The sequence below is a fragment of the Bufo bufo genome, chromosome 6 (assembly GCF_905171765.1).
Source record: "Bufo bufo chromosome 6, aBufBuf1.1, whole genome shotgun sequence".
NCBI classification, from domain to species: Eukaryota; Metazoa; Chordata; class Amphibia; order Anura; family Bufonidae; genus Bufo; species Bufo bufo.
Genome location: NC_053394.1, coordinates 230,832,658 through 230,904,746, shown reverse-complemented (window position 1 = coordinate 230,904,746; position 72,089 = coordinate 230,832,658). Strand labels below are relative to the sequence as shown.

At 43.1% G+C, this 72,089-nt stretch overlaps 1 long non-coding RNA gene across 1 annotated transcript; it reads right to left on the bottom strand.

Moving 5' to 3' along the window:
* Window positions 1-14,851: 14,851 nt before the first annotated feature.
* Window positions 14,852-33,790, bottom strand: LOC121004353. Its single transcript, XR_005779696.1, has 3 exons — window positions 33,780-33,790; window positions 16,004-16,008; window positions 14,852-14,982 (listed from the first exon to the last, which is right to left on the bottom strand). It is a non-coding gene; the product is annotated as an uncharacterized LOC121004353 (long non-coding RNA).
* Window positions 33,791-72,089: the final 38,299 nt, after the last annotated feature.

The window sequence follows — 72,089 nt, the reverse complement described above, 5'->3', positions numbered from 1 at the left end:
TTAAATAAAGAAAGGACTGTGTAACTCCGGTGACCTGGACATTGCCATACGAAAAGGATTTGTTATACCCATCAACTACGATATCAGTGACGCCAAGAGCACGTGGAACAAACAAACCCAATTGGCGCCATAATTCAAATACAAAGCAGCAGCCCTTGAGACCGGGATCTTACAAGTCAAGTGAGCCGAGTCGAGGGCTTATTGTCCAGCCAAAAGACCGCCGGGTAAGATTACACTGATTCCATAGCGATCGCTTCTCTATCAAACACAGCGGGACGCCGCTGTATGCACTAGTAGCTATCTCAATATTTACCGTAACTATTGAAAGCTACATTGCTTTGAACTTTGGACACTATACGCACATGTGTTGATACTATGTTGCAGACGTACTGAATTGCAGCTTGTCACTATTCTTAACAGGAGAACTTTCTGCTCATTCATAGATTGAAGCTTATAAGAGACTGGTTATACTAAGGAATCACCTTTTACCTGTTTATAGGCTTATAAACAAACCAATAATACCAATGAAAGCATTTCTATGAATATTTATTCGAATAATCACCTGGAGATTGGAAAAACAATGGAATAATTTTATATAATTTTATATTTATTTGGGATCCATATCTATGTTGATTACTATTTAATATAAATTTTAAACATTATTGTAGGATTGCCACTTTGTTTCTATCTGCTGCTGTATTAAATTTCATTGTATTTTATATCTATATTATTGTGCAATAAAGATCCCTTTACTTAAGAGAGTGCCCCACTTCCACTTTTATAATTATCCTACCTTTTCAAATTGGGTGTTGTCTGTCAGTGGGAGCACCTCTGTTGGATCCCCACCTCATTCTAGTGCGACATTATCTTACATTTATAGACATATTAGGTATCGCTGCATCCGTAAGAATCTGCTCTATTAAAATACCCCCTAACCCCTCAGATGAACATGGTAAAAAATAAAAAATAAAAACTGTGCCAAAAAAGCAATTTTTGGGCAAATTTTCAATTTGAATCCGTTTTTTTCCAATAACAAAGTAAGGGTTAACAGCCAAACAAAACTTAATATTTATTACCCTCATACCGCAGTTTACAGAAACACCCCATATGTGGTCGTAATCTGCTGCATGACCAAACGGCAGGGCGCAGAAGGAAAAGAACGCCGTATGGTTTCTGGAAGGCAGATTTTGATGTCCTTTTTTTTGGCACCAAGTCCTATTTGAAGCCCCCCTAATGTACCCCTAGAGTAAAAACTCCATAAAAGCGACCCCCATCTAAGAAACTACACCCCTCAAGGTATCCAAAACTGATTTTATAAATTTTGTTAACCCTTTAGGTGTTCCACAAGAGTTATTGGCAAATGGAGATGAAATTTCAGAATTTCTATTTCTGGTAACCTTGCCTCACAAAAATGTGATATAGATAAACCAAAAATCATATGTACCCTAAAAATAGTCCCAAAAAAACTGCCACCTTATACCGTAGTTTCCAAAATGGGGTCACTTTTATGGAGTTTCTACTCTAGGGGTGCATCAGGGGGTCTTCAAATGGGACATGGTGTAAATAAACCAGTCCAGCAAAATCTGCCTTCCAAAAAGCATACGGCGCACCTTTCCCTCTATGCCCTACTGTGTGCCCGTACAGTAGTTTATGGCCACATATGGGGTGTTTCTGCAAACTACAGAATCGGGGCAATAAATATAGCATTTTGTTTGGCTGTTACTCCTTGCTTTGTTACTGGAAAAAATGGATTCAAATGGAAAATTTGCCAAATAATTGAAATTCTAAAATTTCATTCCTATTTGCCAATAACTCTTGTGCAACACCTAAAGGGTTAACGACATTTGTAAAATCAGTTTAGAATACCTTGAGGGGTGCAGTTTCTAGAATGGGGTCATTTTTGGGTGGTTTTGTATTATGTAAGCCTCAGAAAGTGACTTCAGACCTGAACTGGTCCCTAAAAATTGGATTTTTGAAAATTTCTGAAAAATTTCAAGATTTGCTTCTAAACTTCTAAGCATTGTAACATCCCCAAAAAATAAAATATCATTCTCAAAATGATCCAAACATGAAGTAGACATATGGAGAATGTAAAGTAATAACTATTTTTGGAGATATTACTATGTATTATAGAAGTAGAGAAATTGAAACTTGGAAATTTGCAATTTTTAAAAAAAATTGGGTAAATTTGGTATTTTTTTTATAACTAAAAATGTTTTTTTTCTACTTAATTTTACCAGTGTCATGAAGTACAATATGTGACGAAAAAAGAATCTCAGAATGGCCTGGATAAGTCAAAATGTTTTAAAGTTATCATCACCACTTAAAGTGACACTGGTCAGATTTGCAAAAAATGGCCTGGTCCTTAAAGGGAACCTGCCACCTGGATTTGGGGGATAGAGCTGAGGACATAGGTTGCTAGATAGCCGCTAGCACATCCGCAACACCCAGTCCCTATAGCTCTCTGCGCTTTTAGTTTGAAAAAAAACTATTTGATTCATATGCAAATTAACCTGAGATGAGTCCTGTCACTGACTCATCTCACGTACAGGACACATCTCAGGTTAATTTACATATGTATCAAATTGTTTTTTTTTCACAATAAAAGCACACAGAGCTATGGGGCCTGGGTATTGCGGATGTGCTAGCGGCCATCTAGCAACCCGTGTCCTCAGCTCTATACACAAAATCACAGGTGACAGGTTACCTTTAACCCCTTAAGGACTCAGCCCTATTTCACCTTAAGGACTGTGGCGAAAGCCACTTCGCCACGGTGTTTTGGAGGGGGCTGTTTGCCAGCCTCCTGCCCCTGGATTACGGCCCTTTAAGATACTTTTACTAACTTTTAAACCCCTGAACCTATTCAAGTGAATTTTGGATAGGTTTGTCCCCAAGTTATACTGGTTAAATTGATATAAGTTATATGTATGTACAATGTAAACTCACAAAGTTGTAACAATTTATAAGAAATGTAACTTTTCAGCTTAGGAGATAGTTGAGTAGATACAGAAATTGACTCAATTATCTCCTAGACAGAGGGGAGGAATATGCGGGGTGTGTTTCTATTGTCCCATTGTGCCATTGTCCCATTGTGTCCGATTGGCTGCTGTACTTAAATTGTATGTGTTGTAATATATTGATTGGGTGTATTTCAAAACCCTGTGGGCAGTACTATGTTTGTGGATTGTGAATAAAAGAGGCTGTACGTGCCAGTACAGTCAGTTCTGCTTGACCTCAAAACGAAGTGTCGTCTCGTTATTGGGGGAATTGGATTGTATGCTGATTGCCAGGAGTGTAAGCTGATTGTTCTGAACGGTCCGTTACAAGGACCAGGCCATTTTTTGCAAATCTGACCAGTGTCACTTTAAGTGCTGATAACTTTAAAACGCTTTTATTTACCCAGGCCGTTCTGAGATTGTTTTTTCGTCACATATTGTACTGCTGACACTGCTAAAATTGGGTCAAAAAAGTAAATTCTTTTGCATAAAAAAATACCAAATTTACCAAAGATTTAGAAAAATTTGCAAATTTCAAGGTTTCAGTTTCTCTACTTCTGTAATACATAGTAATACTTCCAAAAATTGTGATGACTTTACATTCCCCATATGTCTACTTCATGTTTGTATCATTTTTGGGAATGATATTTTATTTTTTGGGGATTTTACATAGCTTAGAGGTTTAGAAGCATATTTTGAAATTTTTCAGAAATTTTCCAAATCCCACTTTTTATGGACCAGTTCAGGTCTGAAGTCACTTTGTGAGGCTTACGTAATAGAAACCATTCAAAAATGACCCCATTTTAGAAACTACACCCCGCAAGGTATTCAAAACTGATTTTACAAACTTTGTTAACCCTTTAGGTCTTCCACAAGACTTCATGGCAAATGGACATAAAATTTAAGAATTTCTTTTTTTTTTTTAATTTTATAATATAATCCATTTTTTCCAGTAACAAAGCAAGGGTTAACTGCCAAACAAAACTCAATATGGGTTGCCCTGATTCTGTAGTTTGCAGAAACACCCCATATGTAGTCGTAAACTACTGTTTGGCCAAACGGGAGGACATAGAAGGAGGGGAACGCCATATGGTTTTTGCAAGGCAGATTTTGCAGGACTGGTTTTGTTTATACCATGTCCCATTTCAAGCCCCCCGTTGCACCCCTAGAATAGAAATTCCAAAAAAGTGACTCCATCTAAGAAAGTACACCCCTCAAGGTATTCAAAACTGGGTTTACAAACTTTGTTAACCCTTTAGGTGTTCCACAAGAGTTAATGGCAGATGGAGAAACAATTTTGGAATTTTAATTTCTTGGAAAATTTTCCATTTTAACCCTTGCTTTATTACTGGAAAAAATGGGTTAACAGCCAAACAAAACTCAATATGGGTTGCCCTGATTCTGTAGTTTGCAGAAACACCCCATATGTGGTCGTAAACTACTGTTTGGCTAAACGGCAGCACATAGAAGAAGGGGAACGCCATATGGTTTTTGGAAGGCAGATTTGGCTGGACTGGATTATTTACACCATGTACCCTTTCAAGTTCCCTGATGCACCCCTAGAGTAGAAACTCCATAAAACTACGGGATAAGGTGGTTGTTGTTTTGGGACTATTTTAGGGTAAATATGATTTTTGATTGCTCTATATTACAATTTTTTGAGGCAAGGTAACAAAAAATTTAAATTCTAAAATTGTTTCTACATTCGCTATTTAGTTTTGTGGAAAACCTAAAGGGTTAACAAAGTTTGTAAAGTAACTTTTGAATACCTTGAGGGGTGTAGTTTCTTAAATGGGGTCACTTTTTTGGAGTTTCTAGTCTAGGCTACAACAGGGGGGGGCTTCTAATGGGACATGGTGTAAATAAACCAGTCCATCAAAATCTGCCTTCCAGAAACCATATGGCGTTCCCTTCGTTCTATGCCCTGCCGTGTGGCAATATAGCCATTTACGACCACATATGGGGTGTTTCTGAAAACTACAGAATCAGGGCAATAAATATTTAGTTTTGTTTGGCTGTTAACCCTTGCTTTATTACCGGAAAAAAAGGATTCAAATGGAAATTTCGCCCAAAAATGAGTGTTTTGGCACCATTTTTATTTTATCTTTTTAACGCTGTTCATCCGAGGGGTTTGGTCAAATGTTATTTTTATAGGGCAGATTCTTACAGACGCGGTGATACCTAATATGTCTACATTTTAAAATTTATTTAGATTTTACACTATATTATCATTTTAGGAACCAAAAAAAAATATTTTTGTATCTCCATAGCCTGGGAGCTACAGTTTTTTTTTTTTTGTTGGGTGAATATCTAATGTAGGGATGAGATGGCGGTTTTATTGGCACTAATTGGGGGTGCATATGACATTTTGATCGCTCGCTATTACACTTTTTGTGATGTTAGGTGACAAAAAATAGCTTTTTTAGACGTTTTTTTTTTTAAACGCTGTTCATACTCTCTGAAGCAATCGATAATGCAGAGGCCCGTATGATTGGGGCAAGTGTCACATTGAGTGGTGGTGTCCTTCCCTATCCCCCTCTTGTGACACACTCTGCATCTTTTTTGGGTTTGTCCCTTCTTTCCAGTATGGGGGACCACACCTAGAAAATGTTGGCCAGGGACGATCTGGGCGCCTCCAGTTCCCGAGGTACTCCGGCCTGCTCTTTCCCGGTCTGAAAAAATCAGGTCCTTGAGGACTGCCTCATAGAATTGGAGGAATGTCCCTGTGCTGCCAGCGCTTCGGAATAGTACAAAAGAGTTGTACATGGCAACCTGTACCAAGTAGACCGCAACTTTTTTGTACCATGCCTGGGTTTTGCGCATGGCATTATATGGCTTGAGGACTTGATCAGAGAGATCAAATCCTCCCATATACCGATTGTAGTCGACGATACAATCGGGCTTGAGGACCGTTGCCGCGGTACCTCGCAAAGGGACAGAGGTGATGCCATTACCGTGGATTGTGGACAGTTCAAGGACATCCCTCTTGTCCTTATACCTGACCAGCAACAGGTTTCCACTGGTAAGGGCACGGATCTCACCCCTGGGAATAGGTACCTGAAGGGGGTGGGCAGGGAGGCCGCACTGATTTTTCCGCATGGTCCCACAAGCGGACGTGGATCTGGCGGCAAGGGACCTGAACAAGGGAATGCTAGTATAAAAGTTATCCACGTACAAGTGGTAACCCTTATCTAGCAGTGGGTACATAAGGTCCCACACAAGTTTCCCGCTAACACCCAGAGTGGGGGGACAGGTGGTGGTGGGGGGGCTGGTGGTGGGGGGACAGGTGGTGGTGGGGGGGCTGGTGGTGGGGGGGCAAGTGGCAGGGGGGTCTAGGGTCTCAAAGCTAAAAATCAATAAATTTATATATATTTGTTTTTTGTTTTTTTTCCTAACTAACTTTTCCCTTCTATCCCTGCCTAATGGTGCCTCTCCCTCACTGACCCTAACCTACCTGGAGGGTGATGGGTGCAGGAGGGTGATGGGTGCCGACGGGGGGGATCGCAGGAGCCTGGTGAGGACGGTGCTGGACGGTGCAAGTGCTGAAACAGGAAGAGGAGGGGAGAGGGGAGAGAGGAGCGCCGGGAGTTTGAATCTCCCGCCTCTCTCCAGCACAAATCAGCACCCTGGACAGCGGCCATCAGCACCACGGCCAGCCCCGCCTCTCCCAAATGCTCGGACTGTGATTGGTGGTGTGTAATCACACCACCGATCACAGTCCTTTTCCGGTTCATCGGGTCACCGGAGACCCGAATGGACCGGAAACGCAGCAAACCGCAGGTCTGAATTGACCTGCGGTTTGCTGCGATCGCCGAAACGGGGGGGTCACATGACCCCCCCGGCGTTGTGACAGGATGCCCGTTGAATGATTTCAGCGGGCATCCTGTTCCGATTAACCCCCGCCGCAATCGCGTTTTAAACCCATGACGTACCGGTACGTCATGTGTACTTAAGGACTCGGGAAACATGCCGTACCGGTACGTCATGTGTCCGTTAGGGGTTAAGGTGAAATAAGGCTGTGTCCTTAAGGAGTTAAGGACTGGTATAGGTGTACTATTGTTTGGTGTGCAGTATATAGGGGTGTAATATACTTATAATATACTTTCTAATAGAAAGCATATTATAGTGGGATTGTATAGTGCAGCATTGTGACTGGTGATCGGTTCTGCAGTGATACTACAACTACAAAGAGTGACAAACGCAATTAGAAAAAAGTATTATAACTGGTGTGATAGACCAGTGGCCCCCCCAAAACCACATATTGAAGCGGGGTGTTATCTAAGAATATACTTTTTAAATAGTGTATTTGGGTACTGCAGAAATTTAGCCGCTTTCACTGCGTTACCTCTGCTACACACAGTGAGAAAATTTTAAGGATTTTTTTTTTATAACTGGTGTGATAGACCAGTGGCCCCCCAAAACGACATATTGAAGTGGGGTGTTATCTAAGAATATACTTTTCAAATAATGTATTTGGGTACTGCAGAAATTTAGCCGCTTTTACTGCGTTACCTCTGCTACACAGTAAGAAAATTTACAGGATTTTTTTTTATAACTGGTGTGATAGACCAGTGGCCCCCAAAACGACATATTGAAGCGGGGTGTTATATACCTTCTTCCATATACACTGCGCTTCTCTAGAGACTTTTGTCACAGGCTCATTAAAAAAATTATAGGCAGAGGAAGAGGCAGGCCCTTCCACAGGGGTGGTAGGGGTAGGGCAGGAGCCCATATCTAAGAATATTCTTTTTAAATAGTGTATTTGGGTACTGCAGAAATTTAGCCGGTTTCACTGCATTACCTCTGCTACACACAGTGAGAAGATTTAGGGGTAGGGCAGGAGCACCAGGCAAGAGCCAAAGTGGGAAGTTGCAGAAGGTGCGTTCGATTACGTCAAAAGATGCACCAGACTTGGTTGAGTGGCTCACTCAGCCTTCCGCTTCTGCACCCTCCTCATCCTCTCTATCTGCATTCTCTTCACTCTCTGCTGTGTGCACTCCCAAAGACACCACCACCAACACCACCACCACCATATACCCTCCGCTTGAGTCACAGGAATTATTTTCCGATCCATCACAAGACATTTCCGATGCACAGCCATTCTTGGCATCGGATCAGGTAGAGGAGGTAGCAACAGCCGCAACTCAGCAGTCTGACGACAGTACCCAGATCAGCCCAAGGAGGTTGGTCCCCGCTGTTGCTGCCTACTCCGAGATCTCTAATGTTAGTGGAGGGGAAGGTGACGTCGATGATGACGTTTCTTTGGACGTAACGTGAGTGCCCACAAGAGAGAAAGAGGAGGGGAGTTCAGAGGGAGAGATGGACCAGCAGATAGGGAGGAGAAGCAGGCCGAACTTACATTGCACAGGAGGGACAAACCAGACTGCTAATGTATCAGGAGCGAGCCATCAACCATGTACGGTCACATCTGGCGCTCCCAGGACGCCGGCACATGGCTCCACAGTGTTGGCTTTTTTTAATGTATCAGCTGCTGACAATAGTGTTGCCATCTGCAGCCTTTGCAGTCAACGCATAAGTCGCGGTAAGCCCAACACTCATCCAAGGACGACCGCCTTAAGAAAGCACCTGGCCTCCCATCACCGAGCCCAGAAGGAGCAACGCCGTCAGAAACCACAAAGCCACACTCCAGGCTCTCACCATCCAGCCTCTTCTCCTTCTCCTCTCTCCTCACAATAGTCCTCCACTCCACCTTCCATCATGCCGTCCTCACGTTTGTCTGGAAAAAGGCAGGCTTCCGTGGCCCAAATGTTCGAGCATAAAAAAATGATGACGCCGGATAACCCTCTTGCCCAAGATAGCCCGTCCACTACTGCCATATAAACTTGTGGACTCGGAGGCCTTTCGAAAATTTGTGGACATTGAAACACCACAATGGAAGGTCCAAGGAAGGAAATATTTCTCGCAGAAGGGCATCCCAGAGCTATACGGCCACGTTCAGTGGCAAGTGAATGTATCTCTGGCACACAATGTTGGTGCCAAGATACATCTGACCACAAACACGTGGTCTAGCAAACACGGGCAGGGAAGATATATAACTTTTACTGCCCACTGGGTGAAAGATCTGACGGCCTTCAAGCATGTAACCCGTGGCACCCGTTTAGATTTGGTTTTACCGCCACGGATTGCATGCAGGCCTGCCTCTTCTTCTCCTCCTCCTACTCTATCCTCCCTCTCCTCCTCGGCTGACTCCTCCTTTTCCGCTGCTACCGTCTCTTCCACTGCGCCGCCCAAGATCCCCAGAACCTATTTGACATGCCCGGTGAGACGTTGCCATGCTGTGCTGCGTCTGTTGTGCCTGGAAGCCAAGAGCCACACTGGTCCTGCACTCCTTTCAGTTTTGCGTTCACAGGCAGATCAGTGACTAACACCACTAACTTTGACAGTTGGTAAAGTGGTGTGCAAAAACGGTGCCAATCTGCTGAGGGCGCTGAAACAGGGCAAAATTACACACGTGTCGCGCATGGCACACTTCCTGAACTTGGTCATGCAGCGATTCGTTGTCAAATACCCTGGGGTCCAGGACGTCTTGCGGCAGGCCAGGAAAATCTCGTGCCATTTCAGAAGATCTTACACGGCCATGGCTCGCCTTACTGACATTCAGCGGCGACACAACCTGCCCGTCAGACGTCTTATTTGTGACTGCCCGACTCATACTCAACCTTGCATATGCTCGATAGGTTGCTCCAGCAGAAACGTGCAGTTAACGACTGCAGCAGGACAGGTTCTAGGTGCTTGGTTTTTTTTCACCGCGCCAGTAACTGCTCATGCGCGAAGCATGCAGACTTCTGTGGCCAGTTGATGAGATCACCAAACTGGTCAGTCGCAGCCAGGGCGCCATCAGTGACATTGTACCTTTTGCCTTCTTTCTGGAGCGTGCATTGCGTCGTGTCATTGATCAAGCCGTCGCGGAGCAGGAGCTGGAAGATTTGGAAGTCACAATGCTGGATGAATTCCCAGGGGGCGCTACTCCATCTGAGACAAGTCAACAACAGGAGTCTGAAGAGGAGTCAGAGGAGGATGGTGCTGGGGCGGATGAGGAGGAGCAAGAAGAGCATGCTTTTAACCAGACCTGGGCAAACTACGGCCCGCGGGCCGTATACGGCCCGGCGGACCTTTTAATCCGGCCCCCGGGCGGAGCCAGAGGCGTGCCAAGCAACGATACCCCTCCTCCGCGAATGAAGAGGACTTCCGACTCGGCGTGCTGCGTGTGGCATGGCGCGGTGGCAGGGAGGCAGCGTCAGCGGCAGTACTGTCTAGGTAAGACACAGCAGGGGGGGGGGTGCCTCGTGCGAGCCGTACCTGGGACCCGGCCGGCCGCAATTATTCCCTTCTCTGTAACAGCGCAGCGCCCGCGGCTCTCATAGTATCGGCTGTGACTGTCTGACACTGACAGTCACAGAGCCGACAAGCATGAAGCTGCGGCCGCCTCCCCCTGTGCTGTGTGTAGTCAGTGTGACTAACACATGGCTGATCATCTCTGAGCATTACGTTTCTAAAGGCAAGGGGGGGGGGGAGGGGTGTGTACTATTGTAAGGGGGGGGGGGTGTTCTGTATATGATGGGGGGGCCGGGGGGGGTGTTCTGTACACAAGCGGACAATGGCTGGATTCACAGGGGACAATGGCTGGATTCACAGGGGACAATGGCTGGATTCACATTGGACAATGGCTGGATTCACAGGGGGACAATGGCTGGATTCACAGGGGACAATGGCTGGATTCACATGGGGACAATGGCTGGATTCACAGTGGGACAATTGCTGGATTCACAGGGGGACAATGGCTGGATTCACAGGGGGACAATGGCTGGATTCACAGGGGGACAATGGCTGGATTCACAGGGGGACAATGGCTGGATTCACAGGGGGACAATGGCTGGATTCACAGGGGGACAATGGCTGGATTCACAGGGGGACAATGGCTGGATTCACAGGGGGACAATGGCTGGATTCACAGGGGGACAATGGCTGGATTCACAGGGGGACAATGGCTGGATTCACAGGGGGACAATGGCTGGATTCACAGGGGGACAATGGCTGGATTCACAGGGGGACAATGGCTGGATTCACAGGGGGACAATGGCTGGATTCACAGGGGGACAATGGCTGGATTCACAGGGGACAATGGCTGGATTCACATGGGGACAATGGCTGGATTCACAGTGGGACAATTGCTGGATTCACAGGGGGACAATGGCTGGATTCACAGGGGGACAATGGCTGGATTCACAGGGGGACAATGGCTGGATTCACAGGGGGACAATGGCTGGATTCACAGGGGGACAATGGCTGGATTCACAGGGGGACAATGGCTGGATTCACAGGGGGACAATGGCTGGATTCACAGGGGGACAATGGCTGGATTCACAGGGGACAATGGCTGGATTCACAGGGGGACAATGGCTTTCACTAATATGAGTCACAAATAGTGAAAAATGTTCATTGTTTTGGGAAATTTTGTTTAATAAATTTAAATTTTTTTCTTGTAAGGCAACCTCACTTTTTCATTGTTTAACTATAACAAGTACTCGTACCAGTTGTCCAACAATGATATTTACTGCTTTTTATAAAGAAATACAATTGATTTTATGCAGTATTGAGTTTAGCCTTTTGGCCCGGCCCTCCAAAATATTTTCAGTTTCTCATGTGGCCCCATCGAAAAAATAATTGCCCACCCCTGCTTTAAACCTTTATGGGATCCCTGGTGTTGTCCGTGGATGGAGGGAGGAGAACGAGGACTACATTATCCTGGATGATGAGCAGGAGCCAGGCCACTACACCGCTTCCAGTTTAGTGCAAATGGGGGCCTTCATGCTCCAGTGTTTTAAGAGGGACCCCTGTATAAAAAGCATAAAGGGCAAGGACCAGTACTGAGTGGCAACGTACTTATACCCCCGGTACAAACAAAAAATGGCGGAAATGTTACCACCATCACAGAGGGCTGTCAGAATGCAGCACTTCTAGGCCTTGCTTCGAGAAATGCTTCATTCTGCTTTTGTGGGCGCTGGCAGAGGAATTTCCACTCACAGAGAAACAGTTGCGGGTACCAATCCAACAGCGTCTGCAAGAAGAGGGCGGTTTGAAGATGTGTTGTCACTTCTGATATGAGATCATTCTTTCAGCCGACCCATTGACAGCTGTCCTCCGGATCCAGCCTCAGGGAATGCCTAGACCAACAAGTGTCCGACTACATCGGGTTAACGGCCGATGTGGACGCTTTGAGAAGTGATAAACCCCTGGACTATTGAGTGGGCAGGCTTTATTTCTGTTCAGAGCTTGCACAATTTGCAATGGAACTGTTGGCTTGCCCCTCATCAAGTGTCCTGTCCGAAAGGACGTTCAGCGCAGCAGGGGGAATCGTGACCGATAAGCGCACTCGCCTAGCTCACGACAGTGTTGACTACCACACATTCTAAAAATGAATGAGGCATGGATCTCAGAGGAATTCAACACATTTGACCAGTAGACCATGTTTGATTCAAATTCCTCATGACAGCCCACAAATATCCGCCACCACCCATAACAATTTATGGTCCCTGTCTTCGGTAAATACAGCGGCATAAAAGGCCTTTTATGTCCGTTGAATGCCTAATTTTTGGGGCCTGAAATGGCTGACACTTATTTATCCTGTGAATGCCTAATGTACCACCAGCCACAGAATAAAAAATGCTTTGCTGTCAGGTGAATGCCTGTTGGCAAATTTTTGGGGCCTGTAATGGCCGACACTTACTTCTGTATCCGGTGAATGCCTAATGTACCTCCAGCCACAGAATACAAAGTTCTTTGCTGTGAGGTGAAGGCCTGTTGTCAAATTTTTGGGGCCTGTACTGGCCAACACTTACTTCTTTATCCTGTGAATGCCTCATTTTTTAGACTGGAATTGAAAATCAATCAGTCTGCAAACGTTCCGCTAAATTGTGGAACAGATGTGGACCCATTTTACAGACGTGTGAATGGACCCTATATGTATTTGACATGTATTTACCGACTGCTGTCAGTTCTGGCTGATTTAGGCCAAGCTATTTCACTAAAACAGAGCAATATTACAAAAAACTAAATACACGTTATAACTGTATAAACGATTTATATAACTTATTAGAAAAAAAAAAAAAAAAATGTTATGGCAACTTTTCCAATAGCAGGATCATCTCCTGCACCCACTTCATGGCCTTGCATTGCCTCTCCTCCATGGCCTTCATGCGCTCCTGAAAGGCCCGCATATCGTTGCGCTGCTCCTTGTGCATTTTGGCCAATTTGGCCTTTAATGTCTTCAGTACTGTTTTTAAAAAAAATGAACATAATTGCAATTCTTATTAAACCTTTATTTTGTGGTGCATCTGACTTTTTAATCGCTTGCTATTACACCTTTTTGTGATAAAAGTTGTCCAAAAAATGCCTTTTTTGAGAGTTTTAAATTTTTGTTTCGAAAGGTGTCTACCTGAGGGGTTAGTTGGTATGATATTTTTATACAGCTGGTTGTTACAGATGCGGCAAGACCAAATATTTTTCCTTATTTTTTAGTTATTTCTATTTTACACAATAAAATGTTTTACTGTCTCCATATTTTGAGAGCCATATTATTGTTTTTATTCAGCGATTGTCAAATGGTAGGGTCTAATTTTTGGCAGAATGAAATGACCGATTGTTATTATTTGGGGTGCATATGCCTTTTTTGATAGCTTGGTGTTGCACTTTTAGTGATGTTAGGGTACTTTCACACTTGTGTTTTTCTTTTCCGGCATAGAGTTCCGTCACAGGGGCTCTATACCGGAAAAGAACTGATCAGTTTTATCCCCATGCATTCTGAATGGAGAGTAATCCGTTCAGTTTGCATCAGGATGTCTTCAGTTCAGTTGTTTTGACTGATCAGGCAAAAGAGAAAACCGCAGCATGCTACGGTTTTATCTCCGGCGAAAAAAACTGAAGACTTGCCTGAATGCCGGATCTGGCATTTTTTCCCATAGGAATGTATTAGTGCCGAATACCGGAATGCCGGATTCGTCCTTCTGGTCTGCGCATGCGCAGACTGAAAAAAAGGTGAAAAAATAAATGCCGGATCCGTTTTGCCGGATGACACCAGAAAGACGGATCCGGCATTTCAATGCATTTTTTCGACTGATCAGGCATTTTTAAGAATAATCAGGATCCTGATCAGTCTTACTAATGCCATCAGTTGGCATACACTTTGCCTGATCCGGCAGGCAGTTCCGGCGACGGAACTGCTTGCCGGATCTCTCTGCCGCAGGTGTGAAAGTAGCCTTAGGCGACTAAATTAGTATTCTTTTTTTATTGTTTATTTTTTTATTTTTTTACAGTGTTCACATGAGGGGTTAGATCATAGGATATTTTTATAGCGACGGTCGATATGTACACGGCGGTACAAAATATGTCTGTTTGTCTATTTTTTAACTTTGTTTTATTTAAAGTCTTTATACACATTGACGATTTAAATCTCAATACGTTAGTTTGTGATATTTATGATGATTATATAGTTTATTAGTTAGTGATATTTCAGTACAGTATAATTTTATTTTGTTTGTTAGTTAGTGATAGTTCTATAGAGTTCAATATTATTTATTTATTTGTTAAGTTAATGGTTTTAATGTACAGTAGATTAAAGCGTTGTTGTCCAGTGTTTTTTGTATTACTATAGTGTATGTTGTCGCCTCATTGTTGGCCCTTTTAATGTTTATGTACATGTTATGGATACATAATCATATTGCTATGTGCACATATTTACCCTCCTGGTGGGGGCTGGTGATCACCTCCTCTTCCTCCGAGTCCTGAGATGGGGTGGTGCTGGATGGTCCAGCACTTTCCACCTCCACCTGTTTAACTTCTCCCACATCTGGTGTGGGTGGCTCAATAGGCTGGGAGGGTCCGGCCTCCTCCTCCTCTTCCTCCTCAACATCCACCACCTCCACGGCCTCCGCCGATTGCTTTCTCCAAATGGAGGGAATAGGAACTTCTGTGATCACAGAATGTTCAGATTTTAGATAAACAAATCCGAAATCTTAACAACATTAGATATAAAGAAATTCAAATACGGAGGGATCTAATATATAATTGCAGTGTCTGCCAGCTTTATGACGCATAACTCAATAAATAATGAACAGCATGCAAAAAGACATCCCCTACACAGTGTCTTGATGAAACAATAGGGCGAGAGGAGACCCATGGGATGGGATTATCTCCTGAGTGTATCATAGGATTATCTACTTCTCTACACCAGAGATGGCTACTTCTTAATACCATCACTAACACAATAGAACAAAGGGACAAATAAACTAACACATTCATTGGGAGTCTCAGTGCAGAGTTAACCCTTATTACGTTTAATGATTCACGCCATGCAACTTTAATGGGGAATTGGAAATATGTGGCCTATAAACTCAACCAAAAAATAATGGTTTATAGTTCCCTCTAACCCAAATAGGTCAGAGTGGGGGTCTCCATAGTCCTGGGTAAATTGCCCGTAGGAAGGAGGCTAGACCTCAGGCTTCTACTGCAGACACAGTGATGGTTCAGTCTGTCACTTGTCTGGCACAAAGCCAACACATCACATCACCCAAAGAACACTATCCCAACAATGAAACATTGTGGTGGCAGCATCATGCTGTGGGGATGTTTTTCAGCAGCCGGGACTGGGAAACTGGTCAGAGTTGAGGGAAACATGGATGGTGCTAAATACAGGGATATTCTTGAGCAAAACCTGTACCACTCTGTGCATGATTTGAGGCTAGGACAGAGGTTCACCTTCCAGAAGGATGATGCCCCCAAACACACTGTTAAAGCAACACTTGAGTGGTTTAAGGGGAAATATGTAAATGTGTTGGAATGGCCTAGTCAAAGCCCAGATCTCAATCCAATAAAAAATCTGTGGTCAGACTTAAAGATTGCTGTTCACAAGCGCAAAGAGCTGTGATTGCCGCAAAAGGTGGCTCTACAAAGTATTGACTTTAGGGGGGTGAATAGTTATGCACATTGACCTTTTCTATGATCTTGTCCTATTTTTTGTATGCTTTGCAATTAACCAATTTGAAAAAACGGTCTAAGTTGTGGGCATGTTCTACAAATTAAATGATGCAAATCCTCAAACAATCCATGTTAATTCCAGGGGGTGAGACAACAAAAAAAGAACAAAGTCAAGGAGGGGAATACTTTTGCTTAGCACTGTATACAGTACAGAGTGTTGGCAAAACATACAAAAGTTATTTACGCATTTACCTGGGCATTTTTCGCCCCGGATTCTTTTTACAAACCGGGGCTGTCTTCGCTTCATGTCTGACCATTATTTTATAATGGCCAGACGGCAGTGTTTTGCACCCATTTGGCACCAGATCATATAGGCCAGCTCGCTGCTTCTCGGCGTGGGACCGGGTGCGGTCATATCCCCACCCCAACATCCGCTGGAAGAGAAAAATGCAAGCATATAATCCCAATTTTATATCACGACCCGGAGGCTCCTATTGCATTCTCAATCTTTACTGTAACCATAGCAGCAAAGAGAAAAAATACACAGAATCCATCAAACCATCCCACAAGAATAACCCCTCCCATAGTCCAGTCCATAAATAGAACCTCCCACCGGAACTCTTCCTCTTTCTTTGCTGCTTTCCATGGCAAGATAAGTGTATTTTTTATGGCCGACATATTTCTTATTCTGACTTGTTTTTTATCTTCTTAAGACTTATAAATATATTTTCCTGTATTTGGGGTATTCGTTATATATATATATTTATTTTGCTTGTATATCGCCTTTTCTGTTTTATTGGGTTTTGTGGGTAGTTATATTTTCTTCCCTATAAGTTATTTCTTTCCCCTTTTATGTTCCTTGGCTAGTCGCCGCTACTGCAGTTGTCCCTCTACCCGCCTTGTGCGGGTTGCTGCTCGTCCGCCCCCCCTCCTTTTTCTCTTACCTCCATTCGCGCCGGTTCCATCCTGACAGAATGTTTACAAGGTGTGTTCAATAGTGATGAGCGGGAGGTACCATATTCGATTTCGCGATATTTCGCGAATATTCAAATGAATATTCGCATTATTTTCGGCGAAATCGAATATTCGTAATTATTTTATTTTTCGCGAATAATATGCAAATAAATTTTTCGTACGATTTTTTTTCCTGTATAAGGCAACGTTCCTATGACTATGGCTAGGCTATTATGTGTATTTTACGAAATTTCTTAATACTGCTCTAACTTCGTCTTTTAGAATATTCGTAATATTCTAAAAGACGGAGTTAGAGCAATATTACGAATATTCTAAAAGACGAAGTTAGAGCAATATTAAGAAATTTCGTATAATACACATAGATTGTAATTTAGCTAATATACTGCTATAATCCTTTTTTTTTTCTTATCTAATTTTTTTGGCCTCTTCTGAACTTCAGTTTTTGGAAAATATGTACACTATTAAAAAAATTACTTTAGCAGTATATTAGATAAATTACAATCTATATGTGTATTTTACGAAATTTCTTAATACTGCTCTAACTTCGTCTTTTAGAATATTCGTAATATTGCTCTAACTCCGTCTTTTAGAATATTACGAATATGCCGTATTTTTTGTATTTTTTGAATATAGTGCTATATTCTTGATTTTCGTATATAGCACTATTTTCGAAAAATTTCGAGTCATTTCATCAGTCAAGTATTACTATGCTTATTGCTAATGCTTAAAGCTTGTGTGTGGATCGCATGTTGTAAAGACGTTTCTTTTTTGCAAAGGCAAAGGCTAGGTTATGTTCCATGACAAGCAACCGTGCCGAGAATTCACTTGACATGTAAAAAGTGTTCAGTTACTCATATAATTTTGACTCTATCTTATATTGTATGCGAAAATTCGCTACCATTAAATTCCTAAAAAAATTCTGTTCGTGTAATGGTTAGCTGGCTCTTCCCAATACTCATATAATTTTGACTCTTTCTTATATTGTATGCGAAAATTCGCTACCATTAAATTCCTAAAAAAATTCTGTTCGTGTAATGGTTAGCTGGCTCTTCCCAATACTCATATAATTTTGACTCTTTCTTATATTGTATGCGAAAATTCGCTACCATTAAATTCGTAAAAAAATTCTGTTCGTGTAATGGTTAGCTGGCTCATCCAAACTACTGTTAGCTGCTTTTGCTTACAGCTTGTGTGTGATTTATAATATGTGAGTTGTTCTAAATGCATTGGGCCTAATAAATTATATTTCTATTATTTTATTAGCTTAAAAGGAAACGAAATTTCGTTTTAACGAATATAGAGGCAAATATTCTTATTCTTCGCGAATTCTCGAAGTTGCGATATTCGCAATAAAAATTCGCAATTCGAATATTCGCGCTCAACACTAGTGTTCAATAAAAACATGGTAACATTTAATTCTTTCTGCTCACGGGCCTGGGGTTTATCATCAACACCGAGAAGTCGTCCCTTCAACCTTCCAGGTCCATAGAGTTTTTGGGATTTGTGGTGTATTCGTCCACTCAGAGTCTTTGTCTTCCGGGTTCCAAGGTCAGGTCCATCCGCAAGGAGTTACGTCATACTCTGAAGCTTCGCCAAGTCTCCCTACGTCATTTGGCTCGGGTTATAGGCCTTTTGTCTTCTTCCATCCAGGCAATCTTCCCGGCTCCGTTACATTATCAGGCTCTTCAACGGCTAAAGATCGCTCACCTTCAATCGGGAGCGTTGTATGCGGACTTGGTGGTCCTGGATCAGGAGACGAGAGACGAGCTGGCGTGGTGGATTTCCAACCTCGATGCGTGGAACGGCAGAGCCATCGTAGGCCCTCAACCGGATCTCGTCATAGAAGCGGATGCCAGTCTTCTCGACTGGGGTGCCCATTGCGAAGGAGTCTCCACTGGGGGTCCGTGGTCGGCGGTCAAATCCCATCTCCACATAAATGCTCTGGAACTCTTGGCGGGGTCGTTTGCCATTCGCAGTTTTGCCAACAACAGGATCTCGGCATGCATCAAGCTCAGAATGGACAACGTGTCTGCGGTCCGGTACGTCAACGCCATGGGAGGTACTCACTCGGCGATTTTGACTCATTTGGCGAAAGAATTCTGGACGTATTGCCTGGACAATGGATTCAAGGTGATCGCAGAATATATCCCGGGCCTTCACAATACCTTCGCGGATTGGAGTTCTCGGTACACCTCGGACTTCAGCGATTGGAGATTTGATCCGGCGGTGTTTGCCTCTATCGATTCCCTTTGGGGCCCGTTTACCCTGGACCTCTTTGCGTCGCGTTGGAATTCCCATCTTCCCAGGTTCTACAGCTGGAGGCCGGACCCTCTGTCGGAGGCCGTGGACGCCCTTCTTCAGGACTGGTCGGGACATCTTTCGTATGCCTTTCCTCCTTTCATGCTGATTCCTCGAGTACTGTCTCAAATTCGTCGCCAGTCGGCGGAATTGGTCCTCATAGTTCCCTTCTGGCGGGCTCAGGTCTGGTTTCCTCAACTCCTGGAACTCCTGATAGAAGATCCTTGTCTCCTTCCGTTCTCCCGGAGTCTCCTCCTCGGCCCGCTAGACCAGCATCATCCTCTCCTGTTGGACGGCTCCCTCCGACTCCTGGGGTGCAGAGTTTCGGGATGCAGTGGGAGGTCGCTGGAGTATCGGGGACGGCTAGGTTCCTCGTGGACAGCGCTTGGGCCCCCGGTACAAGACGGGCATATCGATCAGCTTGGGGCATCTGGTCTCGTTGGTGCGTTGGACGGGGTTTGGATCCCGTTTCGGCCCCTGTGACCGAGGTTCTTCAGTTTCTGTCATCTCTCTTTGATGAGGGTAAGGCTTACAGGACAATGAATGTCTTCAGGTCGGCGATCTCTTCACGCCACCAGGGGTTTGCTGGTTGTCCAGTTGGCCAGCATCCTCTGGTTTGTCGGCTCCTCAAGGGTTCTCGCCTTTCTCGTCCTCCTCAGCCTCGGTTCTCCTCTTCTTGGGACGTCCGGTTGGTTCTGGATTTCTTTTCTCAGTGGCCTACCAATTCGGATCTCTCTCTGCGGCAGCTGTCTGCGAAACTAGTGTCCTTACTCTGTCTTGTTTCTTGCAAGAGAGTTTCGGATGTTAGGGCTCTGGACTTTAATGCTCTCTCCTTTTCCCCGAATGGAGTTTCCTTCAACATTTCCCGCCGTACAAAAACGAACATCAAGTCGGTCTCTTATCCGGTTCCAGTTTCCCAATTCTCCGGCCCTTTGCCCGGTGGGTTGCCTGAGGGAATACTTATCTCGTACTTCTTCCCTCCGTTCTGTTTCTTCTCCTCATTTATTCATTTCCTTTCGCAGACCGTTCCGCCCGGTAACTAGTGTCACCCTGTCCCGCTGGGTGAAATGGATCCTTTCCTTGTCCGGGGTGGACACTTCTGTATTCTCCGCCCATTCGGTCAGAGGAGCCTCGGCTACTTCTATGGCAGTGGTGGGAGCTCGCTTGAAGGATATCATGAGATTGGCTGACTGGTCTAGGTCCTCTATGTTCCGGGAGTTTTATTTTAGGCCGGCTCCACATGCCTTCGCGTCTGTTATCTCCACACTTTGAACTTGCAATAGGAGCCTCCGGGTCGTGATATAAAATTACATGATTTTCCTAGTTTATGACGTAAAGTCATGATTTTATGAACGACACGGAGGCGAGTATTGCCCCTCCCGATTTTGCTACCATTTATTACTGCTTATATTAATAAAGTTGTTATGTTCCCTCCCTGATTGTGTTCTGTGGTTATTATAATTATTATTATAATTATTATTATTCCTCGATCTTTTGGTTGAACTGATTTATGTTTTGTATTACTTGTTCATTATTTATTTATTCTCCACAGTTGGTCTATACTACTGTTGAAATGTTAGATTCTGGCAGATTACCATGTGCCTTTATGTTTCTTCCTTTAGGTTGATGTCCTACTCTGCTGTTTCCAAGTGCCCTTCCGGTGGCTGTTTTTTTCTGTGCCCTCCAGTGGTTGTCTATTCTGGCGGTGTTCCTGATGGGCCCTGTTTTCGTTACTGCCCTGCTCGGTTGAGTTTTCCTGTTGGAACGGGTTGGTGGAGGTTATTTCCGGTCCGGTTATACAGTATTGAAGTTCTTCGCTACAAAGAAAGAGTTCCGGTGGGAGGTTCTATTTATGGACTGGACTATGGGAGGGGTTATCCTTGTGGGATGGTTTGATGGATTCTGTGTATTTTTTCTCTTTGCTGCTATGGTTACCGTAAAGATTGAGAATGCAATACTCGCCTCCGTTTCGATCATAAAATCATGACTTTACGTCATAAACTAGGAAAATCATGTAATTTTTAACAATAATAGTATTGAAAATAATTTACTTAAGTAAACTGCATTTTTTTAATGCTTTGAAGTGAAAATATTAGATTTAGGCCGCCAGCACACGGGCGTGTTTTTTCACAACTACGGACCGTATAAACCTGTCCTGCAGAGTGGACGAGCGCACAGCGTCATTGGTTGCTATGACGACGTGCGCTTATGGCCACCACCGCTGTACTGTGATACACTTGTATGATCTATACAAGTGTATTAATGTACAGCGGTGGTGGCAAGAAGCGCACGGCATCATAGCGAGTTAGCAACCAATGATGCCGTGCGCTCGTCCACTCTGCAGGACAGCACCCCAGGTTTTTACGGTCCATAGTTGTGAAAAAACACGTGCATGTGCATGCGGCCTAACTGTTACGGTTAGAAGATGGGATTGTATTACTAGTGTATGTGGGTGTGGTCTGAGCTATCAGATACTGTCGAGCTAAGCAGAGATGTACCTGTCTAGTGAAGTGACGGTACGGCATGGGGTGTACAGCAGGTTCGCCTCCCCGGGATGCACCCTGGATAACTCTAAATGAACCAGCAAATACTGGCGGTCTGACAAAGAAAGCTTCTCCGGAGTCCTGACCAACAGGATACAAACTAAAATCTATAGACCCTGTGTATGTGTGCGGCATATAGTGTGTGTCTGTGTTTGTGCGGTATATAGTGTGTGTGTGCGGTATATAGTGTGTGTGTGTGGTATATAGTGTGTGTGTGGTATATAGTGTGTGTGTGTGTGGTATAGTGTGTGTGTGTGTGGTATATAGTGTGTGTGTGTGCGGTATATAGTGTGTGTGTGTGCGGTATATAGTATGTGTGCGGTATATAGTGTGTGTGTGCGGTATATAGTGTGTCTGTGTGTGGTATATAGTGTGCGGCATGACAATGGATGCGCAATGTGCATGTTAAATATATTTCTATGCTTTACATACAAATATGCTACTAACATATTCCCCATTAAATCAATAATATCTAGTGAGACCTTATAAAGTGTGAAGTTTGGTGCACTTAAGAAAAATTTGAATCGCAGAAGGTCGCACTGGCGATTTTTTGATAACACTCTTTATGCATATAAAGCGATTGTTCAGACATGCAGGTGAAATGTAATCAAATACACTACTTTAATGTAAGATTACTTACAGTCACCAGGAGTTCTTCCTCTTCGTCGCTGAACTTGGTTCCCAACCATCGTATCCATCTAATTGGTAGTCGGTGCAAACCAGTTGCTGTAGGCCACGCCTTCCTAGCGCATGTGCTCTTGTGATTAATATTTTGCCGAAATTTCGCCGATAAAAAAAGCATGCTTGTCGATTGCAGATTCACTTAATGCTTCTGGTATGTCAGTGTCCATGTTGTGGGACTATGTGTACGCATCTAATAAGTATTTTGTGGCTGCAAATATGACCTGGAGGTTTTTCATGTTCGCCTGCCATTAAAATGAATGGGATCCGCCCAGTAGTGATAGACGAACATTTGAGCGAGTTTGAGCGATCGCATTCGCGAACCGTCCCATCAGATGTTCGTCCATCACTACTCTCCATCCCTGCCATTTTTATCAGACTGTGATATATCATGGTGGGCTCCTTGACCCCCCTCCCCATTGTCTGCTCTGTATTTGCCCCTACTGCCACTGTTGCTGCTCCCATCGCCAATACCGTGGCTATGGGTGCCCCTATTACCACCACCAACACAGCCATGCATGGGTTCCTGCCTCTGTCTGAACCTCCTCCTCAGGGCAGTCCAAAGAGTGACTACTCTGACACAAGTTGTCAACAGGGAGAAACTTTTGACTGTCTACCTGAAGGCATCCCACTAGGAAGGGGTAGTGAAGACAGATAGGATTTCACTGAAAGGCTTCTCTGGACTGCAATGAGGAGGAGCAGGAGCAATGTTGTGACTTCTGGCTCCAAGGCACAGTGTCAGACTCAGAAGTCCCTTCCACGTCACCCTGCTATGTCTCAGATGAAGAGTGAGCTCTTCAGTTCACAATATCATCCTCTTTCTCCTCAATTATAATGTTGCGCCTTTACGAAGACTGGGACAACTGCGGCCTACTACCTCTACTACTACTACTTCTGGCCGGATAGCTGGATACTACCCACATTCTGGCTCTAGCAGGAGAAGACCTGGCCCTTAAGCTTTTGTTTTGAATCCTTTCCGTATTCCAGACATTTGGCCTAATGTACACAATCACACAAAGCATGTAATGGTTTGCAAGTCTGTTTTGTGAAACTTATCCCCTATGACCAGTAGCGCTGGCGCTGTACTCGACTATCTCCGGAACTCCCATAGAAATGAATGGAGTGGCCGCTCACAAGTGCAACCGGCCGCTCCAGTCATTTTAGGGGAGCGAAAAGGGGCCTTCAGGGGGTATGGGGCCCCACTCTCGTGATTGATGTGTGTCCCAGCTATAGGACCCCACCGATCTAATAGTTATCCCCTATTTTGTGAATAGGGGATAACTTGTACCTACCTGAATACCCCTTGAGAGAGAGAGAGGCGCAATAAAATGTCCTTTCCTTTCCTCAAACACACTGAAGACACTGCTACTGACAATTGAATTTAGAAATAATGCATTATCTGCACCACTAACAGATTTTTACTTAATATCTTATGCAAGCTCAATTATGCAGATTCTGGGAAAAAAAATCTCTCTAGTGTAAGGCCTCATGCACACGACCCTTGTTTTATTCCGTGTCCGTTGTTCCGTTTTTTGTGATTTTCTGCGGACCTATTGACTTTCAATGGGTCCGTTGAAAACTCGGCTAATGCACCGTTTGTCATCCGCGTCCATGATCCGTGGTTCCAGTCCGTCAAAAAAAATATAACCTGTCCTATTTTTTTCACGGAAAACGGTTTGCGGACCCATTCAAGTCAATGGGACGTCCGCGCGTCCGCGTCCGTTTTTCCCTATCATTTGCATGGCAAACTTGACTTAGAATTATTTTTACTTTCCTTCATGTCTGGTGATCCTCCAAAAATAAAGGCAGACACACGAAAACAAAAACGGAAACGGATCACGGAACAACGGAACCCCATTTTGCGGAACGGAACACAACAACGGTCGTGTGCATGAGGCCTAAAACAAAAGTTGTGAACCTATTAGATTATTTCCTCCCCCGACACCAACTCTTGAACTGTCTGGAGATGCCCTGACACAGATTTCAGACTAGCATTTCACATATTCACTCCGAGATTTCAAATCCTCTTTATTTTAAAAGACACTTTGCACATGTATATTTTCCACAAAAAAAATATGTAAGTGTCTGGAGATGCTCTGTCCCAGATATTTAAAACAACAGCCATCCTCTGGATGATAAAACACGTGTTGTACAATTGTATTGAGCTTATTCCCTCACATTAACCCTTGGGAAAAAAAAAAAAGTATTTATGTTGAAATGGGAAAGAAAAGAAACGTTCTTATAGGTAGCTGCTTTTGAGGTTCTACAGCAGCTGCAGCTATGCCAGGAGACATGCCTAGCCTCAGTTCTTCACTCCTACATCCCTGACTGACAGCTTTCCCTGCCTTCCCCTGTTATACACAATTCTTCTTCTTTCTAGCCTTCCCCTTCACTGTCCCTGACACTAGAATAGAAGCTTCATTGTGACTATACACTGTCCATATAATCGTTTTCGGTCAGACACTGCATAGACCCGTCCACCCTCATTCACAGCCCATTCTAGTCATTCTGCTAGGGCACCTCCCTGCCCACTGCAGAACTGATTGACTCATCCAGACTATGAGCCTGTGAGCCAATCAGGGCAAACACTCCCCCCCAGATGTTTTCTCAGGGTCATGTTTTTTATTCTTCCCTCATGCTTTTTCCCACTGATATATGCAGTAAATTGGCGCTGTACACCATTCTATTAGATTTGTCTGAAATGAACCTGAATAGTTTTGGGTTCATCTGGTGGACGGAATTTGTTGAGGTTTATAATGAACTCCAATCAATACGAACTGATTTGCTCATCTGTAATGTCAATTTATGCTGTAAGTTTTTGTAGCGGAGTTCTCCTTTCACAATACGTAGGGCAAAATTCACAGCAAATTTGCTGCAAAATCTGTTACAAATCTGTCGCAAAATCCATTACAAATGCACCTTTTACTTATACCGATTTTTCTGCTGCATTCTGCTACATCCCATATGCCAAAATCCATGACAAATCCACTGTAAAAAAACTTAATTTGCATGCTTATTTTGTCAAAGATTTTGCTGCAGATTGGACCTATACATTGCAATGGGTGAAATTCTCTGAAATGCAGAGAATAAATCTACAGCATAGATTGAACATATAGGGCCAGATTTATCATTACTCTGACAGCTCACTCCACTTTCACATATAGCTAAAGTCAGTTTTAACTAAGTCCGATTTATGATCGGCCCTTTAAGACTGTAATAAATGTGGTTTGACGATAGCAGTTTATCCGTCAGTAAGCAGCTTTACAAAAGTCGCACGTCTTTACGAAAAAGTTGCATGTTCTATTAAAAAGTCGCATAAGATAAGCATGGTCCTCACTGGAGTGAAATTGCACTTTTTTTTTTTGCGACTTTTTAGCGACTTTTTAAATAGTCGCAATAGTAAATCTGTCTAGAGCTTAACCTCCTCAGGACCGCCGTAAGCAGGATTGCGTCTTTGCGGCGGTCCTGTTGTTCTGGGTGGACGCGCCGGTACGTCCTCTCGCGAGACGCGAGATTTCGTGCATTGCCGGCCCGCGCATGCGCATCGCGGGCCGGCAAAAGTTAAAGAAGTATTTCGTCACCAGCCTGCCAGCCACGATCATTGGCTGGCAGGCTGGCGATTTTCAAAAAATCAAATCAGAAGCCAGATAACAGATCATATTAGTAAATATGATCTGTTATATGGCTTCTCTGCTTCTCTGCTGGTCCTTTTCGTCGGTTGGATCCAGCAGAGAAGCAGAGATCACTGTGAGTACACCAAACACTACACCTTAGCCCCAGATCACCTTCCATCACCCCCATCATCCTAATTAACCCCTTGATCGCCCCCTGTCAATCACTTAGTGAAAGACAAAAAGTGATCAGTGTAAACTGTCACTTTTTTTTTTCACTAGTATTGGCTGTTAGGTTTTAGGGATAGTTTAGGCTCCTTGGTTAGGTAGTTAGCGTCAGTGAGCGCCCAGCCCACCGCACCGCAGTCACTTTTATTCGCTGTTTAGCGTATCGCTAATCAGCATTTGTACTTTTATAGTATCTGTAAGTGATCAAAACTGATCACGGTCAGATCTATAATAGTATTAGTGTCACCTTAGTTCGCCCTCCACTCAAAACGCAGTGTTTGCCCGATCAGGCCTGATCGGTCGCCCACACGTGCGTTCACCCACGCCCGCCCCACCGCAGTGACAAAAAAAAATTTGTTTTTGGATCACTGCACATTCACTTTACACGCACTGCGGCGATAAAAAAATCAGTTTTGATATTTTTTATCAACCGCAGCGGCCTCCGGTACTTCGCTAGCCTCCCCTTTGTAAGACAGGCTTGCTTTTTTTCTTGGGTAGTCTCAGGGAATACCCCTAAATTTAGTAGTCCAAAATGTCAAACAGGGGGTATTCTTCTGAAGAGGCCTACAGGATTCTGACCCAGTCGGATGAGGAGTGGGAACCCTCATCTGATGAATCTAGCGGGTCAGAATATGAACCTGTGGAAAGCAGTGGCTCTCTGACCCAAAGTTCGGACGAGGAGGTGGAGGTCCCGGGCAGCACCAGGCGTACCCGGCCCCGTGTCGCTAGACCACAGGTTATGCAGGATCCGCTTCAAGAGCAGCAGAGTGGGGCTGTTGCTGCCGGATCACGTGGTGAGGCATACACCAGCAGCGCAGCCCTTCCTGGACCTAGTACCAGCACTGCCGTACAACATGGTGACGTGGCGAGCACCAGAAGGGCAGTTGAAGCTGGTACGGTGGCACGTGCACTAGTTACCCCGTCGCAGCCACCGCGCAGACAGGCCCGTAGAGCCCCTAGAATCCCTGAGGTGCTGGCAAACCCTGATTGGCAGTCACCAACTTCAGCCGCACCTGTAGTTCCCCCTTTCACCGCCCAGTCTGGAGTTCGGGTTGAGACGGCTCAAATCGGTTCGGCCCTGGGATTTTTTGAGCTGTTCTTGACTGCGGAGCTCTTGGACTTAGTCGTGGCAGAGACAAACCGGTATGCCACACAATTTATATCCGCCAACCCGGGAAGCTCTTATGCCCAGTCTTTCCGGTGGAAACCAGTCCAAGTTTCCGAACTTAAAATTTTTCTGGGCCTTCTCCTCAACATGGGTCTAACTAAAAAGCATGAATTGCGGTCATATTGGTCCACGAACCCGATTCATCACATGCCCATGTTCTCTGCTGCTATGTCCAGGACACGATTTGAGACCATCCTGCGTTTCCTGCACTTTAGCGACAACACCACCTCCCGTCCCAGAGGCCACCCAGCTTTTGACCGGCTCCACAAAATTCAGCCCCTCATAGACCATTTCAACCAGAAATTTGCAGATTTGTATACCCCCGAGCAAAACATCTGCGTAGACGAGTCCCTAATACATTTTACCGGGCGCCTTGGCTTCAAACAATACATCCCAAGCAAGCGTGCCCGGTATGGGGTCAAATTGTATAAGCTCTGTGAAAGGGCCACAGGCTATACCCACAAATTTCGGATCTATGAGGGAAAAGATCAGACCCTGGAGCCGGTCGGTTGCCCTGACTACCTGGGGAGCAGTGGGAAGACAGTTTGGGACTTGGTGTCACCCTTATTCGGCAAGGGGTACCATCTTTATGTGGACAATTTTTACACAAGTGTGGCCCTCTTTAGGCATTTGTTTCTAGAACGGATTTGCGCCTATGGCACCGCGCGAACTAGTCGCGTGGGCTTCCCCCAACGGCTTGTAACCACCCGTCTTGCAAGGGGGGAGAGGGCTGCCTTGTGTAACGAAGAACTGCTCGCGGTGAAATGGAGAGACAAGCGTGACGTTTACATGCTCTCCTCCATTCACGCAGACACGACAATCCAAATTGAAAGGGCAACCCGTGTCATTGAAAAGCCCCTCTCAGTCCACGACTATAATGCGCTCATGGGAGGGGTGGACTTCAATGACCAGATGTTGGCTCCCTATTTAGTTTCCCGCAGAACCAGACGCTGGTATAAGAAGGTGTCTGTATATTTAATTCAATTGGCTGCCTATAATAGTTTTGTTCTCTACAGTAAGGCTGGGAGAACAGGATCCTTCCTCAAATTCCAGGAAGAGATCATCGAGAACCTCATTTATCCGGGAGGTTCCGTGGCCCCATCCACCAGTGTAGTTAGCCGTCTACACGAGCGACATTTCCCCAGTGTCGTTGCTGGTACCTCAACCCAACCGCCACCCCGAAAAAAATGTTGTGTCTGTAGCAGGAGTGGAATAAGGCGTGACACCCGCTATTTCTGTCCTGACTGTCCGGACCACCCTGCCCTATGCTATGGTGAGTGTTTCCGGAAGTACCACACACAGGTACACCTAGCATAGGGATCACATCTCACCAGGACAGGCACACAGGGCTATTAGGGCCCTTTCTCTCACAGCTGCTGCAAACCTCTCCTTTCACCTGGGATAAAGTGCATAACGTACTTCGCCACATCTTTGGGCGATTTGCGCTTTGCACATTGTCCCATGGGGAAGGAGAGGTTTGTTCTATAAAAGTAAAAAAAACTAAACAAAAAAAAAATTACCGGTAAGTAAAAAAGTTAAAAAAGTTAAAAAAAGTTAATATGTTCTGTTCTAAAGTTAATAAAGTTATTGCTTTGCGGCCTGGTTTTTTCTTTTTTTTTTTTTTTTTTTTACCTTCCAGGTGGACCAACCGATCGACCAGCTGCAGCACTGATGTGCATTCGGACAGAAGCATTGCGCTGCTGTCAGATTACAAGCAAGTCGGTGTATGCGGCGCTGCAAGACGAGATTTCTCCTCTGCAGTAAAAGATACGTTTGCCGAGGCATATGAGCTGAGGAGGTGGCGGTGTTCATATACTTTGGCAAACACTTTGTATATATAAAAAAAAAAATCCCGGCAATGATTTATTCATCCACATCGATTGATGTGAATGGAGAAATCTGGTTTGCCAGGGCATACGAGCTGAAGTGGGTATGGATGTTGGGCGGAGCTCCTATGTCCTGGCAGACGCCTTTCCCCTCCTTTTTTTGGCAGAGATTTTTTCATCCACATTGATCGATGCGAATGAAGAAATCTGTGCCGTTCATTTTTTTCTTTCAGCCCAGAGGCTGAACGGAAAAAAAAAATCTCATTACCCGTATGCTCAATATAAGGAGAATAGCAGAAACTCCTAATGCTGGGCATACATGTAATGATTGCGGAGACCCTCAAATGCCAGGGCAGTACAAACACCCCACAAATAACACCATTTTGGAAAGAAGACACCCCAAGGTATTCGCTGAGGGGCATATTGAGTCCATGAAAGATTGAAATTTTTGTCCCAAGTTAGCGGAAAGGGAGACTTTGTGAGAACAAAATCAAAAAAATCAATTTCCGCTAACTTGTGCCAAAAAATTTTTTTTTCAATGAACTCACCATGCCCCTCATTGAATACCTTGGGGTGTCTTCTTTCCAAAATGGGGTCACATGTGGGGTATTTATACTGCCCTGGCATTTTAGGGGCCCCAAAGCGTGAGAAGAAGTCTGGTATCCAAATGTCTAAAAATGCCCTCCTAAAAGGAATTTGGGCCCCTTTGCCCACCTAGGCTGCAAAAAAGTGTCACACATCTGGTATCTCTGTATTCAGGAGAAGTTGAGTAATGTGTTTTGGGGTGTCTTTTTACATATACCCATGCTGGGTGAGATAAATATCTTGGTCAAATGCCAACTTTGCATAAAAAAATGGGAAAAGTTGTCTTGGGTATGGGTATTAGCATGGGTATATGTAAAATGACACCACAAAACACATTCCCCACCTTCTCCTGAGTACGGAGATACCAGATGTGTGACACTTTTTTGCAGCCTAGGTGGGCAAAGGGGCCCACATTCCAAAGAGCACCTTTCGGATTTCACAGGTCATTTACCTACTTACCACACATTAGGGCCCCTGGAAAATGCCAGGGCAGTATAACTACCCCACAAGTGACCCCATTTTGGAAAGAAGACACCCCAAGGTATTCCGTGAGGGGCATGGCAAGTTCCTAGAATTTTTTATTTTTTGTCACAAGTTAGTGGAAAATGATGATTTTTTTTTTTTTTTCATACAAAGTCTCATATTCCACTAACTTGTGACAAAAAATAAAAACTTCCATGAACTCACTATGCCCATCAGCGAATACCTTGGGGTCTCTTCTTTCCAAAATGGGGTCACTTGTGGGGTAGTTATACTGCCCTGGCATTCTAGGGTCCCAAATGTGTGGTAAGGAGTTTGAAATCAAATTCTGTAAAAAATGACCTGTGAAATCCGAAAGGTGCTCTTTGGAATATGGGCCCCTTTGCCCACCTAGGCTGCAAAAAAGTGTCACACATCTGGTATCTCCGTACTCAGGAGAAGGTGGGGAATGTGTTTTGGGGTGTCATTTTACATATACCCATGCTGGGTGAGAGAAATATCTTGGCAAAAGACAACTTTTCCCATTTTTTTTATACAAAGTTGGCATTTGACCAAGATATTTATCTCACCCAGCATGGGTATATGTAAAAAGACACCCCAAAACACATTCCTCAACTTCTCCTGAGTACGGAGATACCAGATGTGTGACACTTTTTTGCAGCCTAGGTGGGCAAAGGGGCCCACATTCCAAAGAGCACCTTTCGGATTTCACAGGTCATTTTTTACTGAATTTGATTTTAAACTCCTTACCACACATTTGGGCCCCTAGAATGCCAGGGCAGTATAACTACCCCACAAGTGACCCCATTTCGGAAAGAAGAGACCCCAAGGTATTCGCTGATGGGCATAGTGAGTTCATGGAAGTTTTTATTTTTTGTCACAAGTTAGTGGAATATGAGACTTTGTATGAAAAAAAAAAAAAAAAATCATCATTTTCCACTAACTTGTGACAAAAAATAAAAAATTCTAGGAACTCGCCATGCCCCTCACGGAATACCTTGGGGTGTCTTCTTTCCAAAATGGGGTCACTTGTGGGGTAGTTATACTGCCCTAGCATTCTAGGGGCCCAAATGTGTGGTAAGGAGTTTGAAATCAAATTCTGTAAAAAATGACCTGTGAAATCCGAAAGGTGCTCTTTGGAATAATGGCCCCTTTGCCCACCTAGGCTGCAAAAAAGTGTCACACATCTGGTATCTCCGTACTCAGGAGAAGGTGGGGAATGTGTTTTGGGGTGTCATTTTATATATACCCATGCTGGGTGAGAGAAATATCTTGGCAAAAGACAACTTTTCCCATTTTTTTATACAAAGTTGGCATTTGACCAAGATATTTATCTCACCCAGCATGGGTATATGTAAAAAGACACCCCAAAACACATTCCTCAACTTCTCCTGAATACAGAGATACCAGATGTGTGACACTTTTTTGCAGCCTAGGTGGGCAAAGGGGCCCATATTCCAAAGAGCACCTTTCGGATTTCACAGGTCATTTTTTACTGAATTTGATTTCAAACTCCTTACCACACATTTGGGCCCCTAGAATGCCAGGGCAGTATAACTACCCCACAAGTGACCCCATTTTGGAAAGAAGAGACCCCAAGGTATTCGCTGATGGGCATAGTGAGTTCATGGAAGGTTTTATTTTTTGTCACAAGTTAGTGGAATATGAGACTTTGTATGAAAAAAAAAAAAAAAAAAAATCATCATTTTCCACTAACTTGTGACAAAAAATAAAAAATTCTAGGAACTCGCCATGCCCCTCACGAAATACCTTGGGGTGTCTTCTTTCCAAAATGGGGTCACTTGTGGGGTAGTTATACTGCCCTGGCATTCTAGGGGCCCAAATGTGTGGTAAGGAGTTTGAAATCAAATTCTGTAAAAAATGACCTGTGAAATCCGAAAGGTGCTCTTTGGAATATGGGCCCCTTTGCCCACCTAGGCTGCAAAAAAGTGTCACACATCTGGTATCTCTGTATTCAGGAGAAGTTGAGGAATGTGTTTTGGGGTGTCTTTTTACATATACCCATGCTGGGTGAGATAAATATCTTGGTCAAATGCCAACTTTGTATAAAAAAATGGGAAAAGTTGTCTTTTGCCAAGATATTTCTCTCACCCAGCATGGGTATATATAAAATGACACCCCAAAACACATTCCCCACCTTCTCCTGAGTACGGAGATACCAGATGTGTGACACTTTTTTGCAGCCTAGGTGGGCAAAGGGGCCCATATTACAAAGAGCACCTTTCGGATTTCACAGGTCATTTTTTACAGAATTTGATTTCAAACTCCTTACCACACATTTGGGCCCCTAGAATGCCAGGGCAGTATAACTACCCCACAAGTGACCCCATTTTGGAAAGAAGAGACCCCAAGGTATTCGCTGATGGGCATAGTGAGTTCATAGAACTTTTTATTTTTTGTCACAAGTTAGTGGAATATGAGACTTTGTAAGAAAAGAAAAAAAAAAAAAAAAAAATCATCATTTTCCGCTAACTTGTGACAAAAAATAAAAAGTTCTATGAACTCACTATGCCCATCAGCGAATACCTTAGGGTGTGTACTTTCCGAAATGGGGTCATTTGTGTGGTGTTTGTACTGTCTGGGCATTGTAGAACCTCAGGAAACATGACAGGTGCTCAGAAAGTCAGAGCTGCTTCAAAAAGCGGAAATTCACATTTTTGTACCATAGTTTGTAAACGCTATAACTTTTACCCAAACCATTTTTTTTTTACCCAAACATTTTTTTTTTATCAAAGACATGTAGAACAATAAATTTAGAGCAAAATTTATATATGGATCTCGTTTTTTCTGCAAAATTTGACAACTGAAAGTGAAAAATGTCATTTTTTTGCAAAAAAAATCGTTAAATTTCGATTAATAACAAAAAAAGTAAAAATGTCAGCAGCAAAGAAATACCACCAAATGAAAGCTCTATTATTGAGAAGAAAAGGAGGTAAAATTCATTTGGGTGGTAAGTTGCATGACCGAGGAATAAACGGTGAAAGTAGTGTAGGTCAGAAGTGTAAAAAGTGGCCTGGTCTTTCAGGGTGTTTAAGCACTGGGGGCTGAGGTGGTTAATTTACATAAGAAAACACGCCCACTTTCAGAAAACTGGCGAGCATAGTGCAGAGCAGAAAAAAGTCACAAATTTTTTCGCAGTTTTAGTCATTGCGCAAAAATTTGCGACTTTTTCACTCCATTATTCTGACTTGAGCTAATGATAAATCTGGCCCATAGTGTACAGCCACACAGTCTGCTTTCTGCATGCAGTTTTGAAAGCCACAACCAAGAGTGAATTCAAAAAAGAGAAGAAGTTGTATCTGTGCTCCATATTTTCTCTCCTTTTATGATCCACTCCTGATTTTGGCTTTCAAAACTGCATGCAGAAACTTGACAGTGTGGTCATAAGCAACCTGTATCGCATGTCGATGTCCATGAGAATTTTTAACACAGCATGTGGATAGAAACTGTTTAAAGGGGTTGTCCAGGTTCAGAGCATAACCTCTTCTTCACCCAGGCAGCCCCTCTGAGTGGAGCATCTGAGCATTTCATGCCCCAATGCTCTCCCTTGCCCTGTGCTGCATTGCACAGGGCAAGGGCTGTTTTGTTTTTATTTTACACTGCTAGGTGGAGGCTTCTGCAGTGTTCCAGCTGACATCACTGGCACTAATGGGCCGGCTTTAGCGCTTTTCTAGGCTGTTTTACAGGCTAGGGAAGTGCTAAAGCCTACCCATTAATGCTGGTGACATCACCATGCTCTCTGCTAGGCCTAGCATTCCCATACACAGACCTGGTACATCACCAGATATCCTAAAAAAGAGGAAGAGGTTATGTCCGGGTTCAGCTCTAAACCCAGACAACACCTTTAAATCTTATCCAATATGCAGCTACCTTAAAATCATGCTGATATTTGTCCGAGAATCTGCAGGGTATAGTTCATGTGGGCACATACCCTTAACTTGTTAGATTTCAGGCATTGGTCCAATCCTGCTATTGAAGCACTGATCACAGCCATCTCCGTCTGGTGCCAGCGGCGCCTTCCCAGTTGAAATCGCCGCCTTCCTCACCTCAGCCCCGCCTCCGCAATCATACGGTCCCTCTGCCAGATCCCACGCGTGCGCACTAGGCATAACCTGAAGGACCGGACGATTGCGGAGGCGGGGCTGAGGTGAGGAAGGCGGCACTATAGACAGGGAGGGCGGCGCTGGGCACCAGATGGAGATGGCTGCATCCGGGCACCCTGTATGAAGCGACGTCCCCTTGGGCACCTTAGGTAGGTGAATGACAGGTTATAAAAACCTGTTTTATGTACTAATAGAGCCACAGGCACATTTAATAAGTACAGTTTCGGATTCATGCTATTTGGACGGACCTGGCCATATGTTTAGGTTATAAGCCTAAAATGTCATGACAGAATCCCTTTAACATGCAGCTGCACAGGATTAACAGTATATTTTCTAGATGTATTCTACATACAGACTTAATGGGCAGCAGGACATGATTGACTGCTCACACAAAGTTTTCTTAAAATCAGAAACGAATACCAATAAAGAAAGCTGGTATTTCTATAAATGTGTGCTCTAGAAACATAATTCTCTATACCTCCATTCAGCTAACTTTTTTCAAATCTGCGCAACATTCTGTAATTTGTGCTAAGACCACTTGCATGTTGAACCAATTCATATTAAATTCTAAAACACATCTGCCTAATGCAAATTAGAATGTGAACTGACAGTTCAATAATATTTCCAGGTAATGAATTGGAAGAAGTAGTGGAGAAAATAACGCCTACCCGAACATGCTGGTTTATGGCAGATGGCACCATCTCCTAGGAAATGATCAGGTGCTTGGGATGAGCTCAGTTTGTGATCTAGTGGCAATAATGAAGATTTGTTGCAGACGACAATAGAGGGCCTGGTACTTAATTGAACTTCAATTCTTAGTAGTGAACCGTGGCTTGGTGCTTACTGCATCTAATTTCACCGGCAATTCCAGGTCATATATTCCTGTTTGCAGTTTGCCCAAGAAACTATTGGCACACAGATGCATTAAAAGTAACAAGTGTGTCTGTGCCTCACTGAGAGCATTTCTTTCAATTAGTAATCTGTATTTATATTGTTCTCAACACACACAAGCTCAAGGTGACCGCTGACCATGTAAAATGAATTATAATGGTGAACTGGATTATTATCACAAACATGCTATTCGGATAATTAACAGCCTTCATCTGCTGTACCGTCTTTCTCCCTTATAATTGGTTTGCGTCCAATGCTCCATGCCAGGTATCAATAACATCTTCAAGCTAAGCAGAGCGCCCTGTCTGTTCCATGCCGGATAAATTGCTTGTGCTTCCAGCACTGGCTGTGAGAGGATCAGGCATGTCTTTCTCTGTGGTTTATTGATGTTGATGTGGGAGGCGTGCCATGAATGAAGGAAGGGTTGCACTGGTCTTGGATGCTCTACCAGCAAATGTACACAAAGAAAAAGCTTCTACCAGAGTAATGTCTGAGTTGCAGCTTTTATCTCAAGTAGGTTACTCCACAACAGGAGCTTCATGACAGAGATAATTGCTCATTATTCAATTTTCCCAGCTGCCGAGTCCCTGCTTCTAGACTGTAATCCGCTATCAAGTGTGACGAATACAAGACACGCTTAGTTGGAATCAGCACTGAGGAACTTTAAACAGCATAAGGCTTCCACCACACACACATTCGGTTTGGAGCTTTTTGCCTGTACAAATGCATGTGTTTTCTCATTCATGTTCACACATTTCATCATGTGTTTTTTTTTGCAGCTACAGATAGGTGTATGGGAAAATGCCTGGAAAAAAACACCACCATAGTCAGACCATATAATTGAAGATAAAAAATGCAAAAAAAATAAAAAATAAAAATGAATGTGTACTGTGTTACAAAATTGTTGTAGGCTTCCTGTTAATGTCTGGGGGGGGGGGGGGGGGGGGGTTATTTTCATTTAATTAAAAAGGAAAAAAAAAATGCTATAAAAAAAATGAAACACTATTTCTGAAACCACCTTAGAATAGGTTAAATTTCATCTTGGGAAGTTGGGATGCATAGAAATAGCTTCAGTTTTGTTATAGGGCCTTTATTGGTGCTATATGTTTTATGTTGTAAGCCCAGTGATGTACTTTGTAGTCTGTTGAAAAACATAGGCTCATATATTTTATTTCTTGTCAATCCAGAAGTGACGATGTCGCATCTATCCACTGGCCTAAGCAGTCATGTGTGCGTGAATGGCACGTAACTACTGAGGCCAGCAGTCACATGAATGAAGAACACAAGGTCATCTCTTCTGGTCCAACGGGGACCGATGGAAGAAAACCTCACGGGCCGGACCCCCAATGCTAGAATGGAGGGTCCCTTTAGCTTGTGATTTAACCTTTTTAATGCTGTCTGCTCCCTGAGAATTTACCCCCCCCCTCCCCTTAACTTTTGCTTCTATTGGGAAAGTGTAAAGTCAAAAGGACAGTCCCACCAGATATGGAGGAAGGTTCCTCTATTACTTAGGCATCTCCAGCATCTATCTGAGGCTGTGGCAGAGAAGAGGCAAGTTATGTCTTTATACCATCTGGTCAGGAGCTTGTATCCGTTCTCTTGTATGCGGACACATCGGGACTCGACATGTGGGGATAGGAGTATGTCTGGTAATTTTGAGAGAGGAAGATCTTGTCCTAGATCATGTTCCCATTGCCTTATGAAGGCAGGTTTGGTAAGTAAGGAGGGTGTGTTTAGCCTGCAAAATAGTTGAGAGATGAGTTTTTTTGGTGGGGCAAAATAAAAATATTATATAAAAAAAATATATAATAATTGCATATGTATATAGAAACTGTTGTGCATATAATCTCCTAATGGAAATGAATGTTTACAAGTTTGCCCTATTAAAGCAAATGGATGTCATAGAAGAATATCCCCTCTTTGGAACCACCTCCATGAGCAAGTGGAGGCTTTCCCCATCAATAGCAGCCAGTCAGCTGGGGATTTGAGAATGTGAACCCATAGTCATATGGCTTCTCAAGGTCTTATTTGTTCATTTAAGCACGTAGGCATTTTAGGATAGAAATACTCATACAGGGAGTGCATATTTATTAGGCAAGTTGTATTTTTGAGGATTAATTTTATTATTGAACAACAACCATGTTCTTAATGAACCCAAAAAACTCATTAATATCAAAGCTGAATATTTTTGGAAGTAGCTTTTAGTTTGTTTTTAGTTTTAGCTATTTTAGGGGGATATCTGTGTGTGCAGGTGACTATTACTGTGCATAATTATTAGGCAACTTAACAAAAAACAAATATATACCCATTTCAATTATTTTTTTTTACCAGTGAAACCAATATAACATCTCAACATTCACAAATATACATTTCTGACATTCAAAAACAAAACAAAAACAAATCAGTGACCAATATAGCCACCTTTCTTTGCAAGGATACTCAAAAGCCTGCCATCCATGGATTCTGTCAGAGTTTTGATCTGTTCACCATCAACATTGCGTGCAGTAGCAACCACAGCCTCCCAGACACTGTTCAGAGAGGTGTACTGTTTTCCCTCCTTGTAAATCTCACATTTGATGATGGACCACAGGTTCTCAATGGGGTTCAGATCAGGTGAACAAGGAGGCCATGTCATTAGATTTTCTTCTTTTATACCCTTTCTTGCCAGCCACGCTGTGGAGTACTTGGACACGTGTGATGGAGCATTGTCCTGCATGAAAATCATGTTTTTCTTGAAGGATGCAGACTTCTTCCTGTACCACTGCTTGAAGAAGGTGTCTTCCAGAAACTGGCAGTAGGACTGGGAGTTGAGCTTGACTCCATCCTCAACCCGAAAAGGCCCCACAAGCTCATCTTTGATGATACCAGTCCAAACCAGTACTCCACCTCCACCTTGCTGGCGTCTGAGTCGGACTGGAGCTCTCTGCCCTTTACCAATCCAGCCACGGGCCCATCCATCTGGCCCATCAAGACTCACTCTCATTTCATCAGTCCATAAAACCTTAGAAAAATCAGTCTTGAGATATTTCTTGGCCCAGTCTTGACGTTTCAGCTTGTGTGTCTTGTTCAGTGGTGGTCGTCTTTCAGCCTTTCTTACCTTGGCCATGTCTCTGAGTATTGCACACCTTGTGCTTTTGGGCACTCCAGTGATGTTGCAGCTCTGAAATATGGCCAAACTGGTGGCAAGTGGCATCTTGGCAGCTGCACGCTTGACTTTTCTCAGTTCATGGGCAGTTATTTTGCGCCTTGGTTTTTCCACACGCTTCTTGCGACCCTGTTGACTATTTTGAATGAAACGCTTGATTGTTCGATGATCACGCTTCAGAAGATTTGCAATTTTAAGAGTGCTGCATCCCTCTGCAAGATATCTCACTATTTTTGACTTTTCTGAGCCTGTCAAGTCCTTCTTTTGACCCATTTTGCCAAAGGAAAGGAAGTTGCCTAATAATTATGCACACCTGATATAGGGTGTTGATGTCATTAGACCACACCTCTTCTCATTACAGAGATGCACATCACCTAATATGCTTAATTGGTAGTAGGCTTTCGAGCCTATACAGCTTGGAGTAAGACAACATGCATAAAGAGGATGATGTGGTCAAAATACTCATTTGCCTAATAATTCTGCACTCCCTGTATGGCTAAAATGTGTGCAAATGTTAATTGGAAAACAAAACCCAGAAAGCATCTTTTTCATGGGGCAGGGTTTTATATGGTTTCACGATTTGCATAATTTATTCATTTAAAAGGGGGCTTTCATTTTAATCTGTGGTTGGTCCACAATTGTGGTTGGTAGTCTGAATCATATTGATCATACAAGTAAGCAAAATGTGGAAATAATTGCATTGGTGCTTGAAAGTTTGTGAACCCTTCAGAATTTCTGCATAAATTTGACCTCAAGCAACTTCAAAGAGTCTTAAAACTAGATAAAGATAACCAAATCAAGCAAGTAAATTAAAAACATTAGACCTGAGGCTACAGTACATGCACACGACAGTGAAAGATGGATGCTTTTTTGACGGCCGCCACACAGCCATTTTCTGAACTGTTGCAGAGTATGAGGCTATTCACATGCCTGTTTTTTTAATGGCCAGTGAATAGCAGCCATCAAAAAATAGGATATGTCTTTTTTTTTGCCATTTTCATGGCCAAACGGACTCCATTGAAATCAATGGGACTGTTATTAATCGCTGCTTAGACAGGAGTACACTTGTCTAACGGCCGTTAAAAATGGGTACAGTAGGACAATATGGCCTTCTAGGGGTTAAACATTTAAAAAAAATACTCACCTCACCCACTTGCACACGCTGAGGTAGTCAGTGATGATGTCATGTCTTTGATCAAGATGGCCGCAATAGCCTCTCAGAAAGGCCTAAACTGTGGCACCAGATGCCGCAATCAGCAATGAACGTGGTATCTGAGGGATTCAATGAGGGGGAAGGCTGCACGATCGCCGTTCACCATCATTGCGCCAGCTACATACAAAGGAATTTGCTTCGTGATGAAGTAAATCATCACAAATCAAATTTCTTTGTGAAATTCGGTGAAGCAGTCAAATAGAATTTTTCGTAACTTTGCTCATCTGATCTAATCATAAGCGTTAAGGGGTTGTTTGCGAACACATTTGAGGGGTTAAACAGAGGGATGGGCTTCCTCTGTCACCCCATCAGTGCACTACAATGTGACTGTGGGCACATATCACTACAGCCTTTATTAGCCATTTTTAGAGATGAGTAAATCGAAGCTGACAAAGTGGAATTTGTTCCGAATTTTTGGAAAAATTAGATTTGCACCTAATGCGAAATTCCTTCCGCTTCGTGGTAGCGAATCACATTTTTTCCTAAAATAGCTGCTGCACATGTAAGGACATGGGACAAGGAACTCTAGAAAGGCGGGATCACCCACAATGCCATGTATGCAGCCAATCAGCAGCCAGCCAGCCCTGTGATGTCATAGCCCTTTAAATAGCGGCAGCCATATAAAATTCTGCCATTTACCAGTGTACTTAGTGCAGGGAGAGACGTCAGCAGGCGCTAGGGACAGTGATAAAAAAAACATCATTGTGCTAAAAAAAAAACAAGTGCAGGGAAAGATTATTCAAGGTGTGGGGAAAGGATAGGGAGGAATCAATCCACACAATTACTATTGAACAGGGTTCAGTTGTGGAGGTGACAGCCTGGGTAATAGGAACATTCCTATTACACCTTGAAGCACTGACTGGGGATGCAAATTACCATTATACAGCTCTGTAATTCCATCAAACGGTTCTTATTAGGGTGCAAGTGCTGTTTGATACAGCCATTAACAGGGGTTATTACAAGGAAATATTTCTACATTTTATTTGCCCTAGTGCGGTGCAGTTATACTATATGTTCTAAAGCATTTTTGGCTTGTATTAGTGGGGGAAAAGGGCTTATTAGCCGCTGTGTGGTGAAGTGCGAAAATTGCATCCCTTTTTGTTGTGTATTAGTGGCAAAAGTAAAATATATTTGCCGCTCAACGGTGCAGTTATCTGTTTTAAAGCCCTTTTTTGCATGTATTAGTGGAAAAAGGAAAAATATATTTGCCACTCAGCGGTACAGTTATCTGTTTTAAAGCCCTTTTTTGTGTGCATTAGTGGAAAAAGGAAAAATATCTTTGCTGCTCAGTGGTGCAGTTATCTGTTTTAAAGCCCATTTTTGCGTGTATTAGTGGAAAAATATCTTTGCCGGTCAAGCGGTGCAGTGATATATTCTAAAGCCTAGTTTGCCGTGTATTACTGGTGAAATGAAAATATATTTGCAGTTCATCGTTGCATTTTTGAAAAGCCTGTTGTTTTCTGTAAAAGTGTAAAAAAACTAGGGCCAAATTGCCCTTGTGGGGTGCAGTGCTATACTCTAAAGTCCAGTTTGCCGTGTATTAATGGCGAAAAAATATATATATTTGCCGTTCAGCGTTGCACTTATCTTTTGAAAAGACTGTTGTGTTCTGTAACAATTTAAAAAAAATTAGGGCCCATTGGCCGTTTAGCGGTGCAGTGATATATTCTAAAGCCCTGTGTACTGTATATTAGTGGTAAAAAAACAACAACTTGATTTAACATTTCGTTATTTGATCTAACGGCATGTCAGGCAGAGACGTGCCAGGCCCTGCACAGGGGAGTGGTAGAGGCCTACATGTTTCTGGCGCAAGCAGAGGTCGCAGCAGAGTTAGGGGCCGTGGCAGCAGGGGTCACTTCGAGAGGCCTGAGCTCCCAGGGTCAGCTAGCGGTTGAGTCGTGACCAGCAACCCAGTGGTTTTGAATGGTTGACTCGATCTTTGACTTTGTCGCAAGTGACATAAGACACCCCCAGCCAAAGTCAGTGGGTTCGTCAGACCCTGTGCCCTCACTTGTCCTCAACCTGCCTTTGTCCCTTTGTGTTCCCTCACCGTGAGAAGTATTATATGCTGTAGGCTCAGCTCCACTTTTCATCGAGGAAGAGCTACTAGAGGACATTCAGCAGCTACTGCCCAGCCAAGATGTGAGGGAGACATCCGAAGCTTCCTCCGCTAGGCAGGCAAGTAGTGATGAGGATAGTGGCGTGGGAGCTGGTGTTGAGAGTGGTCAGGCTCCTGACTCAGAGACGGTTGAGGAGGACATCAGTGACGTGCAGACAGTACTCAATGATGATGATGTAGCTGATCGCACTTGGGAGCTGGGTGACGAAGGGGCTTCATCATCATCGGGAGAAGAGGGTGGCAGATTGCCCGTGAGCCAGCGGCAGAGCCAGCAAGTTGCTAGCATGGGCTACAGTCAGCAGGGTGGCAGCAGTGGGAGGTCGGTAGTCAAACGCACCAGGGATAGACCACCTGCTTCGCGGGAGCCTACATGCCCGGGAAGTAGTAGTGCATGGGCTCAAGGAGGCAGCAGCGGTAGCAGTCAGTCAGTTCGTAGTGTTGGGGGTAAAATCACCTACTCGGCGGAGTGGCATTTTTTTTAAGCCACCGGAGGAGGTGAAAGTGGCCATATGTAGATTCTATGGGCAGGGCCGGTGCAAGGATTTTTGCCGCCCTAGGCAAGATAAAAATTGCTGCCCCCCCTTATCAGATGATCTGCCCATATCATAACATCACATATGTTCCACCCCTTTCTCAGCTTTTAAATAAAAAGAACTGCTAGGTTTCCCTTAGGGTTAATCCAGCTACTTGTAGCTGTCTTTTTTTTGCGGAACGGAATTGCGGACCCATACATTTCTATGGGGCCACATGACGTGCGGCCCCAATCCGGAATTGCGGATCCGCAATTCCGATCCGGAAAAAAATAGAACATGTCCTATTCTTGTCTGCAATAGCGGACAAGAATAGGCATATTCTGTTAGTGCCGGCAATGTGCGGTCCGCAAAATGCGGAACGCACATTGCTGCTGTCCGTGTTTTGCGGATCCGTGGATCCGCAAAACACACATGGATGTGTGAATAGACCCTAAATGTGAGGTAAATTAGTTTCCAATGTAGTATTAATAACTAAACAATTACATAATAAACATATTGCATTGTCTACTTACCACCAGGACAATAAGATGATCTGGTCTGTGGCTGCAGTCTGGCTCTTGGTCTGGCTCTTCTCCCCCACTCCCTCCCTTGTCACTCTCATTATTCCACCCCCCCTCCCTTGTCACTCTCATTATTCCCTCCCTCCCCCCTCCCTTGTCACTCTCATTATTCCCCCCCCACCTCTCTTGTCAATGTCATTATTCCCCCCCCTCCCTTGTCAATATCATCATACCCCCCCTCCCTTGTCACTCTCATTATACCCCCCCCTCCCTTGTCACTCTCATTATTCTACCCCGGCACCCCCCTCCCTTGTCACTCTCATTATTCCACCCCGGCACCCCCCTCCCTTGTCACTGTCATTATTCCACTCCGGCACCCCCTCTCCCTTGTCACTCTCATTATTCCACCCCCCTCCCTTGTCACTCTCATTATTTTCCCCCTCCCCCCTCCCTTGCCACTCTCATTATTCCCCCCCTCCCCCCTCCCTTGTCACTCTCATTATTCCCCCCCTTGTCAATGTCATTATTCCCCCCCCTCCCTTGTCAATGTCATTATTCCCCCCCTCCCTTGTCAATGTCATTATTCCCCCCCTCCCTTGTAAATGTCATTATTCCCCCCCTCCCTTGTCAATGTCATTATTCCCCCCCTCCCTTGTCAATGTCATTATTCCCCCCCTCCCTTGTCAATGTCATTATCCCCCCCCTCCCTTGTCAATGTCATTATCCCCCCCCTCCCTTGTCAATGTCATTATTCCCCCCCTCCCTTGTCAATGTCATTATTCCCCCCCCTCCCTTGTCAATGTCATTATTCCCCCCCCCCCTCTCTTGTCAATGTCATTATTCCCCCTCCCTTGTCAATGTCATTGTCATTATTCCCCCCCCCTCCCTCCCTTGTCAATGTCATTAGTCTCCCCCCCCTTGTCAATCTCATTAGTCCCCCCACACACACACCTCTAGTGTAGCGTGGCCGAGCTCTGTTCGGTCCGCGGTACAGGAGCATTTGTTTCCTGTACCCGGCCGGACTGACAGGAAGTGCACACTAAGTGAGCACTTCCTGTCAGTCCGGCCGGGAAACCTCATGTACCGCGGACCGAACAGAGCTCGGCCACGCTACATTAACAAAAGCACAGAGCAGACACACAGCAGGCGCAGGCTGCGCAGCAATGAGCCGGCGGCCAGAGCGCTTGCCGTCCTGAGCGCTTGCCGCTCTAATTTGAATCTCCGGCCCCGCCAGAGATTCAGGAGGCGCAGCATGAGGGGCGCCGCCGGCCGAACTTATATAACCAATTATTTTTTTTTTTACACCACAACGGGCGCCCCCTGCTAAATGGCACCCTAGGCGACTGCCTAAGTCGCCTTACTGGTGGCGCCGGCCCTGTCTGTGGGCAGAGGGTGAAGCATGGCTAGGGTGCCAATGTTGGCACTACAGCTCTGCGTCAACATATGCATCACCATAAAGTGGCCTGGGAGAACCGTGGCTCCGATGTGGTGGTCCAGCCTGCCGCAAAAACCGCTGCATCACGCACTGGCACGCACCCGGATTCTGGCAGACAAGTCTCCACTACCTCAGCCGAAGGGAGCTGTCTGTCCTTCCCATCAGCTGCTGGTGCTGATGCTGATGCTCCTCCTCGTCATTGATTCCGTCTGTAATCAATCACCGAAGCGAGTGCCAAGAGACAACAGTATGCGTGCACTCATCCAAAGATGCAGAAGCTAAATGTGCTCCTGTTGCTGTTGCTGCAGTTCCTCCCTTTCCAAGTGGTGGACTCTGCACCTTTCAGAGAACTGATGGCTTGTGGAGAGTCCCAAGCTGTCATTTCTTTGCCAAATAGGCAGTACCAGCCCTGCACAAATATATAGAACAGAAGGTGGGCCAGACCTTGAGTCTGTTGGTGTCTGCCAAAGTACATAGCAGCGCCGACGTGTGGAGCTGTAACTATGGTCATTGACAGTACATGTCCTTTACGGCCCACTGGGTGAATGTGGTTCCTACACAGCCACACCAGCAACTTGGCCAGATGACGCCACTTCCGCATTCACGTTGCCACGCAGTTGGTCCTGCAACAATGTCCGCCTCTGCATCCTCATCCTCCACTGTGTCCTCAGCCTCCACTTCAGGGACAATGCACAGTGCCCGTCCAGCATACCACATGTGCAGGGCACGGTGGTGTCATGCTGTTCTGCACCTCGTTTGCCTGGGCGAAAGGAGTCAAACAGGGGAGGAACTGCTCCTTGTCCTTCAGGAAGAAATCGAATCCTGGCTTTCTCCGCAACAACTGGAAATCGGAACCATAGTGACCGACAATGGGAAGAACATTGTGTTGGCACTGGGTCAAGGAGGGCTGAGCCATGCGCCCTGCATGGCAAACGTGTTCAATCTGATTGTCAAGCGGTTCCTGAAGTCTTCCACACATCTGCAAGACATCCTAAAAATGGCCAGGAAACTTTGCATGCGCTTCAGCTTCACCGCAAAGCACACCCTCCTTGAGCTGCAGTGGCAGAACGACATCCCCCAACATAGGCTGATGCGTGACACCTGCCATTTGTTCAGGCCTTTTGAGGAGGGTCAGGGGACTTGAGACGTGGCGTCTAGATCTCACAGCCACATGAGCCCTGTGGGGGCTGAACTGGAGGAGGACATTGGAGCACAAGCAATATGCAGCAAAATGGGTGATTTTTCTACACAGGTGACAGGAGAGGAAGAGCAGGAGCAGCCAGAGGAGCTACTGGGCAAAGAGGAAGATAAGGCAGAGGACAAAGACACACTGTGGCAGTATGCAGTGGAGATAGAGGCAGGGAGTCCCTCCGAGTCACTTGCACAAATGGCCCGATGCATGCTCACTTGCTTGGGTAGTGACAGCTGAATTGTCCTTTCGGCAGAGGGATGACTTCTGTCTCTCCAACTTGTTGGACTCTCGCTACTGGTCCAAAAGGGGGAACTTTTTTACACCCGCTGAGAGTAGGGACAAACTGAACTACTACAGAGACATCCTTCATAGTCAGTTGGCCGCTGCCTGATGGGGGGGCCCTCTGCACTCACGTTCCACTGCCATAACTGTTGGGGAGAGGTGGGGTGGCAGGAGAAGTACCAGCTCCATCAGCAGCAGCCTGAGTCTACAGTCGCTGATGAGTAGCTTTCTTCACCCGCATAGTGAAGCAACTACTCACCAGCAGCTAGACGTAGAGCAGAACCTGAACCAGAAGGTGGTGGCATACTTAGATTGCACCCTGCCAGCCGACATTGAAGATCCACTGGACTACTGGGCAGCCAAACTGGATTTGTGGCCGCAACTGGCCGTGTTTGCCCTGGAAAAGCTGTCCTGCCCGGCCAGTAGTGTGCGGGTGTTTAGTGCGGCAGAGGCCGTAGTTACACCAAAGAGAAATCGCCTGTTCACCCATGTGGAGAGACTGACCAAAATGAATCAGGCGTGGATCAGCCAGGATTTCCACCCACCAATGCCTGATGCATCAGACTAGATCATCAATGGTGCCACACCAACACTTTGACAAAAGAGACCGGTTTCTTCTGGCTACCTGCCTCAGCTACTATTCTGATGCTGCCACCCACCTGATGCCACACATCTGATGCCAAGTGCATCTTCTGTTACCCACCATCTTCATCGGGTACTAGTTTTGCCAAGCACCTCCTCCGCACTATGTCACAATGCCACTCTGCGGCCTCCTGATATTGCTGCCACTTCCAGATTATGTGATTGGGCCACTCTGTGGTCTCCTCATGCTGCTTCCACCTCACCACTATGTCACCTTGCCACTCTGTGGTCTCCTCATGCTGCTGTCACCTCCACACTATGTCACCTTGCCACTCTGTAGCCTCCTGATGCTGCCGTCAGCACCACACTATGTCGCCTTGCCACTCTGTTGCATCCTGTGGCATCCTGATGCTGCCGCCAACTCCACACTCTGTCATTGGGCCACTCTGTGGTCTCCTCATGCTGATTCCACCTCACCACTATGTCATTGGGCCACTCTGTGGACTTCTCATGCTGTCCCCACCCTACTTCATGACTTGGCCACTATTTAGCCATTTTGGTTTGGCTGACATCATCATTTATTTGACTCTTCCTCTGATCTGTCAGAAGGACGGTAAAATGAGAAGCACAATGGATCCTGTCTGTGTAGCAGTTGTAAGGGCTGTATGGTCCATCAGATTTGGCTTGTGATTTGGTAGCCAAAAAACAGGAGTGGATACAAAACACAGTAGACTTACAAATATTCCGTTCACGTGTCATCTCTGTTTTGGATCCACTACTGTTTTTTTGGGCATTTTTTTGGGCATACTGACCAAATGCTGACCGAGTGATGCTCCACAGACAGAATCCGTGTTTTGTGGGTTATTGTTCTGACAGATCAGAGGAAGGGCAAAACATGGTTATTGCTGACACCCTCTCCACTCTGTCGGGGGCTTTACTTGTATAAGCGTTTAACTGAACAGGTTCTGCAGACATCTATGTGGAATCAGCTGACGACGGTGTAAAAGGAGTGTGCTTCTTCCTAGTGCTAACATCGACCTGTAAGGCTGAGGTCATGCTTGATTTATTTGGTCATTTTTGGCCCCGTGTCTGCCCAAATAGGTGAAGTATGCAGTGATTCTAAGAGCGACGTCTGTCATCTGCATGTCATATGGACTCACAGTATTATTTCACTACCATAGCAGACTTTTCTGTGTTACTGCAAGGCACAGTGTTCTACACCACTATAAAGGCTCTCTGCAGCCAGGAAATAGTCATTTTTTACATTGATACACTTGAATTACTATTGCCGTTCACTCATAGAACACCACAAGCAATTGGCAAGTAACTGCCTGCGCTGGTTCTCATTCTGCATGATGTCATCATGCGTTCCTGCGCCTAAACTCAGGTGGCCCAATAACTTCAATATGGCCACCTGAATCCAGATGCACTCAACTCGGACCTCAGACAGTGTGTGTGTGTGTGTGTAAGGCAGTGGGGAGGGGGGGTCTGTTTAACTACAGTGGGGGCTTTGTAAGTGCTGGGGAATTAAAATGGATATTATGCCTACTGGGGGCACTATATAGGGTGGGCTTTATAACTATGGGGGGCACTAAAGGCAGCATTATACCTGCAGGAGGCACTATGTAGGGGACTCTGCAAGTACTGGGAGCAATGAAGGGGGCATTATACCTAGTAGGGGCAATATGTCAGGGCATTATAACTGTATAGGCACTATAAGTACTGCAAGCACTAGAGTAAGGTACTGATGGAACTACAGTGGAGAGTATACCTATAGGGTACACTGAAGGAGGGCATTAAACTATGGGGGCCCTTCAGGAGAGCATTATAAATATTGGGGGCATTATAACTACTGGGGCACTATAGGAGGAGATTTTAATTACTGGGGCACTATAGTGGGACATTAAACCTAGTGGGGGCACTACTGAGGCAACTGTAATGGGACATTTTAACTACTAGAACCTGCAGGGGGCATTAGAAAGGGCATTATAACTACTGGGGCAGTATAGGAGGGCATTAGACAGTGTCTACTGGAGGCACTACAAGGGGGCCTTACTAATTATAGAGAGCCATATTATTGCTGGGTGCACTATGGTGGACATACAGTATATTATTATTATTAGGCACAATATATAGGGCACTGTTACTAATAAGGTCACTCTGGGATAACATTATTGCTAAAGGTAGGACTTTTATATTACTAAGGGGGGCTTTCAATATGGCATTATAATTTTTGGAGTATAGTATTTGAGGGCATTGGGGAGCACAGTGGGAACAGTAGGATAATATTGCTGGGGTACCAGGGTGGGGTGGACAATGGAAAAATGAATACCCTAAGATGTCTGTTTGGCAACCAAAGTAGAGATGAAACACGGCTGAAATAAGAGAAGATCTACATAGGAAGAAATATCACCTGTAAGGCAATGGACATAATAGTTATGTGATGCTGTATAGTCCTGTATGTTTGGTAGTGCTGAATGTAATGTCCATCCAGTAAGTAAAATGTCCATCCACGAAGCATGAGGAAATTCAGATTTGGTGCAAATTAAATTTTTCCTGAAATTCTGATCAAATTCCACTTTTTCAACTTTGATTCGCTCATCTCTATTAGTGAGGCTAATGACCTCTCTAAAGTGATCAAATTTTGCTTTCCTGAATTTCTGTGTTTTTGAGCCTCCCTGAAAAAGTTCTATTGAATGACAGAACCTTATGATATTATAGTCACTTCCCAGGTGTCCTCAAACCTGCACGTCTGTTGATCTGTCAGGTTTATTGGTTAATACTAAGTCCAGAATGGCCGTCCATCTAGTTTGATCTTGTACAGTACCAGTTGGGAAATCTAATTATCTTTAATTGTTGCCAAGAACCTGTTTCCTTTATGAGATCTACAGGTTTCAGTTTTCCAGTTTATATCTAGGTAGTTGAAGTCCCCTTTACTAATGACCTCATTATGATTTGCCACCTCATCTATGTCCCTTGGTAATAGATTTTCTGTGGACTCTAACAAACCCCTATCAGTATTTTATTATTGGTTTTCTCTTCATGGATTTCAACCCACAGTGACTCCACAGGTTCATTTCCCTCACTTATATCTCCCGGAGTGTAGGCTTCAGACAGGACTTTACATAAAGGCAAACTCGTCCCCCTCTCTTATTTTTTTTTGATAATTTCTAAGTAGACTATAACCCTATAAGTTAACTGCCAAGTCATAGCTATCACCCAGCCATGTCTTAGTTATTCCCACTATGTGGTAGTTCTCCGCAGACAGTACTTATTCAAGTTTACCAATATTATTAGTCAGGTTTCTGGCATTAGTATGCATACAATTAGGAGGTTTGTTAGATATTTTCTACCCTATAACTTTCCTTATGAAATATTATAGTCTCTCCCTCCATTCCATTCCAGTTCTATTACCTCACTCCAGATCCCTACCTGCACTATCTTACCCTTTTATAATGTAATTACTCTCCTGCCCAACCCATAAACACTCTTTCAACCTAATAGCCATCTTCTGTCCCAAAACATCTGCACCTTCCCCATTGAGGTGCAGCCCATCCCTACCATAAAGACTGTAGCCAACAGCGATGTCAACTAACTTCTCCAGGGAGCCAAACCCCTCCTTCTTATACCAGTTCTTCATGCAGTTGTTTACCTCCCTAATCTTCTGCTGCCTTTCTGGTGTGGCTCATGGTGCAGGTAGTATTTAAAAAAATACTACATTTGAGGTCCTTGCCCTGAATTTGCAACCTAAGTCCCTGAAATTATTGTTAAGGACCCTCAACCTACCTATTTCTTTGTCATTGGTGCCAATGCACACCATGACTATTTGGTCTTCATCAGCCCCTTTCAGTAATCTATCAATCCGATCCACGAGCGCCAGGAAGACAACACACAGTTCAAAAATCCTGATATTTGTGGCAGATTGCCCTTTCTGTACCCCTGATGATTTAATTTCCTACTATCAGCATCAGCACTCATAGTTCCCTACTTGCTGGAGCTGACATTCCACTGCCTGGGAGAGGAAGGGTCTTACTACTGCAGTGCTATCGCTGAACTGACATCCCCCTCATCTGCCAACTTGGCAAATTTGTTGGGGTGTGTCAGATCAGGGCTAGCACTACTTCCTATATCACACTTTCTAACAGTTACCCAAATAGCTCCTGTTACTCAGATAGCTACATCCTGATTTTATCCTATTTTGAGTATGTACCATTTACAGCAGCACTGTTTTCTGTCCTGTAACCGGTTCTTTCCCTTTGTCCATATATTGTTCCCTAGTCCCTGCCTTTGTAGCTTCAGCATAAGGCTCTTTTGTGGTACTGTATCAGATGCTTTTGCAGAATACAGATTTTTCTCATCTGCAGTTACAACTTCCTAGAACCCAAGCATTTTGGTTAGACATGGACTGTTTTGCATGAACCCATGCTGGTTAGTAATGCATTCCCAGCAGTCATGGTCATTTCGCAATGTTCACCAGTGAACACATGCGGGCTGCCATCTTTAGTAAGGTAGACTCACCCGTCTGGCGATGCACAGGTAAGCCCTTACCTGTGCCTGTGCCGGGGGCCGGTCTGAAATCAAATGCAGTCACCCCGAGCAGGCAGTTCTGAGAACAGCCCAATGAAGCCCCCCGGCGGATGTTCTTGGAACTGCCTGCTCCCGGTGACTGCATTTGATTTCAGACAGGCTTCTGGCACAGGCACAGGTAAGGGCTTACCTGTGCATCACCGGACGGGTGAGTCTACCTTACTAAAGATGGCAGCCTGCATGTGTTCGCTGGCGAACACTGCAAACTGACCATCACTTTTCCCCAGTATATACTTTTGCAGCTCATCTCTTATAATGCCTTCAAATGTTTTACATACCACAGATATAAAACTTAGTGGACGGTAGTTACATGGTTCCATATTTTACCTTATTTAAGTATTGGTAGAACATTCCTGTGGCACTAAACCTGTTACAAACAATTCTAAGAAGATGAGATACAATATCTAGCAGCTGAGCTTAATTCCCTCTTTACCCAGGGTAGAATGTCTTCTGGGACAGGGCTTTATTAATATTGCATTTGTTCACACATTCATGAAGCCCCTGACTCAGAGAAGTTTTAAACTATAAAAATAATAGCTGCAGCATTTAAAAAAAGAGCATGCACACTATTCCTCTCATACAAACTTTCATCAAATTAAAATGAACTTACAGTATACTATAAATACTAGAAATCCCCCGTAAGTGGACAATGAGGAAAATTTTCAAGTGTACCATTTTCTTCAAATAAAAACTGATAATACTTTCACAATGTTCTTTCTTTATTTATCATTTGGATTACGTGGAATTATATACATAACAAACAAGTGTGAAACAACTGAAAATATGTTATATTCTAGGTTCTTCAAAGTAGCCACCTTTTGCTTTGATTACTGCTTTGCACACTCTTGGCATTCTCTTGATGAGCTTCAAGAGATAGTCACCTGAAATGGTCTTCCAACAGTCTTGAAGGAGTTCCCAGAGATGCTTAGCACTTGTTGGCCCTTTTGCCTTCACTCTGCGATCCAGCTCACCCCAAACCATCTTGATTGGGTTCAGGTCCGGTGACTGTGGAGGTCAGGTCATCTGGCGCAGCACCCCATCACTCTCCTTCATGGTCAAATAGCCCTTTTTTTCAAAGTTTTCCCAATTTTTCTGCTGACTGACTGACCTTCATTTCTTAAAGTAATGATGGTCACTCGTTTTTCTTTACTTAGCTGCTTTTTTCTTGCCATAATACAAATTCTAACAGTCTATTCAGTAGGACTATCAGCTGTGTATCCACCTGACTTCTCCTCAATGCAACTGATGGTCCCAACCCCATTTATAAGGCAAGAAATCCCACTTATTAAACCTGACAGGGCACACCTGTGAAGTGAAAACCATTTCAGGGGACTACCTCTTGAAGCTCATCAAGAGAATGGCAAGAGTGTGCAAAGCAGTAATCAAAGAAAAAGGTGGCTACTTTGAAGAACCGAGAATATGACATATTTTCAGTTGTTTCACTCTTGTTTGTTATGTATATAATTCCACATGTGTTAATTCATAGTTTTGATGCCTTCATAGTCATGAAAATAAAGAAAACTCTTTGAATGAGAAGGTGTGTCCAAACTTTTGGTCTGTACTGTATATATATATATATATATATATATATATATATATACATATCAAAAAACGGAACAGCACCTCCTGAGACAAATCGCAGGTGCAAGCTACCCGGCATAATACAGCAAACAAAAAACAGTAGTAGCACACCACTATATGCGCTAAGACTAAGTGAACAGGTAAATGTGTGAACAGGGTCAAATACATGATGCCATATAGTTACTGCAAAGCAGTGGAGAAGCTCTTAGCGCATATTATTGATCAAAAATATGTCGGGCCCACCGGGGTGGGATATATATATATATATATATATATATATATATATATATATGTGGAAACGGACAGCACATCCAGTAGAAAAATTCAAGATTTATTCAACCACAGTGGCATAGTGAGGCGACGTTGCGGCTCAAAACACAGAGCCTTTCTCAAGCATCAAACATAAATGTAACATGGCATATAAATAGGTGTACATAATTGAGGGGTGGAACAATCAATTAATACAATCAATGTGAAACCCGCAGATAAGGGTGGTGGGATAGTTGTTCCAGACACCTCTAAATACATTGGGGAGATCAGACAACAACTTAATGATACTGAGGTCTATTTGGCACTGCAGATGGACCCTAAATTTGAAATTGCCAGAATGATTGATAGATGTTTAACTAGTGCGGCTGTAGCTGGCATCATTGACAATGATCTTGTGGAGTTTTGTACTGTTAGTCATCCGGTTACACCGGTATTGTATGTGCTTCCAAAAGTACATAAATCATTGGTCGACCCTCCAGGTTGTCCAATTGTATCGGGGTCCGAATCTATTTTCAGCAATATTTCAATTTTCCTTGATAAATTGTTACAGACCTATGCATGTGGGGCAGAATCATATATTCAGGACACCACTGACTTTTTATGCAAGTTAGGAGAGGTTGACTTTGGTGACACACAATCAATTATTTTGGCATCCTTTGATGTGACATCTCTGTATACGTCTATCGATCATGACCTTGGAGTCAATTCAGTTAGACGTATGCTGGAGCTGTCCTCTCTGACTACACATACCTGTGATTTTGTGGTGGATCTTCTAAATATTATTTTGAGCCAGAATTATTTTCTGTTTCAGGATACATTTTATAAACAAATTAGGGGTGTGGCGATGGGGTCCCATGTGGCCCCTACTTAGGCCAAAATTTAATTAGGTGCTTTGAGAAGGATGTCGTTCATGTATCCCACCACCGCAGCAAGATTCTGAGGCGGTGGAGATACATCGACGACATCTTCCTCATCTGGACTGGCGATTGTTCTGAACTGTTGGATTTTCAGGGTTATCTTAACAGCATCAATAAGGATTTACAGTTTACTCTTGTCCATTTAGACACAGAGATACAATTTCTGGATACAACTGTTAAATTTCAGGATGGTCATTTGTACACTACCTTATTTACCAAGCCCACTGATAAAAATACTCTTTTACATTTTGAGAGTAGCCACCCACGGAATATGGTTGAACACCTCCCTTTTTCCCAATTCCTCAGAGCCAAAAGAATCATTTCTGACTCTGGGGACTTGGAGAAATCATTGGAGACCATGGTTAATAAATTTAAACAAAGAGGTTACCCCCCAAAGTTGCTTCAATCTCAAATTGACAAGATAAAAGACACAGACAGATGTGATTTATTGAAAAGGAAAGTAAAGAACGGCCCTCAGAGTAGAATCCCATTCATTACAAAATATATTGCACATAGCTGTATTATTAACCGAGTCATTAGTAAACATTGGGGTATCTTAGGTTGCTGTCTGGGCCATATTCCTGAATTCAAATCTCCTCCTCTATTTTCCTATCGGAGATCTAGGAATTTACGGGATCAATTAGTATGAGCGGATATTGGTCCAGGCCCTGGGCTGATACAGAGTACATTGACACAGCGGAGCAAGGGATGTTTCCCATGTCTCAACTGTGTCAATTGTAAACACATTTGCAAGAGTAAGATGTTTATACATCCAACCACCAATGTAGGGTACCCAATTTCTTTTTATCTCACCTACAACTCCAATTTTGTCATTTATGTTTTGAATTGCCCTTGCCGACTACTATATGTAGGTGAGACATCCACCGACCTCAAAACTCGCTTAAATAATCACCGCTCTACAATAAGAAAAAAACGTAAGGATCTACCCATTCCAAAGCATTTTGTGGAGAACAATCATTCTGAAAACCAACTACAGTGTTGGATTATTGACCATATTCCACAGCCCCGGCGTGGAGGCAATAGAAACCTGTTACTAAAAAAGAAGGAACTTTTTTGGATATACACACTTAATACTTTGAGACCTAATGGTCTCAACGTAGATTATAATTTAGGGGTATATTCATAAAGAGGTGGTTTGCCCTATAATGTTTTCCTGTGTTGTCTGTTCTGTCCTCTGTCTCGGAGTAGGTGATGTTAGTTAGACATAAGTGTTTGTACAAGTTCTAACTCATGATTCTAACCTTCTCTTTTTTCATCTGTTTTATTTATAGATGATTTGATATTATATAAGAAGAAGAGCAAAATGTATGTGGTGCTGATCTACCACATTGGAGGACACCGTACCCCAATGCCCGCTTTATAACATTTGATCATCTTTTGTTTATATAGTGATCTGGTTTAGGTTGTGTCTCGTCAGATACCATGTGAACAAATTAAAACATATATGCTGACCCTATAGTTGTTAGGAGAACCCCTTTTATGGCATGGGTAGGAGGTGTGGCTGGGGCGGCATTTGTATGCATGATTGACATGACAATGCCGATTATGCTCATATCGCACGCCCAATACAAGGATACTGTACCCCCTTGACAGGGGTGTCCGGCTCCTTTCTTTGCCTCCCATGAGCCATGTATATTACATACTTTATAAACTTTGGGTCATTCTGCCAGTATCCAACATGGCTCTTCCACACATAATTCCATGTGGGCATGCGCGTTGGAAGACTGACGGATTCTTCTGGTCTTGCTGTGTCCGACTAGGGCGACGCGCCTGTTTTGCACGTAGCGTGACGTCTCTCTGCTGAGACGCATCCTGACGCCTGCGCACTTCCTAGTGATAGACGCCAATGTTGGCCATGGCGGACATGGGGTTATACGCTGTCTACATGTGGTATGAACTACAAATTGGCATGGTATTACAAAGCAGGAAGTGCTCAACCCCATATGCAGTGGTGCATCTATACTGGGGGGGCAGATCCTGCACTTGTGGCCCGTTGCTAATGGCAATCCCCAACAAAAATGCATACAATGGAGGATGCCTGCAGCGGACCACAAGTACCACAATGGACATCCTACACAGGATAGCAATTGTGTGGATGTGATAAGCAATCAAAATAACATAACAAAAACAAAGACAGGTGCACTCTGCGGTCTTACTAACCCTCGTACTGGTGTAAAATTGAGAATTAGCCAACATATCCTGCTTGGAGGACATGTCTGAGCCCGAGCACCGCACCAAGGTTTCTCAAGTAGCTCGGAAACCTAACGCTAAACCTACCTGGGCCGTATGGGCAATACCAGGAGCCAGTGGGCGAATTACAAGTGCACAAGGTCCGACTCAAAGCAATCTCCCAGTAACCTCCAGCATGTGACCATGCATACAATGGGAGGAGGCAGAGAGCTATGAGCCCCACCCAAGACTGGCTGATATAGCCCGGGCCTCACATGTGCACCAGAATGCTGCCTGTGGATGGAAATAAAGGCACATTCAGACTAGGAGTTTCTCCACCTCCAAAAATTCAAAATACAAACTACAAATTGGCGTGGTATTACAAAGCAGGAAGTGTTCAACCCCATATGCAGTGGTGCATCTATACCGGGGGGGGGGGGGGGGGGGGGGCAGATCCTGCACTTGTGGCCGGTTGCTAATGGCAATCCCCAGCAAAAATGCATACAATGGAGGATGCCTGCAGCGGACCACAAGTACCACAATGGAAATCCTACACAGGATAGCAATTGTGTGGATGTGATAAGCAATCAAAATAACATAACAAAAACAAAGACAGGTGCACTCTGTGGTCTTACTAACCCTCGTACTGGTGTAAAATTGAGAATTAGCCAACATATCCTGCTTGGAGGACATGTCTGAGCCCGAGCACCGTGCCAGGGTTTCTCAAGTAGCTCGGGGCCCTAACGCTAAACCTATCTGGGCCGTATGGGCAATTCCAGGAGCCAGTGGGCGAATTACAGGTGCGCAAGGTCCGACTCAAAGCAATCTCCCAGTAACCTCCAGCATGTGACCATGCATACAATGGGAGGAGGCAGAGAGCTATGAGCCCCACCCAAGACTGGCTGATATAGCCCGGGCCTCACATGTGAGGCCCAGGCTATATCAGCCAGTCTTGGGTGGGGCTCATAGCTCTCTGCCTCAGAGATGCAGGCTTCTGAACTGAGCGTTGATAACAACTTGGGTTGTCCTTGTCCTCTTTGGTCCGGTGGACATGGCGTCCCAGATTTCCAAAAAGAACTTTGAATCGTGACTCGTCTGACCACAGAACAGTCTTCCATTTTGCCACACTCCATTTTAAATAATCCCTGGCCCAGTGAAAACGCCTGAGCTTGTGGATCTTGCTTAGAAATGGCTTCTTCTTTGCACTGTAGAGTTTCAGCTGGCAACGGCGGATGGCACGGTGGATTGTGTTCACTGACAATGGTTTCTGGAAGTATTCCTGAGCCAATTCTGTGATTTCCTTTACTGTAGCATTCCTGTTTGTGGTGCAGTGTCATTTAAGGGCCCGGAGATCACGGGCATCCAGTATGGTTTTACGGCCTTGACCCTTACGCACAGAGATTGTTCCAGATTCTCTGAATCTTCGGATGATGTTATGCACAGTTGATGATGATAGATGCAAAGTTTTTGCAATTTTTCGCTGGGTAACACCTTTCTGATATTGCTCCACTATCTTTCTGAGCAACATTGTGGGAATTGGTGATCCTCTACCCATCTTGGCTTCTGAGAGACACTGCCACTCTGAGAAGCTCTTTTTATACCCAATGATGTTGCCAATTGACCTAATTAGTGTTAATTGGTCTTCCAGCTCTTCGTTATGCTCAAATTTACTTTTTCCAGCCTCTTATTGCTACTTGTCCCAACTTTTTTGGGATTTGTTGACACCGTGAAAATTGGAATCAACGTATTTTTCCTTTAAAATGATACATTTACTTGGATTAAACGTTTGATCATCTGCGTTCTATTACAAATAAAATATTGACATTTGCCATCTCCACATCATTGCATTCAGTTTTTATTCACAATTTGTTTAGTGTCCCAATTGTTTGGGATTTTTTGGAATCCGGTTTGTATATTTTTATCACATTGATTGTATTAATTGATTGTTCCACCCCTCAATTATGTACACCTATTTATATGCCATGTTACACTTATGTTTGATGCTTGAGAAAGGCTCTGTGTTTTGAGCCGAAACGTCGCCTGACTGTGCCACTGTGGTTGAATAAATCTTGAATTTTTCTACTGGATGTGCTGTCCGTTTCCATCTACATACTTTGGGTAAGCAGTGACAACCCTGGAGATAGCACCCGCTACGTTTTTAGTGAATTGGTGCTGCCACACTATTCCTTTATATATATATATATATATATATATATATATATATATATATATATATATAAGAACAATGTAGCAATAATATACAACATTACAGTCACATATTGTGGTAGATATGATCAACACTATATTCATATGACTCAATAGTGTCGATAAATTCAATAATATATATCACACCAAGAAACTTCAAGTATATGCTGTTATTTGGGAAAGAGGGGGTATTATCTTCTAGCGCTCTATCCCAATTTGGGAAACTGAATGTCACTGAGAATGTTGTAGGTGTATTCACTGGGAGCGCAATATGTTCATAAAGTGTCCACAGGAATCCTGATAATGTGAAAAGTCTCTTATAGCATATCCTTTTAAGCTCGATATGAGCTTTGGATTGGAGAAAACTTTAAATCGATGTTTGGCTTACCGTCTAGCGTCTGCTGTCTCCCTATTGCTTCAATGGAGCTTTAAATATTTGCCGGCTTATTCAGTCGCTCCATACAGCAAGCTGGTTTAAATTTCGCAGGAGTTCCAAAGATCGCAGGAGTTGCCACTCTGTTCCGCAATTTCCTTTGGTGCAGCTTTCGACGATAAGAATAGTTAATCCTTTACTGTAGAGATTTTCTTCTGTATGGCCATACAGTGTTATCGGAGGCTTTTCAATGCAGGTACATCACTTGTTTCACCATACGCGTTACGGGTAGATTCACTCTCCCTTCCTCAGTGGTCAAGTGTCTGCCTGCTCTGCCTCCATTTTTATCCATTCCTTTGATTGCTTCCCAAATCTCGGACACCTGTTGTTCATGCTACTCCCAGTTTGCAAGGGAATCCTCCCACATAATCAAGGGATGATTCTATACAGCCTTGATTAAAAAAAAAAAAAAAAAAAAAAAAAATCTTTTTTTTTTTTTTTTTTTTTTCTCTTGCAGTTTCCATGCGTTTTTTATGCGTTTTTCTTGGGGACACATGCGTTTTTTGGCCCAGATGTCCCAATTGGTGTGATATATCATTATGTGAAATATAAACTTGATATCTGATTGCCAACACTTATAAAATGACTTTTTATAATAAAATATTATTAAACAAATTTTCAAGATTAAAATATCAATATAAGAATATAAAACAATAAATAATAAATGTGAGGAATCTTGAAAGTTTCATAGGAATCCTAGAGTTTGATACAATTATTCGGATTTGATAGAGAAAGAAGGGTGGGTATCTCGGAGCCAAGGACACGTCGCAGCGCCGATAGACGGCCTAGCATGCGACGTGCCGTCGGCCTCGAGACATCCAACCTACATAAATCCAAAAATTTCCAACTCCGAATTAAGGCCTTTCGGTTGTAGAGATCCAAATTCATAAATGCGTCTGGATTCTATCCTAGACATTTGTCTGATAAAATCACCGCCTCTCCAGTGTTTCTCCACCTTCTCCAGTGCCGTAAACACCAGACTTGATGGATCCTGATTATGCATCTCTTTATAATGTTTAGATAGGGAATGTTTATCGTACCCCTTCCTGATGTTGGCAATATGTTCGGCCACTCTTTTTTTGAATGGCCTCTTGGTACGTCCTATATATTGTCTGTTACAGGGGCACTGGAGAAGGTAGATAACTCCACTGGAGTCACATGTAAGACAACCTTCTATCTCCCAATTATAGTTGTTCTGAGTCGAGGGGACATTAGTCGTCAGGCGGGGTTTTTTATTCATTCTACAACCCATACACCTTCCACATTTATAAAAACCCTTCAAACTCAGCCAAGTTCCTGAAAAACTCAACTTATTCTGTTTCCACGGTTTTACGGTAGGGGCCACCTTGATACCTAGATTGGGTGCCCTAGTGAAGGTAATCGTCGGAACAGTCGGGAGTAAGTGTCCCACAATTTTGTCATTCAACACATGGTGCCAATGGGTTTTAATAATTTTCTGAATCTTCCTATAATTCTCATTAAATGGAAGAACAACTCTCATGGCTTCTTTATTTAGTGTTTTATCTTCCTCATTATCCATCTCATTTTTATCTTTATTGTCCTCCTTATTAAAGAACTCTCTTCTATCTAATTTCCTAATTTGGTTGAGTGACTCCTCCACTAAGTTTTCAGGATATTCCTTCTCAATAAATTGTCTTTTCATCTCAATGGCTTCCATCTCAAAAGTATGTCCCTCTGTGCAGTTCCGCTTAATCCTACGGAACTGACCAGAGGGAACATTTGTCAGCCATTTCGGCAGGTGACAGCTAGAAAAATCGATATAACTATTTCTAGCTGTGGATTTACAAAATGTCTCACATATATATTTATTACCAGATTGTGTGATTAATAAATCCAAGAATTCGGTGCTCTCCTGTATGTTTGAGGTAAAGACCAGATTTAAATTATTAATATTGATTGTTTCTAGGAATTTTTCCAATTCTTCTTTACTCTTTTTCCAGATGAAGATCACATCATCTATATAACGGCGCCACAGGGCCAGATCCGTCCCCAGCCTTGGCTTGATGTGGTTATATTCCCACTCGGCCAAGAATAAATTAGCATAGCTGGGGGCGAATCTGGTCCCCATGGCGGTACACTTGATGTTCAGTCACTTTATACTGTGATTGATCATCACCAAGGAATTGATGCTGTAAAAATGCAATTAATAAGAGATGGCTCGTATGGAGCAATAAAAAAAGAGTTTATAACGAAAGGAATAGAGTATATCCTGAGCCACAACTACTTCTTTTTTGAGGGGGAATTCTTCCTGCAGAAGCGGGGTACCGCCATGGGGACCAGATTCGCCCCCAGCTATGCTAATTTATTCTTGGCCGAGTGGGAATATAACCACATCAAGCCAAGGCTGGGGACGGATCTGGCCCTGTGGCGCCGTTATATAGATGATGTGATCTTCATCTGGAAAAAGAGTAAAGAAGAATTGGAAAAATTCCTAGAAACAATCAATATTAATAATTTAAATCTGGTCTTTACCTCAAACATACAGGAGAGCACCGAATTCTTGGATTTATTAATCACACAATCTGGTAATAAATATATATGTGAGACATTTTGTAAATCCACAGCTAGAAATAGTTATATCGATTTTTCTAGCTGTCACCTGCCGAAATGGCTGACAAATGTTCCCTCTGGTCAGTTCCGTAGGATTAAGCGGAACTGCACAGAGGGACATACTTTTGAGATGGAAGCCATTGAGATGAAAAGACAATTTATTGAGAAGGAATATCCTGAAAACTTAGTGGAGGAGTCACTCAACCAAATTAGGAAATTAGATAGAAGAGAGTTCTTTAATAAGGAGGACAATAAAGATAAAAATGAGATGGATAATGAGGAAGATAAAACACTAAATAAAGAAGCCATGAGAGTTGTTCTTCCATTTAATGAGAATTATAGGAAGATTCAGAAAATTATTAAAACCCATTGGCACCATGTGTTGAATGACAAAATTGTGGGACACTTACTCCCGACTGTTCCGACGATTACCTTCACTAGGGCACCCAATCTAGGTATCAAGGTGGCCCCTACCGTAAAACCGTGGAAACAGAATAAGTTGAGTTTTTCAGGAACTTGGCTGAGTTTGAAGGGTTTTTATAAATGTGGAAGGTGTATGGGTTGTAGAATGAATAAAAAACCCCGCCTGACGACTAATGTCCCCTCGACTCAGAACAACTATAATTGGGAGATAGAAGATTGTCTTACATGTGACTCCAGTGGAGTTATCTACCTTCTCCAGTGCCCCTGTAACAGACAATATATAGGACGTACCAAGAGGCCATTCAAAAAAAGAGTGGCCGAACATATTGCCAACATCAGGAAGGGGTACGATAAACATTCCCTATCTAAACATTATAAAGAGATGCATAATCAGGATCCATCAAGTCTGGTGTTTACGGCACTGGAGAAGGTGGAGAAACACTGGAGAGGCGGTGATTTTATCAGACAAATGTCTAGGATAGAATCCAGACGCATTTATGAATTTGGATCTCTACAACCGAAAGGCCTTAATTCGGAGTTGGAAATTTTTGGATTTATGTAGGTTGGATGTCTCGAGGCCGACGGCACGTCGCATGCTAGGCCGTCTATCGGCGCTGCGACGTGTCCTTGGCTCCGAGATACCCACCCTTCTTTCTCTATCAAATCCGAATAATTGTATCAAACTCTAGGATCCCTATGAAACTTTCAAGATTCCTCACATTTATTATTTATTGTTTTATATTCTTATATTGATATTTTAATCTTGAAAATTTGTTTAATAATATTTTATTATAAAAAGTCATTTTATAAGTGTTGGCAATCAGATATCAAGTTTATATTTCACATAATGATATATCACACCAATTGGGACATCTGGGCCAAAAAACGCATGTGTCCCCAAAAAAAACGCATAAAAAACGCATGGAAACTGCAAGAGGAAAAAAAAAAAAAAAAAAAAAAGAATTTTTTTTTTTTTTTTTTAATCAAGGCTGTATAGAATCATCCCTTGATTATGTGGGAGGATTCCCTTGCAAACTGGGAGTAGCATGAACAACAGGTGTCCGAGATTTGGGAAGCAATCAAAGGAATGGATAAAAATGGAGGCAGAGCAGGCAGACACTTGACCACTGAGGAAGGGAGAGTGAATCTACCCGTAACGCGTATGGTGAAACAAGTGATGTACCTGCATTGAAAAGCCTCCGATAACACTGTATGGCCATACAGAAGAAAATCTCTACAGTAAAGGATTAACTATTCTTATCGTCGAAAGCTGCACCAAAGGAAATTGCGGAACAGAGTGGCAACTCCTGCGATCTTTGGAACTCCTGCGAAATTTAAACCAGCTTGCTGTATGGAGCGACTGAATAAGCCGGCAAATATTTAAAGCTCCATTGAAGCAATAGGGAGACAGCAGACGCTAGACGGTAAGCCAAACATCGATTTAAAGTTTTCTCCAATCCAAAGCTCATATCGAGCTTAAAAGGATATGCTATAAGAGACTTTTCACATTATCAGGATTCCTGTGGACACTTTATGAACATATTGCACTCCCAGTGAATACACCTACAGCATTTTCAGTGACATTCAGTTTCCCAAATTGGGATAGAGCGCTAGAAGATAATACCCCCTCTTTCCCAAATAACAGCATATACTTGAAGTTTCTTGGTGTGATATATATTATTGAATTTATCGACACTATTGAGTCATATGAATATAGTATCGATCATATCTACCACAATATGTGACTGTAATGTTGTATATTATTGCTACATTGTTCGTATAAATTTTATTACTTGTATTTTATGGGGATATAATAAATATTTTCTGCACATGTCAATTTGGTTGCCAAGTGTATGAGTGCTCGCTCATTACTCTATTACTACATTTGCCTTTAAGAGAGGGTGGGGTGATTCCCTCTATATGAGCTTGCAGCACCATACCTTAACTACTTGCTAGTGAGCCACCACAACCTACCACTATATATATATATATATATATATATATTTATTTATTTATATTTAGAGCACTTGTGTTTCCTCCAGTCAATTCTCTGTAAAATATAATTTCACACCATAGAATTTTTTTATCGGTTTTTCTACTCTAAAAGTATTTAAAGTACAGGACGTTGCAATGGGATTTATAATAGAATGCTATAATCCAGTGAACATAAAGCCCCATCTTTTTATATTAGAAATGTTTGCTTTTTGTTTGTAGCTATTATGACAAGCAGGACTTTCTTTACAAAAAAATATTCAGTAAGAAATGAAAAGATAATACACTTCTCCATTTATATATCTACAAATAAGAGATTTGTTTTAGAGGGATGTGTCAGTAACTGTGCTGAAAAGCATTAAGCCCTTAGAGAAGGGACACTCAACTCTGCAGCATTAGCAATCTCATCAGAAAACAGATTATAACTTTAGCCTTAGAATGAAACCATTCCTTTCAAGTGTGGATGCCCTGCAGCTCAACGAATAGTGCAATCCAGGTTGAATCAGCTGAGTGCTATCAACATGTCTGCGAATAGAATAGACAGTAGTGGCTCAATTTCTGAAATACACTATTCCACATGACTACTGTAGTTAGTACACTGGGGCAACCCATACCTTACAATAAATAGCCTTTGGTTTAGCACAACCACTGGGCAACCCTTACCTTACAATAAATATATTTTTGTTTAGCACAACTATTGTACATTTGTACATCATTTTGTGGTGCCATTTCTTTATTTGCTCACACCAAAATAATTTTGGTCTTCTTGGTTCTTCTTAAAAGTCTTTGTTATTAATTACTTCTATTTCTTTTCCTATGCATTGTGCTGTTCCTCTCTAAGGCTACTTTCACATTGGCATTTTTTGTGGATCCGTCATGGTTCTGCACAAACACTTCTGTTACAATAATACAACCGCATGCATCCGTCATGAACGGATCCAGTTGCATTATGTCTTCTATAGCCTTGACGGATCTGTCTTGAACACTATTGAAAGTCAATGGGGGACGGATCCATTTTCTATTGTGTCAGAGAACACGGATCCATCCCCATTGACTTACATTGTGTGTCAGGACGGATCCATTTTGCTGTGCACTACATCCGCAATGGGGATGCAACCAAATGGAACGGAATGCATTTTGGTGCATTCCGTTTCGTTCAGTTTTGTCCCCTTTGAAATGAATGGGGACAAAACTGAAGCGTTTTATTCCGCTATTGAGATCCTATGACAGATCTCATTAGAGGAATTAAAAAACACTAATGTAAAAAGTAGCATAATTCCTTCTTGAAAAAAATGGCAACTGTTACCATTCACGTTGTCAATAGAATATGTGCCTACATAGACTGACCCTAGCAAGCATTCATTGGACCGTGTCAGTCTTTGTAGGCAACTACTCTATTAACAAAGAAAATGGTAACATCCAATTTTGAACGAATGTATATATTTTTAGAGGAGTATAAAAAAAAATGGCTCATGGAAGAATTGTAAGGAAAGATGCTCCAGAATTTATATTGTATGTGGAATGCAAGTATTTAAACAGATGTTAAGAGAGTGGACATCTCTTTATGACCAAACATATTTAATAAAAGGTGTGTATATTCTTCTTTGTGTCCTGTCAAAGCATAAACTTATAAAATCTGTGTAGATTTAAAAGATGAAAATGATATCAGACCTGTTCCTTGAAATGTATTTAATAATATATTAGTCTATAGAGTTTAGATCATGCTACACATTTAACTTTGCTATTTATCTTCATCTGTTTAAGGGCTTATTCACACTCCCTTATTATTCCATTGACCATGGATCATTGGAAAAAGAATGCAGACAAGCATTACTTTGGTCCATGTTGCTGATGAAACACACCCAATTGAAGTGAAGTCTATAGGTCCATGAAAACCATTTACAGGACACATATGGCATCCATGTTCTGTAAGTGGTTTTTAATGACCATTGGCAGGAGAGGCACTGGAAATGTCCTTTTCAGCCAGCAGTGCACATAGTAAATGGATAAGACATGGAGGGAAAAAAACTGATATATGGACCAAACACTGACCCTTCACAGACACTGTCATGGATGAAACACTGTCCATCTGGTCACATCATCACAGACACAAATATCGGAAGGCCTTAATGAATTTGAATTCATTTCTGACTCTTCTCTTGCTTTTTAAGCAGTACTATGGTATGGTATCTAATAACAGTATTATTCATCCATAATATGTGACTTATATGAACACATAGCAATGTATAACTAAGTTCAAATTATCAACTATCATATTCATAATAAAGCAACAATTCTATATGTACACTGTGTGCACGATTATTAGGCAAGTTGTATTTTTTAGGATTGATTTTTTTATTGAACAACTACAGTGCTATCGGTCAGTCCAAAATGTTAATAAACCTCAAACTTGAATATTTAAAAAGTTAAAGTGAGGTTTTCACTTTCTTAGGAGAATATCTATGTGTGCATAATTAATGGGCAACTATTAATGTGCAGAGTTATTATGATAAGTAAATAAAGAAACATTTTCCCATCTTACTTGTTTATTTTCATCTGTTAAAGTGAGAATTATCAACAAACAACTCAAAATGTATAGATAAACATTTGACATTTCCTAAAAAACAAACAAAAAAAAAAACAACAAAAACAAACAGTGGTCAATATAGGCCACCCTTCTTTTCAATAACAGTCATAAACCTTCCATCCATGGAGTTTGTCAGTTTCTTAATCTGTTGACAATCAACTTTTTGTGCAGCAGCAACCACAGCCTCCCAGACCCTGTTCACAAAGGTGTACTGTTTTCCTTCACCATAAATCTCCTGGTTAAGAAGAGCCCACAAGTTCTCAATAGGGTGTAGGTCAGGTGAGGAAGGGGGCCATGTCATTATTATTTCATCTTTAAGGCTTTTACTGTCTAGCCATGCAGTGAAGTACTTTGATGCATGCAATGGAGCATTGTCCTGCATAAAAATCATGTTTTACTTGAAAGATACAGACATTTTCCTGCACCACTGCTTGAAGAAAATGTCTTCTAAAAACTGGCAGTAGGTTTAGGAGTAGATTTTGAGTCCATCTTCAGCATGAAAAAGTCCAATTAGCTCATCTTTAATAATTCCAGCCCATAGTAGTACCTCCACCTCCACCTTGCTGGCATCTGAGTTGAAGTAGAGCTCTATGCTCGTTACTCATTCAGCTATGAGCCCACTTATCTTGTCTGTCAAAATTCACTCTCATCTTATCAGTCCATAAAACCTTTGAAAAATATGTCTTCAGATATTTCTTGGCCCAGTCTTGAAGTTTCAACTTATGTGTCTTGTTCAGTGGTGGTCTGGTTTAAGAAATCCGTACCTTGTCCATGTCTCTGAGCACTGAACATCTTGTAACTCTGGGCACTCCAGAGAGGTTGCAGTTGTAAAAAATTATAGCACTAGAGGATAATGGTATCCTGGTTGCATCATGTTTGATTCTTCTCAGATCTGTAGCAGTTAATTTATGTCTTTTTTTTCTCAACACGTTTCTTGCGACCCTATTGACTATATGCAACAAAAGTTTGATTGTTTTGTGATTTTGTATTTGCTTTGCTAAGGCACTATTAATTTTAAAATTCTGTCATGCTGGGTTTGCAATACATTTTTGTTCTGTACAATATGAATAACTGGCATAGATTTGAGGAAAAACCGCTGTTCCACCAAGGTTCTGAATTTATTTTAGTTAACACTAATCATTTAGCCTCTGGGGCTTATTACCTAATTTAACTCAGAATAACAATTGTGTGAGAGCTAAAATATTACTTTTATTAGTATGTATGTAACTGTGAGCTCTAAATAAAATGTTTTAAAATAACTGTTCTCCGAGTACAGTTTTGTTTCACAGTTAATGCCCAGGGTAGAGATGTGCACTCTCTCCAATCTTTAGCAACGGTGCTACCAGCCTTACAACAGTGGCCAGTGACCTCCCTGACCTACTAAAAGATCTGGACAATTTGTGATCCACTAACATGCTGATTCATGAAGCCGAACTGAACTGTACTAAGGTGAACACATCTGAAACCTAAACCTGCCCCCTGACATGTTTCGCCAGTCACCTGGCTTCCTCAGGGCTTACGGGCAAACTTGAAGCCAAATGCCTCTAATGAGGTATAAAACACCTCACAAACCAAATCAACAGGAACCCCAGTCAATCACAACATATTACGTCACAGCTACACATTTAATCCAATAGGATGTCCGGCTAACTTACAATCAGTGCACCCATGATCCTATCGGATAGAAGATGCATGCATGCTGTCTTACGCAACAGCCCACTGCGCGCGGGCTTAGAAAATCAGTAAGCGCAAGGAAAAACTCCACCGAGTCTGCGCACTGACTTAGTGGTACGAGCATAGTGTAGCACTATGCGCAGGAACTTAGAACAGAAAATAAATAGTCTTCTGCGCTTGAAATGAATGCGCACAGACTTAGAGAACACACGTGAGAAGGTGCAACAGATAACTTTGCAACACCTATGTCCCACTCAGTTACTTGAAGTCCAAATATAAACTGATACAATTTAAGGACTGGCAACAGTTACTCACTGAGAATTCTTTACTTATGTTATAGTAGTTTTTGGATTATGAGAGAAGAGCTCTTGCCAAAATTACAGTACAATTAGAGAAAGAAATTGGACAAATCCAGAGTTTCCAATTGCAGTCAGAGTTCTCTCAATGTAAGTTACGTCCATAGAGGAATTTAGAATCCTTTCAAACTGAGATTAAGGACAGAAAGCATAGAAAGTAGATCAGAGATTGAAAAGATTTTGACACAGGTCAGATCTACATTTTAATAATAAATACTGTAACCCTGGAAAGGAAAAGAGGTAGCAGCAATTATCAAAAAGTGTCACAAACAGATATTTCTGAATCTGACTGGTCAGAGTCAGAAAACCAAGTCCATACACAAGTGGACACAAAACATAAAAATAAAGGTTGTGCACCTTATACACAAAGAAAAGCACCAGCTCCACAGCCCTCTTTAATACCATCTAGTGTAATTCCATCATTGGACACAACTACCGTCTCTACTGGTATATAATCGACAGCAGTCCTGTCAAATACGTCTCAGCAAATGAATCCATTCCAATCAATGTCCTTCTCTACGTTGCCATCTTCTGCAATGTTGCCATCCTCACATGTAGCCCCTACAACATTGGTGACATCTCTGCCAACTGTGACCTCTTTTTTAGCTCAGGGAGTGCAATTAAGAGACAGGGACAAATGGGCTTACAATGCCAAACTCTAATTACATCAGAAGACACTCTCCAAATCATCAATCTGTCTAGTTTTCAGTTGGAAGATAGACATAGTAGGCTTCTTAGTAAGGGTCTGTCCTTCACTCCTACACCAATTTTTGAGTGTTTTTCGTGGGTTAAGGACATTAACCTTTTTGCTCAAAAATTGGCGTTACACAAAACGCATAAACAAAGAGACCATAAATATCTACAACGACAAGAAAATACGGCAGTGGCAATTTTGGAATCTCTTGACACCTTAGATGATACTGCTATTGATGTAATTGAGCCCCCACTGCCCTCCCTCAAACCGAGAGTGAAGTTTACATCGCCTTTTGCACAGTTTGGCAATATTGACACTTTTGTCAGGTTAGTTACAAGCGAATTAAAGCAGATTTCGAGACATAAATTATCAATCATGTGTAACCTAGACAAAGAGGAAAGACAAGCATTGCAGGAGTAAACCAATAATGCGTATTTGGTTATAAAACCCTCTGACAAGGGTGGCAACATTGTACTTTTGGACAAACTGACCTATTATGGTATGGTCATGGATCTGCTTAATGACACTGACACTTATAAAAGATTAGAGGGTAATCCAACAGAATTTTTTTTTAAAGAACTAAAAATGATTTTAACAAAGGCCAAAAATGACTCTCTTGACTTATGAATCTCATTTCAAAAGATGAGTACAAATATCTGTATAATTCTCAAACCACGATTGCGACATTGTACACCATCCCTAAGGTGCACAAACATAGACAACCGATACCATGAAGACCAATTGTCTCTGGTAAGGGAAGTCTCACAGAAAATATTAGCCAATATGTGGACGAGTTCATTTCACAGTTTGTACCGTCCTTATCGTCATACATTAAAGATGCGTAGGATGTGGTCACCAGACTACAAGAGATCCAGGTCACTGAGAATACCAGGCTGGCTAGCCTGGACATTGAAGCACTGTATACAAGCATCAGGCATGATTTAGAAATTCAGGCAACTTCTTCATTCCTATTCACAAAAGGGTCGCAGTTTAATGCACATAACACTTTTGTCATCACTTTGTTACAATTTTTATTAACTCACAATTATTTTCTTTTTGATGGACACTTTTATCTACAGTTAGTTGGCACCGCTATGGGGAGTAAGTGTGCACCAAATTATGCTAATTAGTTTTTAGGGTGGTGGGAAAGCACTATTGTTTTCACAGAACATCACCAGACATTCACAAATAACATTTTATTTTGGGGTAGGTACATTGACGATGTACTTATCCTTTGGGACGGCACTACTGAACTATTTCTCGAATTTGTTCATTCACTCAATCACAATAGCATAGGTATGAAATTCACATCTGAAATTCATAAACATACGTTTGACTTTTTTGGACCTGACTATCTCAGTGGATTCTGGTGGCCACATCCTATCAGCAGTATATCGAAAAATTACAGCCACAAACACCCGCAATCTTTGAAAAATGATATACTGATTGGCCAGTACATTAAAGCTCACAGAAATTGTACTGAGGACTCTATTTTTATTCAAGAGAGTAAAAATCTTTTCCAAAGATTTAGGGCACGAGGCTACCCCAAGAAAGTTTTACATAAGGCCTATACACGGGCAAAGGAGACAAGGCACTCCGATCTACTCGGTGATAAATCTAAGGAGCACCCCTCACACATTATCAGGTGCATAGGTACTTTGGATGCCCAGAACCAAAAAGTGTATCAGATTTTGAATAAGTACTGGCATGTATTACAGGCAGACAGCAATTTGAGAGATGTGCTAACCACACAACCGAGTATCACACATAGAAGAGGTAAAAACCTCAAAGACATCTTGGTCCACAGCCTTTTTCAGTCAAAGCCAAGAAAAACTATTTGGCTAAAATCAAATGTGGTGGGTATTAGTGTTGAGCGAGCATGCTCGGCCGAATACCTGTTCAGCTCGAGAATCGCTATGCTCAGCACATGGCAGTACTCAGCCGAGTACCATATGTGCTCGAGGGACATGCTAGAGTCTCCTCACCACACGTTTTGCGGATGCTAAGTAGCCAATAAACGTGCAGGTAAGTACTGCCATCACTGTAATGCCAGTAGCCATGTTGGCTACTGGCATTACAGTGATTGGCTGGCCGGAACGCGTCATCGGGTGCTATATAGTACCGATGACACGGGTTCAGCTCATTGTGAGTCAGGGAAAGCTGCACTTAGGAAGGGACATATAGTGTAGGGAGTGTGATCGCAATATATTCAATAGAACAATGTTTCAAAAACCCAAAAGTCCTTTTAACCCCTTAAGGCCATCTAAATCTCCGGTCACAGTTGGGTTATTCTTTGTTAAGAAAAAGGATGGATCGCTTAGACCCTGTTTGGATTTCCGTGAATTGAACCGCATTACGGTCCGTGATCCGTATCCCCTTCTTTTGATCTCTGACCTTTTTGATCAAATTGTGGGAGCCAAGGTGTTCTCCGAGTTAGATTTAAGAGGGTCCTACAATCTGATCAGAATCAAGGAGGGGGATGGATGGAAAACGGCCTTCAACACACACGAGGGTCATTTCGAGAATCTGGTTATGCCTTTTGGTTTAACTAACGCGCCAGCAGTGTTTCAGCGATTTGTCAATGACATTTCCCATCATTTTGTGGGACGGTTCGTGGTAATTTACTTGGATGACATTCTAATTTACTCTCCTGATCTGAAGACTCATCAGGATCACGTGAGACAGTTTTTGTCGATCCTTCGGGAGAATAAATTGTATGCTAAATTGGAGAAATGTGTGTTTACTTTTCAGGACCTTCCGTTTCTGGGTTACCTGCTTTCTGACTCGGGTTTTCGTATGGACCCCGAAAAGGTCCGGGCGGTTCTGGAATGGGACCGACCGGAGAATCAGAAAGCTTTGATGCGGTTTTTGGGGTTTACCAATTATTATCGAAAATTTATCTTGTAAGACCCCTGACCGATATGACTAAGAAAGGCGTCGACTTCTCTGTCTGGTCGGATGAGGCATTGCAGGCCTTTTTGGGTATTAAGGAATGTTTTGCGTCTTCTCCCATTCTGATGCAGCCCGATGTGTCTCAGCCATTCATGGTGGAGGTGGATGCATCAGAGGTGGGGGTTGGAGCAGTGTTGTCACAGGGTTCATCTCCTGGCAAGTGGCGTCCATGTGCTTTTTTTTCCAAGAAGCTCCCGGTCGCCGAGAGGAATTATGATGTAGGAGATAGGGAATTGCCTTTGAGGAATGGCGTCACT